Source organism: Marmota flaviventris, chromosome 14 (genome assembly GCF_047511675.1).
Source record: "Marmota flaviventris isolate mMarFla1 chromosome 14, mMarFla1.hap1, whole genome shotgun sequence".
Classification (NCBI taxonomy): Eukaryota; Metazoa; Chordata; class Mammalia; order Rodentia; family Sciuridae; genus Marmota; species Marmota flaviventris.
The window spans coordinates 85,779,264-85,850,765 of NC_092511.1; the positions used below are offsets into that span (position 1 = coordinate 85,779,264).

General features: G+C 45.6%; 2 protein-coding genes across 2 annotated transcripts in view; one reads left to right on the top strand and one right to left on the bottom strand.

Annotated features, from left to right (window-relative positions):
- Window positions 1-9,954: 9,954 nt before the first annotated feature.
- Window positions 9,955-21,118, bottom strand: Nms (neuromedin S). The gene is made up of 7 exons (XM_027950661.1): window positions 21,043-21,118; window positions 17,903-17,958; window positions 13,973-13,996; window positions 13,825-13,878; window positions 12,100-12,174; window positions 10,560-10,595; window positions 9,955-10,002 (listed from the first exon to the last, which is right to left on the bottom strand). Exons 1-7 carry the CDS (start codon window positions 21,116-21,118, stop codon window positions 9,955-9,957), a joined length of 369 nt encoding a protein of 122 aa, XP_027806462.1.
- A 39,876-nt stretch (window positions 21,119-60,994) lies between these two features.
- The window catches only part of Chst10 (carbohydrate sulfotransferase 10), a 13,061-nt gene continuing 2,553 nt past the window's right edge, over window positions 60,995-71,502 (top strand). The window contains exons 1-4 of the mRNA XM_034637291.2: window positions 60,995-61,328; window positions 67,424-67,515; window positions 68,653-68,875; window positions 71,051-71,156. Of these exons, the coding sequence (XP_034493182.2) occupies window positions 61,229-61,328; window positions 67,424-67,515; window positions 68,653-68,875; window positions 71,051-71,156 (521 nt within the window). The 5' untranslated portion in view covers window positions 60,995-61,228. The remainder of the gene's footprint in view (window positions 61,329-67,423; window positions 67,516-68,652; window positions 68,876-71,050; window positions 71,157-71,502) is intronic.

Here is a 71,502-nt window from a genome sequence, read left to right on the forward strand (position 1 = left end):
GCTTTGTCTCTCTGTGTGTCTGTTTGTCTTTTCTAATCCCCTAGGGCCCCTCATGTGATTTTCTGAATTAATGTCCGTGCAGGTCACAGCAGTTTCCATATCCAGCCTCCTCCGCCGTCAGGTGTGATCCTATGACTGAATTCTAGGCATGTGAAATGGCCTGGCCCACACAAATCCTCTTTCTGACTTCCTCTAAATTTTTCCCATCCAGTGAGAACATGGAACCCCTAAGCCTACCTTGGGCAGAACCTGTAAGGAGAACCTGGATCCGAATAACCAGAAACATCTGCAGCCGACTCTGTGAGAGCAGGTATAGGAACCAAGTGGCCCCTCTGGTTCACTGTGCCACCGTGGCTGAAAAGCAGAGCATTCACTACATTTGTATGAACAGAATTCTATTCATTCTATTTGAGGTGTTTTCAAAAGGGATCCTCAGACTAGAAGATTGAAGAAGGTGGGAACTTCCCACAAATGAGGTGAGTCTGAAAAGTTGTGTCAAGGCTGGTTGAAGCCAGTCTTAGAATTAGGGTAAGTAAGAGCCAGTCTCCGGGATGTGACATTAGGGACAAGGAGTGGCCAAGGCCCATATGTCAAAACATCTCTTCCAAGCCATCTATCTACAGGGTACAACATGCCCCAAGTTCAAGACACGTTTCATTGATTTCCTCAAAGGTCCAGGTATACCCTGTTAAAAGTAATTTCTAGAATGAATTATTAAGCAGCACATTTTTGAATACACAGAAATAAGAAAAGTGATCCCTAGATGCCAGGTTGGTTCCTGGGAAAGGTCTCATTGCTTTTCAGTTGTTCTGGAACAGAGTGGATGCCCCATGAAGCAGGGAGCATCCCCCAACCCCCAGAAATGTTGAAGTAGAGCACAGATAGTCCCCCAACAGCAAGGGGACCCCAGCTGTACTGGCCATGGCCTTGGAGTTACAAAGGCCTTCAAAGTCTCTTCTTACTCTAGGAGTTCATGATTCTGAGGATAATTGTGGAGCAAGACTCACTCATGCACCGTAAGTTACTTGGATTTGGCCTGGTTGGGAGCCCAGACCATGTCTTATGATCAGGACCATTTTCCTAACCAGGGCTTGGTTTAAAATACAAGTTTCACTAGTGTGCAGATATGGCAAGGCCAACAGATCAGGGGACAATTGCATTGAATATATAGTTTGTTACACTCACAGTTTCCTAGAGGAGAGGGACCGCCATGCCATGAGGGTCATTTGGAAAAGCACGAAGGTCAGTCAGGAGACATATGGAGTAAGAAGAAAACATGGCTGAGAGCCTTTATTGTGGTTTCCATGGAGGAGAACAGGTCAGGCAGGGAATCAGGCTCCATAATAATTAGTTTGAATAGTTTCAAGGAACTCTGGGGCATAGAGCTATTTTCCCCTTGCGCTTGGCCTAGGGCTGATTAGAGTGGGGCATAATAGTGGAGAGTGTAAGAGCCCCATCTAGAGACAGTTGGGAACGGTTCTGGAATGGTTGGTTCGCATATGAAAGGCATATTCATGGGCAGATTATTTGCTTTCTCTAGGAATGTCCTATCCCTGAGAGAAACAGCCAGCAAGGGTCAGCAAGACCCCAAGATGGCAAAATACCAAAAATAGAATATAGGCCCCAAGGTGTACCTCAGGGTAGAGCATTTGCCTACCATGTGGGGTGTCCCCAGCACCACCATAAAGAAAAAGAAAAAAGAGAGAATATAAAGAAATGATTTATGTACCTGGCATCTGGCAGGCATTTAAACGTTAGATAAATAAATAAATGAATGAATGTTTGTACATATGAGATCCTAAGTGAGCCTTATGAAAAGGGAGAATCAAGAGTAGGCCCAGGGAACTAATACCAATACTTTTCAAGCTACTTCAGGAAATAGAAAAAGAGGGAGAACTTCCAAATTCATTCTACGAGGCGAACATCACCCTGATACCTAAACCAGACAAAGACACTTCAAAGAAAGAAAACTACAGACCAATATCTCTAATGAACCTAGATGCAAAAATCCTCAATAAAATTCTGGCGAATCGGATACAAAAACATATCAAAAAAATTGTGCACCATGATCAAGTAGGATTCATCCCTGGGATGCAAAGCTGGTTCAATATACAGAAATCAATAAATGTTATTCACCACATCAATAGACTTAAAAATAAGAACCATATGATCATCTCGATAGATGCGGAAAAAGCATTCGACAAAGTACAGCATCCCTTTATGTTCAAAACTCTAGAAAAACTAGGGATAACAGGAACATACCTCAATATTGTAAAAGCAATCTATGCTAAGCCTCAGGCTAACATCATTCTGAATGGAGAAAAACTGAAGGCATTCCCTCTAAAATCTGGAACAAGACAGGGATGCCCTCTCTCTCCACTTCTGTTCAACATAGTTCTCGAAACACTGGCCAGAGCAATTAGACAGACGAAAGAAATTAAAGGCATCAAAATAGGAAAAGAAGAACTTAAATTATCACTATTTGCAGATGACATGATTCTATACCTAGCAGACCCGAAAGGGTCTACAAAGAAACTATTAGAGCTAATAAATGAATTCAGCAAAGTGGCAGGATATAAAATCAACACGCATAAATCAAAGGCATTCCTGTATATCAGCAACAAATCCTCTGAAATGGAAATGAGGACAACCACTCCATTCACAATATCTTCAAAAATAAAATAAAATACTTGGGAATCAACCTAACAAAAGAGGTGAAAGACTTATACAATGAAAACTACAGAACCCTAAAGAGAGAAATAGAAGAAGATCTTAGAAGATGGAAAAATATACCCTGTTCATGGATAGGCAGAACTAACATCATCAAAATGGCAATATTACCAAAAGTTCTCTATAGGTTTAATGCAATGCCAATCAAAATCCCAACGGCATTTCTTGTAGAAATAGAGAAAGCAATCATGAAATTCATATGGAAAAATAAACGACCCAGAATAGCAAAAACAATGCTAAGCAGGAAGTGTGAATCAGGCGGTATAGCGATACCAGACTTCAAACTATACTACAGAGCAATAGTAACAAAAACAGCATGGTACTGGTACCAAAACAGGCGGGTGGACCAATGGTACAGAATAGAGGACACAGAAACCAATCCACAAAACTACAACTACCTTATATTTGATAAAGGGGCTAAAAGCATGCAATGGAGGAAGGATAGCATCTTCAACAAATGGTGCTGGGAAAACTGGAAATCCATATGCAACAAAATGAAACTGAATCCCTTTCTCTCGCCATGCACAAAAGTTAATTCAAAATGGATCAAGGAGCTTGATATCAAATCAGAGACACGCCGTCTGATAGAAGAAAAAGTTGGCTACGATCTACATACGGTGGGGTCGGGCTCCAAATTCCTCAATAGGACACCCATAGCACAAAAGTTAATAACTAGAATCAACAAATGGGACTTACTCAAACTAAAAAGTTTTTTCTCAGCAAAAGAAACAATAAGAGAGGTAAATAGAGAGCCTACATCCTGGGAACAAATCTTTACTCCTCACACTTCAGATAGAGCCCTAATATCCAGAGTATACAAAGAACTCAAAAAATTAGACAATAAGAGAACAAAAAACCCAATCAACAAATGGGCCAAGGACCTGAACAGACACTTCTCAGAGGAGGACATACAATCAATCAACAAGTACATGAAAAAATGCTCACCATCTCTAGCAGACAGAGAAATGCAAATCAAAACCACCCTAAGATACCATCTCACTCCAGTTAGATTGGCAGCCATTATGAAGTCAAACAACAACAAGTGCTGGCGAGGATGTGGGGAAAAGGCTACACTTGTACATTGCTGGTGGGACTGCAAATTGGTGCAGCCAATTTGGAAAGCAGTATGGAGATTTCTTGGAAAGCTGGGAATGGAGCCACCATTTGACCCAGCTATTCCCCTTCTTGGTCTATTCCCTAAAGACCTAAAAAGAGCATGCTACAGGGACACTGCCACATCGATGTTCATAGCAGCACAATTCACAATAGCAAGACTGTGGAACCAACCTAGATGCCCTTCAATAGATGAATGGATAAAAAAAATGTGGCATTTATACACAATGGAGTATTACTCTGCATTAAAAAATGACAAAATCATAGAATTTACAGGGAAATGGATGGCATTAGAGCAGATTATGCTAAGTGAAGCTAGCCAATCCCTAAAAAACAAATGCCAAATGTCTTCTTTGATATAAGGAGAGTAACTAAGAACAGAGTAGGGTCGAAGAGCATGAGAAGAAGATTAACATTAAACAGGGATGAGAGGTGGGAGGGAAAGGGAGAGAGAAGGGAAATTGCATGGAAATGGAAGGAGACCCTCAGAGTTATACAAAAGTACATACAAGAGGAAGTGAGGGGAAAGGGAAAAATAATACAAGGGGGACAAATGAATGCCAGTAGAGGGGGCAGATAGAGAAGAGGGGAGGGAAGGGGGGATAGTAGAGGATAGGAAAGGCAGCAGAACACAACAGACACTAGTATGGCAATATGTAAATCAATGGATGTGTAACTGATGTGATTCTGCAATCTGTATATGGGGTAAAAATGGGAGCTCATAACCCACTTGAATCAAAGTGTGAAATATGGTATATCAAGAACTATGTAATGTTTTGAACAGCCAACAATAAAAAATTAAAAAAATATATATACTTTCCCAATCCACTGATATAAAAAAAAAAAAAAAAAAGAGTAGGCCCAGGACATGAGGGCTCACAGTGCAGACTTGGTACCGAAGCCATCATAAGGGCTTTGGTGGTGCACGCCTGTAATCCCAGCGGCTCCAGAGACTGAGGCAGGAGGATTGTGAATTCAAAGCCAGCCTCAGCAACAGGGAGGTGCTAAGCAACTCGGGGAGACCCCGTCTCTAAGTAAAATACAAAATAGGGCTGGAGATGTGGCTCAGGGATCGAGTGTCCCTGAGTTCAGTTCCCGGTACCGCCCCTCCAAAAAAAGGGACTTAGAACTCCAAGGACTAACAGCACAATGACCCTGAGGGTATGGCTTGGACTGTGGCTCCAAAAGATATGTCCGCATCCTAACCCCAGAACCTGTGAATGGGACCTTATTTGGGGAAAGGGTCTTTGCTGAGGAAATTTATTTAAGGAACTTAAGAGGACAACATCTGAAATCAGGGCATACCCCAAATCCAATGACAAGTGTCTTTAAAAGAGAAGAAAAGGGAGCAGACACAGACCCAGGAGGAGCACGGTCTGCCAACACCTTGACCTTGAATTCTTGGCCTCTGGGACTGTAAGAGACTCAATCTATGTTGTTTTAAGTCCCAAATTTTGTTAATTTCTTATGGCAGTCCCAGAAAACTCCTACAGGGTAACATTCCGAGTAACATTGGAATGAAAACAGCAATCAAACTGTTAACCGAAAGACCTAGGCTCTGTCTGAGACATCTCTGCCTGAGCAGCTTGGGCAAGTCACTTGGTCTTTCTGGGCTATTTTCCTCAGCAGCCCATGAGGATGATCAGAGAGGCCTCTGCCCATTCGGAGGTTCTCAGAGTCCCTTTCATGGTCCTATGAGGGCTATGGTGGCCCTGTGCCATGAGCTGAAGTTTGTCCTCCCCAGGTAATGTAGCTGCCAGGGCTCAGCACATGGGCACCTTCCATCCAGCAGCTGCCACCAGGCCCTGGGCTCAAACTTATTAGAAAGGACACTCGAATAGAGTGACCTCATGTTGCTCCTTTTCATGGGAAACCAAGCCAAAAGTATCCCAGTACTTCACACAGGGAAGACCAGGTCCCGCAGGAGGAAGGTGTCAGTCACGGTCTAGTCATCTCTGGATTTGGGGGCCACGGGTGGGGCTTTGCTGAGCACTGCCTGGGAAGGAGGCAAAGCTCCTCTTCCTCCTCATCATCACAGGCACGCTTGGCAAGGGGAGAGTTTTAAGCTCAAACAGTGTCACTTAGAAACAGTGGCCCTCTTTGCTCACCCCCACCCCCTTAGCCATCATCCTCAAGGCAGGCATTTGGAAGGCCTCTGGCCAATGGCACTGGTCCCTCGAGATGAGATTTATTATTACTGGCTCAGCAAAGAGGATGCAGGGGCTCAGGTCGGAGGAGCAACTACTGTCCTTGGTTAACCTCTGAGTCCTTGCATGGTTTGTGAAGACTGGCCTTGGCAGCATGTCACACAAAGGTGCTCTGCTAGCCTTGGCAAGGAGATGGGAGGCTGAGTTAGCTGCAGGTCAAGCAGAGCCTGGGAGCAGCGAGAAGTTAAAGGGAGTGTGCGGTGTGGTTGTCAGGGCCCCTCTTTGCATTGTTCATGCATCTTCTGCGTCATCGGCTACTCCTGAGAAGGATCGTGGGAATAGTTACAAAGGAAGAACCCGAGAAATAAAGACCTGAAGGTTTCTTGAATGGTCTGAGGTGACATGCCTCAACCACCTGCTGTTAGTAATAAAGAACCAGCTCTCAGGCTGGGCATATAGCTCGGTTGGTAGAGTGCCTGCTTTGCATGCACAAGTCCCTGAGTTCAATCCCCAGCACCCCCCCACACACACACATTAAAAAAAAAAAAAGGAAGAAGAAACAGCTCTCAATGGGACAAATTCCTTGGATACACTTTGTGTCATTAAAACAACACTTTTTGGGGGGTACTGGGCATTGAACTCAGGGGCACTCAACCACTGAGACACATCCTCAGGCCTATTTTGTATTTTCTTTAGAGACAGGGTCTCACTGAATTGCTTAGCGCCTCACTTTTGCTGAGGCTGGCTTTGCACTCATGATCCTCCTGCCTCAGCCTCCCAAGCCACTGGGGATCACAACCATGCACCACTGCACCCAGCAAAACAACACTTATTGATTACTCACTATGAACTACCATGCCAAGCCCTTTCCATGGACCATCTCCTTAGTCCTCACAAAAACTATCTGAAGAACATGTTCTTCTTACCAACCCCATTTTACTATGTAGGAAACTGAGGCACAGGGACAGGAAATCACCTACTCAGGTGCTACAGTTTGGATCTTAAGTGGTTCCCAAACATCTGCCTGTTGAAGGCTTGGTCCCAGACCAGGGGAGGTGGTAGAACTTTAGGAGGTAGAGCCAGGTGAAAAGAAGTTAGGTCACTGGAGACACGCACTTGAAGGGGATCTTGGGGCCCTGGCCCCTTCCCCACTGTGCTTCCTGGCCAGCACAAGGTGAAGGGGCCTCTTCCACATGCTGCCTCCGTGATCCACTGTGCAGACACCTAACCAAAGTAACAGAGACAAGTGACATGGACTCACACCTTTGCAATCGTGAGTCAAAATGAACATTTTTTTTCTTTTATGTTGTTTATATAAGACACTTGTCCCAACACTGGAAATGTATCACACCAAGGTCTTCCTGCTAAAAAGCAGACTCAGGATCTGAAGTCAGCCAGCCTGTCCTGAGCCTGCCCAGGCATGCTAACTCCATATAAAAAAAATCATCATTTACTAACTCTGGCAGCTTCCTAAACTTTCCAATAGGAAATGAAAATGGCTATTAGAGTTAGTTTATTTTTACACAACTAAATAGTCAAGTGATCACAGAGCAGCAGAAATGTCTTTATGTATTGTTCACAGAAAGAAGTATTCACGGCCTGGCCTCCTTGGATCCAGTTTTTCTTTGCTTTGAATCCTGAAAAACAAAAGGAAAATCCTCAGTTTGGGTCATTTCCTTCTTGGAGTGAAGTCAAGACCCATGGGCAAGTTATTAAAAGCATATTTTACAATTATATATCCATTGGACATGTCATAAATGTTTGGATTGGTTTCCCCATAATCAGTACTTATAAGATTTGCTTTGCTGTGTCTAATTAGGCTATTAAGTCTGTAGAAGTTCTGCAGCCTCAGGGAATACCTTCTGCTCACGTTTGTTGGGTCATTCTGTCTCCTAGCATAGGGACAGCAGCATCAGGCCTCTGGGGCTGCCTGCTGCGGTCCTGAGGCTGGTCGCAGCCCAGGAGGGCTGCAAGGCAGCCTCAGTACAAGGCCCACATGTTCACCACGTCCTTGGGGGAGACAGGAGTCCTAGAGTGGCCCTGATGCAGGCCAAGGACTCTGCCTAGATTTAAATTCTGGGTCTCAGGGCTCCAGTGAATAGAGGGAACAGCCTTGCCTGGCTGTTCAGAAAGGACCCGGCCATAGGGAGCCTGGGGCCCTCCAGGGGCTCCTTGGTGCACCCCTGGAGCACCAAGCACCAGGCATGAAGTGAAGGCTGTAATGGTGGCTGAAGAGCCCCTCCTGCCAGGCTGCACTGGGGGCTCCATGATGCTGGGAAGAGGGAGGGGGCAGAGTCCTTGCTTTGGACAATGTCGTGTCTGGGGCCCCCCAGCCCCCCCCCCACACACACATCACATTTGGTGTGAAGAGAACAGCTGCAGGGAGGCTGACCTTGGACCACCTACTGAGCCTCGTCTTCAAGGTTTCTTCCATTCCTTGACTGCAGGGGAAAAAAAGCAAAGGATCCATTTACAGACACTGAGATGCAACTGTTGGTGCTGGTGTTTTGGTTCAATCCTCTCTCTATTGAGCCCAGAGGACTTACTTGCTCTTCTCCTTGGGATTTTACTCCCTGACCTTGGACTCACCTGGTTAGCCCTCCTAGGTCCTCTAGAGCAGCATACAGGACTCTTGCTGTCCCTAGAACCCTGACATTATCCTCTACTACCCTCCCCCCATAGCCTTTGCTCATAGGGTGGGAGGACCCCCAAACCACAAACAGGTCTTCTCAGCCTGGAGAGACCATGGAGATCTACCACTCCTCAAAGCTCTTCCAGAGAACAGTGTACTAAGAGATCACCCAAACCAAAAAAAAAAGCATGCATGGGGTTGAAATGGAGAGGGGAGTGGGTGGGAGGAGCTGCCTCGGTCAAATAAGTTAGGGAAAGAGGTGGTTCCCTGGGGCCTCTGAGAACCCTTAATGAGCTGGGGCATTGCAGATCTTGATCAATGTCGAATGCAGCAGCTTCCAGGCTTGGATTTTGCAGGGCACCTCTTAGCACCCATGACTCACAGAGCGGATCTAGTGGGATTTGCTTACAATCTGACATGAACACTGAGGACCTAGGGGGTAGCACACAGTGGTGAATGGCGAATCAAAAACTAAGACTCTGGGACCTTTGCAAGAGCCTCTGTGTCACCTGGGAAGGAAGAGGGACAAGTGTCTGGCCTCCCTGTTCCTGTGTGTTTTAGGGGCCACATGTCCTGGACACTACTACTCAGGAATATGGACCCTGGTTTGCCCATGACTGTCCATCAAGAGAACCTCTCTCCCCACTTCCCAGACTCCAGGAACTCTGGTTTTCCCCACCTATGTCCAGTTGGTCCTTTCCAAGTTGGTAGGAGATTTTGACTGAGATACACCCTAAATGTGGGAAGCCATCCGTGATATAGGACCTCTTTCAGCATCGTAGCCAGTGACGGGGTAGATCTGGTATTGGGGACTTCCCATGGCAATCCCACCAGGATAGATCACCCAAACGCAAGTGAACTTCCCCTCAGTTCTGCTTCGAGGTCTCATGCAGATGGGCATGACCTGCTAGGAACTGAGCAGCCTACCTGCCCCCGCCTTTGTCTTGTTTTGGTGAAGAACTTCCTGTAGAAAGCCTTTGATGTGTTCTGATATAAATAGAGCAAAAACAGGCCCCTTTCTTTCTTAGAAACTGGACCTGTCTGGTCAGCTTTGCCTATTGCTGCCCCCTCTTTGAAACTACTTTCTGTGTTCTGTGGTTATTTCGTTGTGCTACTTTCCTTAGCTGTTATTGCTCAGCCAGCCCAACCTACCCAAGGGAAACTCTTTCCCTCACCCACACAGGACGTGGGCAATACCTAAATTCAGAAAAGAGAGTTCCCACAACTATACACCAGCTCACCACAGGATCAAGGCCATGCCTGCCTTGGTGTAACACCAAAAGAGGGATGGCTACAGTGGATGGGGTTAGAAGACAGAAGTGAGAAAGTCTTTTATACCCTGAAAAGGAAAAATGGCCGTCCCAAGGTGGCAATGGGATCCTGCAACACAAAACATAAACTGTTATGCAGCCACATTGCATCAAAGGTCCATCAAATACGTTTATGGAGACCGTTCCTAAAAGAATGGTCCCAGACCAACAGCATAGTGACACCTGGAAATGCAAATCCTCAGACCCAACCCCAGACCTACTGACTCTGTGGGGTGGGGCCCAGCCATCTATATTTCAACCAGGTGAATCTGGTGCAAGGTCAAGGTTGAAATCACTGACTACCTCTCCCCAAGTGTGCACAATGTCACATGGGTCGCTGAGCCAGAGAGCGGATCTCCAAGGGCAGATGGCCCCTTGTGATTCTTTGCAGGACTGGAGATGACATAATCGCAGCCAGAGGCATTTTCCCTGTCTCCCTGGGATTCCTTTCTGCCCCAGGCCGGACCCAAGGAAACCCCAACATCAGTGCCCAGGGAATTATTTTCAGGGTAACTACCATGAGATCATTCTTCCCAGAAGGTTCTAGAAGGGCTTTTGGCTCTAAGCATTTCCCTGTCCCTCTCTCTGGAGTCTTTGGGGGCTGTGTTGTCTCCAGGGCTCATGTACCTTCTTGGTAAAGTCCACGGAGGCAACCCCAAGATCCTGCAGGGAAAGGAGGCATTAGTTAATTCCCCAGGAGCCTCGTCCACGACCTGCAGCTGTCTGGCTGTGAGCCTGCTCCTCCCTGGTCCCATTCCAAGGTAGTCGGAAGACAGGTACAAAAAAGCAGCTGGAGGGAATGGCTAACATTGTGGCCAAATGCGAGTTCCTGCTCAGGAAGCCAAGCTTGTTTACTTGATTTGAGTTACCTTTTCTGTCCAGGTGTGTTTAATTTTCTTGCACCTTCTAAAAATTCCAAATATGAAATGGATCCCTGGGTTTAGACCAAAAACAAAAAATGTTTTATGGCACTAGAGATTGAACCCAGGGACTCTTTACCACTGAGCTACATCCCCAGCCCTTTTTATTTTGGGACAGGCTCTCATTAAGTTGCTGAGGCTGGCCTCAAATTTGCAATCTTCCCACGTGGTCTCAGCCTCCGAGGACATGGTACAGGAGTGCACCATGGCACCCTGCCAAGTTTAGGCAGATTTTCAATGACAACCCATTTCAGCATCTTCAGCTTGCTCTATGCCTACGAGCCTGGTGCAAGGGCTGAGACAGAGAAGACCTTAGAGCTTGCATGTGGTCAGCAGGGGAAGAGATCAACTGTTCCTGTGCTTAAGATGAACAACCAGGATAAGCCCAGCATGATTGGCACATGCCTGTCATCCCAGCAACTCGGGAGGCTGAGGCAGGAGGATAATGCATTCAAAGTCAGCCTCAGCAACTGTCTCAAAATACAATTAAAAAGAAAAACGGATTGGGGATATGGCTCAGTGATTAAGCACCCCTGGGTTCAATCTCCCTGGTATAAATAAATAAATAAGAAAGAGTGTGGTTGTAGCTCAGGGATAGATCACCCTTGGATCCATTCCCAGTTCTGACGGAAAAGAAAAGAAGAAAAGAACAACCAGGTTTTTAGGAACTAAGCAGTTTCCTGGGAGGAGGGGAGATCTTGGGACTTTTAAGGTAAAACCTGGAAAGTTCTGGGTAAATTAAAGTGAGCTGGTGACCCTACCTGGACTCAGGGTATCCAAAAGAAATTTTAATCAATTTTTCCTACCATGCAGCAAAACCTTGATTTATCATTTGAACAGGCTAGAACTGATAATCTCTAAACTTGCAAAAATAACTCTAAGACGTGGACAAAGGGCAGCTGGGGCAATGGGAGTTACCAAGGCCAATTTCACATTGGGAGGGAGGACAGAAGTGAAAAACAGCACCAAGCCAAAGCACAACTTCCGGATGAAGAGAGGAGAGGCCTGGAGCCGGCTGGCGGTGGGGCCCATCCTTATGGCCTTTTGAGATATCTCAGGGGGTTAAAGAAAGGAAGGCCAAGGTCAAAGGAGCCACACTCCTGCCCAGCTCCCCTCTGCCTCCAAGAGAGGAGCCTGAGATTCAAGGAGAGAATAAAAATGAGCCCCGAGACAATGGCACACATTTCCCACGGTATTGAATGAACTTGTACAGCACAAAACAATGGTAGAAGAAGTTCAGAACATACTGGCTGCGGAAATCTCTTCATCTTTCTGCTGGCGAGCTTGGAGGCCAGGCGCATTAGCGGGTGCACAGCAGGCAGCTGCAACAGAGGGACAGAGGGACAGAGGTTCAGGCAGGAGGCTGCAAGGGAGCCCCAGGGGGACTTGCAGGCCTAGGGCTGTGTGCGTTCCTTTTAACTCACTTCCCTTACAAATGGGTTTAATTTTCAGAGTAAAATCCATTTCAGAGCCAAGCCTCAGATGTTTTATGTTCTCAATAAAGACCTACCGCTTGCCTTGATAGCTGGGTTCCATTCCAACATGTCATGAATATTCCCAGAGGGTCAATGAGGCTTTGCATCAGCCCCAGCTCTCTGTGCTACTGGAATGAAGTGTGTTGTCTTAAAGAAGCAGCTCCTGGCAGATTCCTGCTCCCCAGATGGGCTCTCCTGTTCCACGGAGGAGCGGGAGGGCATCCTTATTTTCCTATACTTCTTGTCTGTGTCTGCTCCTTCATGCCAAGCGAATGCACCTGACCTTGTCTAGTCCTCATTAATCCTCCCTAGGTGCTTTGGTTTAGAGTCAACGTTACTCTTTGCTGGGCACCGTGCAGCATGCCTGTAAGCCCAGTGGCTCGGGAGGCTGAGGCAGGAGGACTGTGAGTTCAAAGCCAGCCTCAGCAAAAGCGAGGCACTAAGCAACTCAATGAGACCCTGTCTCTAAAGAAAATCCAAAATAGGGCTGGGGATGTGGCTCAGTGGTCCAGTGCCCCTGAGTTCAATCCCTGGTACCCTCCCCACCAAAGATAAACCAGGTTCTCCCTTTCTGATTTACTAACCTATACTGGGAACTCCTGGTAAATTAAAAGCCAGGCTGCTTTAAATTAACATTGTTAGAAATCTCAGATGGCTAGCAGTAAGTAGACCTTCACACAGAGCTTCTCTTTCGCCTTCCATTTTTCCGTCTCCCTCCTTGGTGCGATGGCCTTTGTTGATAACATCCCCTTCCTTACCTGATCCCCACTTGCTAGAACTATAATACTGATGAGTCTTTGCCTCTTAAGGAAAAAACATTTTGCTGAGTATTTTCCTTTTAAACTATCTTCTTGCAGATTGGAAAGGCTTCAATATATAAATGACTTTTTAATGGTGGAATTTCCAGTAACAGGGCACCCAAACTAAAAGTTATAGTCTATGATCTTCCCAATATTTCTCAAATCATAGCTCACAGAAATTCACCTACTCCAGCTGCTCCGGGCGTTAACTCAAATTTAGAAAAAGAAAGAGTTGATGGTTGATGGTTCTTATACCCATGACACATGCACACCCTAACAGTCCGGAAGATGCACCACCCTGAGTCACTGCTGGAGGAAGCATACTTTACACACCACAAAGCACTTTTCAAAATTTAAAAATAGAAAATAATTTAGAATAATGAAAACAGAGCACAGTACTTACCAAGTTCTTCTTGCACGTCTTTTTACGTGCATGACAAAAAAACTTGTTTCTTACTTTTCCTTTTCTGTAGTTTAGTGCCTAACTTTCCAGATCTGTCTGCTACCCTCCATCCCCCTCCCACGGAGGACGGAGACAATCCCTACAGCCTTGGGGAGCACCTCGGAAGACACTAACTACGAGGTATTTAGAGGTTCCCTGCTTTTCTGTTTGTCTGCACAAATATATTAATCCAGGAAAAAAAAGGCATGTGGAGAAGTCACCTTTACAGAAGAAGATTATGATTGAAATACTGACCCTGGTTTTAACTGGATATGTCGGCTCCTGAGTTCTGGAGTAGTGAAACAAAAACTAAATAAGAAAAGAAAAGTTCTATCAGTATCAAGTGTCACTTGCTCAAATGTGGAAGCTGCACACCCTTGTCACTGGGGTGGAGGTTACTCACCCTTTTGAATATGTCTTGATTATCCTAGAAAGAGAATTGAAAGGGATTTTGACTGACCGGTTTTCCCATACACCTTAATGAATTTACTCATGCATTATGAAATATAGTGCAATCTAAAAAGTAATTCCTCCATTACACAAATTTAATAAGACTACAGTTGGTGCAAGATCTTATGATAAAGAAAGTTGCCAGCACTACATCATCATTTTAAAACAAGATCCCTTTGCAATCTTTCAAGGGGAAAACCTACTCTCTAATGCATGAAAGAAAGAATCTAATTGAGTCCCAGATGATTACTTGACTATGCAGTGAAATCAATTCACATCTGTAGCCTTTGGTTTGCTGCTGGTTATATCCTAGTAATCAATTTTTTAGGTTGGGTTTAAACTAACCAACTATTTTTGTTGTTTTCCAAAAGTTTTCTGCATGAATTTTCACTTTTCTTGCAGAAAGCTCAACTTTTCATTTTTAACTCCCTGTTAGTGCCTCACCCTGCCCTCGTCGACGAGGTTAGCAGGCATCTACGTGACATATCTGACTCACTGGTGTGGTGTGAAGGCGTTTGCAAAACGCTGGTGTCTGTTTTCACATCCATACTTTATGAAATTGCTGAAGAGGACAACTGTGACATCACTACTGGGAACGATCTTTAAATACACTGATCCAGATAGTGTCCATCATTCGCATTATCCACAAACACTCTTGAATCAGCTCAAGCCTCAATCAAGACAGAAACTAAAGTTGTTAACAACACTTCTAATTTTATTTCTGTGAACGCAGTTACATCTTTCTGCAAACTTTGTGGAGAGATTCTTTGGTGCAAGCTGACGGTAGCAATGCATTCTCTGCCTCCCTCAGCCATGCACGTATATGTACATGCTTGCACACGAGCTTAGTGGGTGTACATGCACAGACATCCAATAGAACTAACCAGCATTATTAAGGTTCTGTGCAAATTTCCTACTTCTTTATAACCACCATTTCTTAAGTATGTTTTTATTGTCTACTACTTCTGGTCTTTGTTTATTTTGGGAACCAGGGATTGAACTCAGGGGCACATGACCACTGAGCCACATCCTATTTTGTATTTTATTTAGAGACAGGGTCTTTTTGAGTTGCTTAGCACCTTGCTGTTGCTAAGACTGGCTTTGAACTCATAATCCTCCTGCCTCAGCCTCCCAAGCCGCTGGGATTACAGGTGTGTGCCAAAGTGCCCAGCACTTCTGGTCTTCCTGTTGGTATCTGTTCACAGTAGTGTGTGTGTATGCATGCACATGTGTACACAAACAATTTTTATTTGTTCCATATTCATCAGCTTTACTCAATTACTTTTGTTTTTCAAGCTAAAAATGAGGAAGATGAGAATGGTTTTCCTGATTCTAATCATCCCTCCCCACATTTCCTATGTACCTTCCTTTCATTATTTACTTTTTATTTACTTTTCCAAGAAAAAAAAAATCATGTATAAGATTTTACTCACCTATCTTTTCATTCATTTCCCCCAACTAAAATATACACTTTATGAGAGCAGGTGGTTTGGTTTATTTGGGTCACTATGTATCCCTGGCCCCTGGCATGTGACATGCTCTCAATAAATATCTTTTTTGACTGAATAGCAGGATTCAGTTCACAACAACCTTTTGCCCTTTTACCCACTTAACATCTAATCTCATGTGGTGACACAAGACATGAAGAGTGTCTGCAGGTGGCCTTACTTGTAGAATGTCATCACTGCTCTCTGAATTGCCTCAAGATAAAAGTTCCCTGGCTTCACAGACCTGGCTTCTTTTGGAAAACAGAACAGGCACGGGCACAGAGGACACAGAGCCCAGGTGACTCCGGTAGCCCTTGGGCAGCTGAGGGAGCCAAGCCCCAGGAAGGGAAGTGAAATGCTGAAGATCACGTCTTGGGGCAGCAGCAAGCCCAGGAAGAGCCACCATCTCTCCATATGAGTGAGATCAACTGTGGACAAAGGGAGACGCTGGAAGGAAAGTCATTCCAAGGGGGCCTTGCACTTAGGAACCCCACCACCCAGTTTAATGTTGTGGGTAGCACAACCCCACAGCCTCTGCTTTTGCAGGGGAGACCCTCACGGCCTTGTGTGTGGGATAAGGAGCCCCCTTACTAAGGGGGGGGGGGAGGCAGCACCAAGGACATGGAGAACTCCGAGTTCTCTCCTTGGAGTTTGGCTCCAGGAACCAAGGCTACAGGGACAGTCATGACAACTGTCTCCACATATTGCTAATGGCAAACTGGAGCCAAGAAGAAACAGGCATGATCATTCGTGAAGTTTGACCAGTAAGTGATAGTTGAGTCTTGAAGAAGGAGAATTACTTGCATCAAGAGGCCACGGTGCCAAGCACCGTGTCATGTGCTTGTGATCCCAGCAACTCTAGAAGCCAAGGTGGGGGGATTGCAATTCTGAGGGCAAATTAGTGATACTTTGTCTCAAAAAAAAAAAATACAAAGGGCCAGGTGTGGCGGGACATGCCTGTAATCCCAGTGGCTTGGGTGGCCTAGATTGGAGGTTCATAGTCAGCCTCACCAACTTAACAAGGCCTTAAGCAATTTAGCCAGAGCCTGTCTCTAAATAAAAAAATTAAAAGGGCTGGGGATGTGGCTCAGTGGTTAAGCACCCCTGGGTTCTTCCCTGGTACCAAAAAAAAAAAAAAAAAAAAGGGCCAGGGTGTAACTCAGTTGTAGAGTACTCCTAAGTCTAATCCCAGTATCACAAAACAACTTAAAAAAGACAATGGTAACCACTTAATGATAAGTTATCATGTTTCATGTTCTGGTCACTGTTGAAAGCACTTCACATACATTAGACCAACTGATCCTCACAACATGTGTGCCGGTGCAACCATTATGTCCATATTACAGATGAGGAAACTGAGGCACAGAATGGTTAAGAAAACCCCAAGTTTGAACAGAGCTGGGCGTCAAGCCCAGGTAGTTGGTTTTAGAGTCTGGGCTCCTAACTGCAGCCTGTGAAGGAGACAAAGGCATCTCTGGTGAAGGGAAACACCGTGCAAAGACATTGAGGGCCTGGTGCACCTGAGGACTCGTGAGATGCTGGCTGTGGCTGGAGCATGGTGTGTTGGAGGTGGGAGGTAAGGAAGCCAGAGATGTGGCTCCAGGTGAGGAAAGATGAACCAGGCTGAGACTCACAATTTCCCTTTTGATTAGATCAACATTTACTTTGTATCCATTGATCTATTTTCGTTGGAGTTACTATTAGATCCTTTACATAAGATGTATTATTTTGGAGAACTGCTTTATCATATTATACAAATTTATAATGAATCATGATATGTGATTAATTTTATTGTATGTGGTTATGATAATTGTAATACCCATGAACTACTAATAATTTTATGGTAGTTTATATTTAAGAGAAAAATTTGGTATTTCCTAAAACCCATATCCTTACACACACAAACATACACACCTAAATACACACACAGCATTCTCCTGTAGGTAGCAAAATAAGGAATTTATTGAAGATATAAATTGTCATGTAAGATCATGCACTTTTATAAGAACTATCAAGCTTATATTAGCTTTTTTTTTTTTTTTTTACCTTAGGTTGGTTAAAGAGAGCTGCCCGCTGATTCAGACAATATACCAGCCTCTAGAGCAAAATGAGGGAAACAAATCAAAGAATGAATTTCTTGGTCAATAAAATTCTACTAGAACATATTTAAAATTCTAAAATTCCATTTATGAACACAGGATGATTTTCTCCTACAATGGCAGCGCATTTCAACCCAACCGTCAGCGTGCCTTAAATGGGACCGTGGAAACAGCAGCAGTGAGTTCTTGCTGCAACAAAAAATCTGACCTTGAAATGAATTTAAGTGAACATGATCCACATGATATTTTCGAGACCCAGACTACATAAAAAATCTCACCGTACTAACAACAGCGTACCTCAAGCTGCACTGTGTTCAAACCATCTGGAGGCTCCACTGAAGGTTGAGAAACTCCTAGGATGAGAAATAATAAAAGCATCAATTAGAGAAAAGAGGTCACAGCACTTATTTTTATGCCTTTGCCATGAAAAACAAACAGAGATTTTATTGAAACAATAAACCCTCAAAGAACCATACAGTGGGGTCAATGGGAAGGTAAGATGTGATACAATGTTGTTAAGAGGATTTACAAGAAAACACAGGTCTACTTACCACTAGCCATCTGAGATTTGTCACAATGTTAATTTAAAACAGCTTGGCTTTTAATTTTCAGGAGTTCCCAGTATAGATTAGCAAATCAGAAAGGGGGGACCTGGTTTATCCTGACGAGGTACCAGAGATTGAACTCAGGGACACTCAGCCACTGAGCCACATCTCCAGCCTTATTTTGTATTTATTTAGAGACAGGGTCTCACTGAGTTGCTTAGCACTTTGCTTTTACTGAGGCTGGCTTTGAACTCCCAGTCCTCCTGTCTCAGCCTCTGATCCGCTGGGATCACCTATAAGGTGCCTGGCGACCTGGTTTATCTTTTGATGAAACTTATAAGGATAGACTATCAGAAAATGGTGTCAGCAGGGTCTGTACCTCAGACTCACCTGGAACTTTTGAGAGGTCAGACACCTGTCTCTTCCTGGTCAAGTCCTCCAGGGGTGGGGTTCTGGGAAAAGTTGGGGTCAGCATGAAGCTGGACTCCATCCAACTTTTAAATGAAAATGTCTTCCTATTTGCATGTGATAGGACCCGTGGAAGAAAAGCTAATACTACAGTGGAGAGAATCAACCGGGCAGGTCAAAACTAACCAGGTGAAATTCAATGGCTACATATCAAACCTCAAGTTTGGATTTTTCTAAAATGTGGGACAGGGAATTTACTCCCAAGAGAAGTTTACATTTTTAAAAAAGGCTATATGGTATTTTGCTCCCTGCAATCTATTAGTCAAGAGAAAGCGAAGTTAGGTTATATTTAAATAATAGTGTTTAAGCCTTGAAAAGTACTAGTCTGGCTTGAAATGAGAGAATATAAGGTAGAGTTTAAGTAAAATAACTAATCATAAATTTCTCTGGAAAGAGAAAAAATTAAGATGTGTATATTAGCTGCCTTCAACTATTTTGAGAACTGCCAAAAGTAGGAAATCGTAGACTTATTTTATATATTACCAAAGAACAGAAATAGAGCTCAAGGCTAGAAGCTACATGTTATCAAATTTCAGCTCAATATAAAGAAGTTTTCAATGATGGCAATGGTTCAATAATGCAAAGTGATGGAAACCAATATTATAAGAATTTATTGAGATGGTTTGTATTAATGAAAAGATAAAGATCACCAGGGACAGTGGCACATGCCTGCATACCTGTAATACCAGCAGCTCAGGAGGCTGAGGCAGGAGGATCACAAGTTCAAAGCCAAGCAACTTGGTGAGATCCTGTCTCCAAATAAAATACAAAATAGGTGGTTCTGTGGCTCAGTGGTGGAGTGCCCCTGAGTTCAGTCCTGATACAAAAACCAAAAAAGGTGATCACAAATTTCCAAGGGATTTTCAACCGGGTAATATAAACAGGATTCTGTTGCAACATAGAAAACACAGCAGCTGGCTGTCTTAGGGTGGCAGTGAGTTGGAGGTCACTGAAAGTAATCAAATAGAATCTAAAAGACCTGGGGGACCTGCAGAGTGGAAACCTACACTCTGGGTGATGTCAAATCTGATGACCTCCACGGCTCCTTGCAATGCCCACATTTTGTGATTAAAAATTGGGGCATGGAAAAACAAGCATACTAATGTTTGGAATATGTTTTCCCTTTGAATAGATTTGCAAGATTTTCTACTCCTCTAAATCAAAATTTGAATGGAAAAAAATCTAAAATTTTGCAATAGTCCATGTTTCCCACCATAGTTTTTTCTGCCACAACACACTTCCCTGCATCCTGTGGAAAATTACTTGGAGATGCTGATAATGCATTAGGGATACAAACCCGGACCCCTCTGCTGGTTCCCTACAAATGCACTGGTTCTCGCCATATACCTGTCCTCAGTATTTGCCCAAGAGAATTAAAGCCAGCATGCTACAGGGACATGTCTTTATAGCAGCACCGTTCACAGTAGCCACGTTATGGAACCACGCTAGGCGTCCATCAACGGCTCAAGAAAATGTGGTATCTATACCCGATGGAGTTTTATTCAACCATAAAGAAGAACGCAACTATGGCATTTGCTGGAAAATGGATAGAATTAGAGAGCATTAGGTTAAGCAAAATAAGGCAGCCTCAGAAAGCCGAGGATCGTATATTCTCTGGCATGTGGAAGCTAGAGAGGCGCAGGGTGGGGTTTCATGAAATCAGGGGGTGTCGATTTCATGAAAACGGAAGAGAACAATAGATGTGGGCCAGGGGAAGGGAGGGAGGAAGGAGAGGTATAGGCCATGAAACTGACCAAATCATGCAAGTACGTGATCGAATATGCAACAACGAACCCACTATTCTGCGCAACCAGGACGCACTATTTAAAAGGAGGAAAAACACCCAGCAAACTGCTCTCGGTTCAAGTTGGTGAGAGGCGCCCGCGCGGGGCCAGCACCTCGGACAGCGACCCGCGCCGGGCAGACGCAGGGCCCGGGCTTCAGCTCTGCGCTCGGGGGACCTGCCCCGGGGAAAGGCTTTGAAAAGATTTCTTTTTTCCGCTCCTGTGCGCGCTCTTCCCCCGACCCCTCTCCAGCCGCCGGACCATTCCCAGTCTTTGGGACTCCAAACTCAGGGTCACCTCCTCGGTTCTTGTGTCTTAAGAATTCCAGGACCACAAAGCGCTAAGTGGGGTCTTCCCCAACCCACATAGGGCCATGCCTCACCCTTCACACCCCAATCGCAGCAGGACACCTCTGGGGTAGGAGCTGTGTACGCACAGTCCCGCGGCGGCATCTCCCCTTGTCCAACCTCCCTTAAAGGGTCAGAAATAAACTGAGCCAAGGATCGCACCAAGGATCGCCAGAAAGCAGGAGGGCAGAAAGAGGGGTAGGTAGGTGGAGGAGAGAAACTTGACCCCCTCCTGAACTGCCCTGAGGGTCAAGGTCAGTCTCAGTGTTGCTGAGAGGCCATGGTCCCCTTACCTGAGGAAGGGATCTGCAGCATGCAGAAGCAGTAGACGGCCAAGACAGGAAGGAACTGGGGAAGAAGACGAGGCATCGTTACCGCCTGGCTTCTCCCTGCTGGCCACAGACGTGTGCTGCTAGGACAAGGGTCCAGCATTTCTCCAAGTTCCCCAGGCGAAGGCCACCCCCGCCCCGTGTCTGACCAGCCCAGTCAGTAGGTGCCTTTACTTGCAATATCCTGGAGCCCATTGGCTGAGCACCGATCAGCTTTGACGCAGGAGGACCCTGACTTTCTCATAGATGTCACGCTGGGCCCTTATTTGTAGAATAATATCCTCCTGGTGTAAGCATTGTAGAGCGTCATCTTTTCCAACCGGCAATAAAAATAAAAAGTGGAGAGTCATAATTGTTAGGCTATAATGGCCTGAGGAGCACTTCTGACTCAGGAAGGGCCTTTTCTCTATTTTTTTAATCAAAGAAATGGACATAAATCTACAAGCTCTCATGCATGCCGAAATCTTACTTCCTAGGAAGGAGTTTATTTTCCACCACTAACAAAGGGTGTTTTGTATCCTTTGGTGCACCCAAGGAAGACAACATCTGGAGTCCTGGATGTCATATTTCAAGAAGCCAAAAGTTCAGTTAGAGTTCGGTTGTCCTTCTTTCAATCACAGTTAGAAATTGGCCTCTTTAAGGTTTTTCCCGATTGGTTTCTACGAACAAGCTAAATATTTCTAATTGTCGGTATTCAAGAAAGCCTGGTGATGTTGTTATTTAACAATAATAAAAATAAAATTACCCCGTCTGCTGAGTTCCTCCATGTTGGGATCTGTTTTAAGCATTTCACATGGATTGCTCCATGCAGTTCTCGCAGAAAATGCATGATAAAAGGGTCGTTGTCCTCATTTTAGGATGACGAAACTGAGGCTAGGAGAGATTAAGGAATTCAGCTATCAAGGAGAAGAGCAGGAATGTGAACTCAGAGATGCCTGGGCCCAGTCACATCTGTAAAGATTTTAGTTAAAAATGTTGTGTTGTTTTAAGTTTCCTTAGGGTTAGATATAGGACAGAAGGAAGGAAAATGAACTCTTCTATATCTTGCAAAAATAGTAATATATATATATATATATATATATATATATATATATATATATATGGCACACATGAAATAGTACCCCACCCCCAGGTAGGCCCACCTCTAATTTTTGCCCATTTTGAGACTAGGGGGTAAGTAAAAACTGTTGAAAGATTTTAGTGCCTCAAACACGTTAATATTATGTGTGTGTGTATGCATGTGCACACACACACACACGTTTTAAAACTTTTTTTTTTTTTTGGTCATTTTTAAGTTAGTTTACTTTGCCTAAGTCATGTTATATAATTTTTTAAATAAATGGACTTTTAAAAAATAATTTCAGGTGATGGTTGCTCAGAAGAGATTATTTATTTGTGATTTTAAATGTGGTATTTCTGAAAAAAAATCAATTCATAACACAGAGGGAAATTTGAATTATTTTACAGCCATGATAGTTTGCCTACTTCCTTGAGCTACCAAGAAATAGTGATGTCTATTTGTTACAGTATTTAGCACTTAGGTTCAAGGAGAACCAACCAAATTCTTTATGTCCTAGGTCAGAGATTTTGCCATTTGTATTAAAATATACCCACCGCCTAACAGCAGATCTTTACCGAATCCAAAGAAAACATGAATGACTGCTTCTGGAACATAAATCACTTACCTATGTGATACCAAACACAATTACTTCAAACATTTTAGATGACACACATAACAGCAAAGTTATTGTGGTAGTTCTAGTAGGTATTAATCAAGTTCTTCTTGAACATCTGGTCTAGGTCCACCACTAACTGCTGCTGTATATACAAACACACATTTTTTTCAAATAAATATCTGTGACAACTACAATTTGTATCAAACTTAGGTTTCCTTTACATTTTGTCCACATTATTTCTTGGCTATTTAGGACAAAAATAAAAGTTTTATTTTTAATGTTAATTCAGAAAAGGAAAAATATAAGGAAAAAATCTGCATTGTTACTATTCAAAAACATTGATAGGACCATGCTGTGTCCCCAGAGAATCTGTAGGTTAAAGTCCTATACCCTAATGTGACTGTATTTAAAGACAGGGCTTTCAAAGAGGCAACAAAGGTTAAATGAGGTCTTAAGAGTAGACTCTAACTAAAGAGGACTGGGGTCCTTCTAAGAACAGAAAGAGACCCCAGAGCTCTGTCTCTCTCCTGGCTTGTGCACAGAGGAAAGGATCTAGAGGACACAGTGAGGAAGGAATCTGTCTGCAAGCCAAGAAGAGAGACCTTCTGGAAACCAACCCTCTGGCTTCTTGACCGTAGACCTGCAGCCTCCAGAGCAGTAGAAAATAAATTTCTGCAGTGAGAAAATAAATCTCAGAATGAAAATTAAAACTACACTGAGATTCCATCTCACTCTAGCCAGAATGACAATTATCAAGAATACAAGAAACTATAAATGTTGGCAGGGATGTGGGGGAAAAAGATACACGCATACATTGCTGGCATAAATTGGTGCAACCACTCTGGAAAGCAGTATGGAGATTCCTTAGAAAAACTGGAATGGAACCACCATTTGACCCAGCTATCCCACTCCTCAGTTTATACCCAAAGGACTTAAAATCAGCATATTACAGTGATGGAGCCACATCAATGTTTATAGCAGCTCAACTCACAATAGCTAATCTATGGAACCAACCTAGGTGCCCTTCAACAGATGGATGGATAAAGAAAATGTGGTACATATACACCATGGAATAGTACTCAATCATAAAGAAGAATGAAATGATGGCATTTGCCAGTAAATGGATGGAACTGGAGACTATCATGCTAAGTGAAATAAGCCTTTGATAAGAGGATGCTAACCCACAATAGGGGGAGGGGAGTAGAGGTTCACTGGAATGGATGGGGGAAGGTGGAAGGAGGGAGGGGGAATGGGAATAGGAAAGACAGTAGAATGAATCAGATATAACTTTGCTGTGTTCATATCTGAATACACGACCAGTATAACTTCATATCGTGTACAACCACTAGAATGGGATGTTATATGCCATGTGTATATATCAAAATATACTCTACTGTCATGTATAATTAAAAAGAACAAAAAAAAAAAGAACAAATAAAAAATTTAAAAAAAGAAATCTCAGTCTGTGGTATTTTGTTATGGTGCAGAACATAATAATACAAAATATTCTGCTTAGAAAGCAGAATAATACAAACATAAATGATTTTTAACCAATTCAATACATAAAATAAATGAAAAATAAACTTGGAAACTCTCCTTGTTTCCAATGCTTTAAATGCTATAAAATACCAAGAACTAAATGGGATAATAAATATGCACCACATTAAAGAAGAAAACTAAAAAATTTTCCTGAAGAACTGAATATTCATTTATTCTTGAATAAATGAAAAGGTGCTTGTTGTCTTAAACAAGGTTCAGTCTTGTTAAAAGTATAATTAAGTATGAATTTATCTATAAATTATGTATGATTCTTAATGAAAATCCAAAATCACTTTTTCATGGAATTTTAAAACTGAATCTAAAATTAATTTAGGAGAGAAAATATTCAATAATATTTGACAAATTTGGGGGGAAACCCCCTGAGATTTTGTCAATGCCAAAATGAATTATAAGGCAGTGGTAATTGTGGGAGTGATTTTTGTTGTTGATCCAGTAACAGGTCAATAGATCAAGAGAATGGAGGAGAGTCTCGAAGCCAATTAATTTAGTACAAAAGAAAGGTGGCATTTCAAATCAGCAAAAAGAGTGAACTGCTCAATTAATGGAGTTCAGGACAATTGGCTAGATCATTTAGCAAAAAATGTTTTCCCTATTTCACACTCTAAATTAAAACAAATCCCGGAAGATTAACACACTACAAACTAAACCCAACACTCTCTCTCTCTCTCTCTCTCTCTCACACACACACACACACACACACACACAGAGTACGTATGGATTTTCACATTGTCTGTATATTATGCTGGTTGGACATTTCCAGAAGCCTTGCTGGCTGCAGGGAGACCAGCCTTCCCAGGGCTAGACAAAGACTCGGCTAGGAGCATGCCTGCTATAGGTTAGATCCAGAGGGTCCCCAGAGGCTTGATTCCAGTCTGAGGAGCTACTGGGAGGTGGTGTGACCTTTTGGTTCTAGGGTCTAGTGGGAGGAAGTTAGGCTATTGGCAGTGTGTCCTTGAAAGGGACATAGGAGCTCCAGTACCTCCCTATTTCCCTCTTTGCTTCCTGGTCACGTTAAGTTAACTTCCTCTACCACACACTTCAGCCATAAGGTACTGCCTCACCCTAGGCACAAAACCAGTGAAGCCAAGTGACCGTGGAGAAGAACCTCTGAACCCATGAGGCAAACAAAACAAACCTTTTTTTCTTTTAAATTGTTCCTCAGGTGTTTTGTCACAGCAACAGAAAGCCAATGCAATGCATTCCATATGCAAACTCACAATCCAGAGATGGAACTCCTCTGTCTGGTCTCTGTACTGCAGGAGCCAATGTTCTTCTGCTTGAGTCCTCACAGAGCCAGGTACCAGGGAACTAGGTGCCACTGCTCTAGCCCAAAGCCTGGGACGTTATTTAAACAAGACACTCCTAAACCATTCACCAGCTCCGCCTTACCTTTCCCGTGGGAACCCCCAGTGGTAGTATTGGTATCAATCTTCCCTTTGCCCCTTCTTTCTGCCTCCATGTGTCATGTGTCTTTCTTATGCTGTCCTTTGTAATGTGGAATGTCACCAGTCTCTAGGACCTATCAGAGCAGATGCTGTTGGACGTACGATAGAGTTACAACTTAACAAACCCTTCATACGTTAAAAACCTAAGCTGAAAATGCATTGAACGCACCTCAGCTCCCAGGCATCAGAGCTCCGCCCCATAGCACTGGGGTGTCCTTGTGTCTGCCCATGATTGTGAGGCTGCCTGGCAGCTCAGTCTTCCTGCTGTAGCCCAGCACTGCCAAAGAGAACTGTGCTGCATGTTGAAAAGATCAAAATCCAAAATTGGAAGCGGAGTTCTCAATGGCTGTGCCTTGCCCCCACACCATTGTAAAGAAATCGTAAGTCAACATCATAGTTAGGAACCATCTGCCTGATGAACTGGCTCTGCCTGCACTTCTGCCTGTGTCTTCTCTTGTGGCCACACTTGCCTGTCCACCACTAGAAGAATACAAGGGTTGGGAGTGTGGCTCGGTGACAGAATGCTTGCCTAGCATGCATGAGACTACTTGATTTGATTTTTTATTTTATTTTTTGGTACCAGGGATTGAACCCAGGGGTGCTTAACCACTGAGCCACATCTCCAGCCCTTTTAATATCTTACTAGAGATAGGGTCTAGTTGAGTTGCTTAGGGCCTTGCTAAGTTGCTGAGGCTGGCTTTGAACTCGTGAGCCTCCTGCCTCAGCCTCCGAGCTGCTGGGATTGCAGGTGTGAGCCACCGTGCCCAAGCTCAGTTCGATTTTGTTTTAATACAACCCCCCAAAACACAGAGATACTTATTTAAAAAAAAAAACTTGTAAAAAAATAGTAGAAAATTGCTCTTGAGCAAAGCATAAAATAGAGAAGCCATAAAAGTAAAGATTAATGAATTTTATTATATTTTCAAAAGTTCTAAATTTTAAAAAGGAGATTATGTTCAAAATCAGCATGGAAAATATAGGACAAGTACTCACAAAAGCTGTAGGGGATCTTAGGGAGAGGAGGAGGAGGAGGAAGAGGGGGTAGATGATGAGGGCATGGAGAGAGGAGAGGGAGGAGGAGGAGGAGGAGGAGGAGGACTACTGTGGCAGGAACAAGCCATGCTGGAAAGAAGCAGCATAACTCCCCCTTATAGAGGAGATTATTGAATTAACTATGGAATATTGATGACATGTAAATGTCTCTGACTGTAGGAAAGTTCTTTATAGCATAATGAGTTAAAGAAAAAACTTATAAAGACTGCATTCCATATGCTCTAGTATCAGTTTGCTTCTGCTCATAACAAGCCACTCCAAAATAGCCAGTTCAGCAATCCGGGCTGGGCTCCATAGGCAGATTTTAGGGTCTGCTCTGGGCTCAGGTGATGACAGGTGGCCTCCTTACACACTCACACTCACCAGCTGAGCAGACAGGGCACCTGGGTTCTTTTCCCATGAAGACTCTCGTTCTCCAGTTATGGGGCCCAACAACAGTATTAAGAGGGGTGACCTTTGGGTGGAGGTTCAATCATGAGGGCTCTGTCCTCATGAATCCATACTATTGTTCTCAAGCTTGTTTGAGAATTCTAAGACAGTGAGAGTCGGGGTCACAAGGCCTCTTGAGCCCCAGGTTTGGAGCTGGTACCACTTCACTTCTCTGTACCATGTTTCACTCAAAGTCGGTCACAAGGCTAACCCAGATCCAAGTGGTGGGAAAATAATTCCACCTCTTAACGAGATGAACCCAAAAGTGTTACGGCCAATTCTGCAATTATCAACTTCCACTTATGTAAAAATCTATTCAAAAAAATAACATGTGATTACATACATATGTATGTAGGAAAATGCAAAGTCAGAGGTCGGGGTATTGCATGCCAAGCTCCACCAATATCAGTGATTCTTAAGAGGGGTGAGAGGGTGCGGGATCATTAAGATCTTTGGCATTACAGGTGCTTTTTGATTTTCACATTGACTACTTGTGAATTACTTGTGTAAGTAAAGCTGAATATAAAAAAGTAATAAGCTCTGAAATACTCTTTGAGCATCTGAATTAATATCCAAAGACCTGATGTTACATATAAAATAGGTCAATTCCATACATTATTTCATTACTTTTCTTTTTCTGAAGAGTTTTCATGTGTTAAACACTATTCAGAGGGTTGTAGCCAGTGGATTCATCTGTTCCAAGCCAATTTAATAAGATGTAACTGTTTTTGAATAGATGAGCTCACCCTGTGAAGATCCCATACTATTTGAAACACTCATTTGCAGAGAACTTCTTCCACCTTAAATTAGTTTCCACTTTTGTAAATGGCTATTATGATAAAACTCAGCAGGCTTTCAAGAAACTGAACTTCAATCTCTGAGATATAAAAAGTGGCATTTCTAAATCGATGAGAAGTTTCTACATTCAAAGTATAACTTCCTGAGTTCTCAGTGGTACCTGATGTCCTTTGAGAACTATGAGTCCAAAGTAAATTAAGATGCACATATGGAAATTGATGTTTGAGGGCACTGCAGGGAGGAAAAAATGATTTTTCCTCTTAGTTGGGGTAGAACCCTGTGAAGAAAGGCAAATTAACAAGAAAAAAAATAAATAGAACTTTGACAGCATGGTGTTATGGTTTAAATGATGGCATCTCCTCCCAAATTCATGTTGAAACTTAATTCATGTTGAAATAAAATTAATGCTGTAACAGTATTAAGAGGGGTGACCTTTGGGTGGAGGTTAAATCATGAGGGCTCTGTCCTCATGAATGCAATTAGCATCCTTACAAAAGGGCTCAAGGTTGACTGGAGCACTCTCTTGCCCTCCCATCCATGTGAGGACACAGTGTCCCACCCCTCTGGAGACACTATCTTGGAAGCAGAAAGCAGCCCTCACCAGACAGTGCCATTACACTGATCTTGGCCTTCCCAGCCTTCACAGCTATAAGAAAAAAATTTTTCATTCTTTAATTATCCAACCTCGGCTATTTTGTTATAGCAGCACAAACCAACTAAGACATTCATTCACATAACCTCCAGGATACATGGGAGGTACCCAGAAAAAAAATGAGTGAATCTCAAAGAGATGCCTTAAATACTATCTTCAGTTGAAAAAAAGCAGGGGGAGGGATGGAGAGGGTTCCATTATGGGGTACAGGGCAGGAAAAACAATATAATCAAGGGAAATGTTTGTTAGGCAGGGTCCAGTCACTTCATCTCCATTGATAAAGAGTTTCTGGTGATTTAAAGTTATTCTTCTCTTCCTGAGAGACAGAGAGACACACTTCCAAATGGAGATTTCCTTTATAGTTGTCAATTTGTCTTACAAATGGATGACTTCTACTCTATTTTCAGAACTTGTCCTGTGTCTGCTGTTTCCCAAAATAATCAGTTCAAAATAACCCTTATGCAAAAGAGGCGTATTTTGGAGTGGCCTATTCTGGTCTCCTGCAGTCATATTTTGGGGTGGTGTATTCTGGGCTCCCTCAGTGTGTCTATCTCTACAGCAGGAATTCTTAGAAAGGTTTATTTCAGATTCTGGCTGTCAAATTCCCCAAAGCTGTTGGGTAGCAGAAAAGGCCAGCTCCCCCCCCCCCACACTGGTTAATACTGTCCCCACCCACTCAAAATGTACTCTCTCTTCTTCCCGCCTCCTGTGCCTGCCTCCTGGGCTTTCTCTTGGCCCTCACGCTGGCCTTCATTCTGGGCTGTTTAGGAGTGAAGGGGGTGGGAAAGCCACGTTATCTCAGGAGAACCAGGATGTGCTGGGGATAAGGTCCCTGAAAGTCGGAACCCATGGCTTTCCCTAGGTGGACACCTTTCCTTACTCCCTTCTGATCATGCAGAGTTGGAAACCTGCAAAACAGACCCCCTTCCCAGCTGGCTTCTAGTTCCATTCTGTCAATGGAAGAGGGGGCTGGGAGGCGGTTGGAAGAGAGAAGGAAGAAAGGAGCCATTTTCCCCTCCAGCAGCTCCTGTGCACGACTTTAGGTCCCTGGCCCTGCAGAGGAAGGAGGGTCTGTGCTCCCTGAAGAGGAAGGACACCCGTGGTCACTGCAGCAGCAGCTCCAGCAGGGATCCATTAGCCTTAGTGGCCACACAAATAGGGACCTCTCTTCCTCCAGCCCTAGCCATGGGGTGAGGCCCCCTGCCGTGGCCCATCCTGGGTGACATTCATTCTCCTTCTGGGATGATGTCCTTTTTTTTACTGCTATTGACGTATAACTGACACATGATAAGCACTGTGTATTTAAATTCTATAATCTGATAAATTTAGCCTCAGTATACATTGTGACCACTCTATAACAGGGGAGGGAAATTTCCATACGTCCTCTGAAGTTTTGCTGAAATGAACCGTTAATAGATTAACAGGATTTTTTTTTTTTTTAAAGCATACAAATGTATTCATGTGCATGGGAAAAAAAAAAAAAACAGGTCAGTGATACCCAGAACCCCATGAGATTCAAGGGTACTCATATACCACTTTTCACAGGGGAGAGGGAGATGGGGTCATGCGGGCCTTGAAGGGGTAGGAAAATGGGTTTTAGGGTGAATGGATGGGCTGAGAGGACACACAGTCGTTTGTCCATGATTCTCTTTGGAAGAATGAATGAAGCTGGGGGACAGACCAGAGCTTGTGACAAAGCCTACCCAGGCATGATTCCAATCCTCAGTCTCCCTTCCTACAACCACCCACCCACCCTCGGGAGAGGGTTCTCTGAATCGAATGTAGTCTCCCAAACCTCCTGGGACATGAATCAAAAATTCAGGGTTTTGGGTCTCATTCCAGACTCTGAATCCGTATCGCTGGTAGTGCGTATGGATCTGCTTTTATCCAAGCTTTGTAGGGAGTTCTGCTACAATCTGAGTTTTAGAACCCTTGCCTAGAGTGTCAGGTAACCCAAGTTAATAATCCCAGCTCAAGTTGAACCAGGCAATGTGTCGTGTTTACTCAATGGCTCACCGCGACCTCGACCCACATGGCTCTGCTCCCGTCCCCTGTCTGCCGCCTGCACGACCCTGGGCTCCCCTCTCATCCTGCTCTGGACTTGAAAGGGCATTTTTATCCTGGTTTGGGGAAAGCATGAAGATAGATTTTGTATCCCAAACTGTTGTATAACAGAAAATTCCTCCGCATCCAAGTACAAGGTTGGATCTATGGGTGATCTATGCCATGACCCAGCTTTGTCCCAGCTGATGTCATCTGCAAGATTTGTGCACGGTCACCTGACCACTCTAAATGTCATCCACACACTCGACACACTCGCCTAAGCAGCCCTGGTGGGTGGAAGTTTCACGGAGTCTTTTATGACTAGAATCTGACATTTAGAGAAGCAGGGTGGAAACGCACTCTTGCTGGAGACTCTGTCTGTGTCACCAAGGCCTTTCCATTTTCCAACCCACCACGAGTAATCCTCACGGTGCTCCAACTCACTCTTAATCAGATGTCCCAGGCTCACCTCTTTATGCCAGGGCCACACTCGAATGCCAGTAGCTGGCATTTATAGCCACTCCCTTGGGATTCTGCGCTTATTGCCTATAAAGACACCAGAGCAGCGTGCTTCCCAGAACGTACGGGGACCTACATGTCAACCACCCTGGAGGACGCAATCAACAGCTCACAGGAAATAAAATGAGATGGTGACAACACATTTATTCCTCCACTTCTTATAATAGTAATTTTATTTATGAAGAGTTTGCAGCTAGGCAGGGTGGAGCACGCCTGTAATCTAGCAGCTCGGGAGGCTGAGGCAGGAGGATCACAAGTTCAAAGCCAGCCTCAGCAATATGGAGGCACTAAGCAATTCAGTGAGACCGTATCTCTAAATAAAATACAAAATAGGGCTGGATGTGGCTCAGTGGTTGGGTGCCCCTGAATTCATTTCCTGGTACCAAAAAAAAAAAAAAAAAAAAGAATATGCAGACCAGTTCAGAGATGGATTTCCTTTCCTACTCTGTGAAGGCTCTGGGATTTTTGCAATTGTACTTACCCAGCTATAATATCCAACACAAACATATTTGTTCAAAAGCAAAAAATTCAAGTCCTAAGCCCATGTATTAAGTATTTATGAGAAAAGACAAAGCCGTCTTATGAATCTCTGAAGACTGGAATCTTTTATCAGATAGAAAAAGATGGATTTACTTTTGTTTCACATTAGTCTGAAGCATTCAGACTATTTATTTCCTTTGGACATTTGAAATCCACAAGACAGACAATATTAGAGATTGTCTATTTTATGTAGATGATTATAGTAGCTATCATGTTCACGGACACACCTCAGCCATTAGGGGTCTTCAGTGCAGGGGATACTACTAATCCCTTGGAACGATGTGTGTCTGAGAGGTGGAGAGAAGACGGTCAGTCAACTTAGAACCTTGGGTCCCAAAGACTGACATGGTGGTAAGTTCCCTGGGTTTTTAACTAAGGGTTAGTGAAGCCAACAACCCAGAAATGCAAATGAGGCTCTGACACACACACTTAAAAAAAAAAAACAAAAAGCCCAATTTACTTTTTGTATACAAGGCTAGTTCAACATTTGAGTTATTCATTGTAATCCACCACATGACCAGACTAAAGAAGAAAAACTCCATGATTATATCAACCCATGCACTAAGCATTTGACAAAGTTTAACACCCATTCATGATATTAAAAAAAGAAAGATGTATAAGAATATCTACAAAAAAAAAAAAACCCTTACAGCCAACGTTACACGGAATGGTAAAAAGGGCCTGAGTGATCTCCCTCTAGATCCTGAGAACCCAGGGATGTCTGTATTCGTGACTCTTATTTGAGTAAGTGCTGTCCGTTTAACTGAGCAAAAGGGCAAGAATCAAACAAAAGACAGTTGTACAGATGAGAGGACAAAGTAAAACTGCCTGTTTTCAGATGACATGTTTGTTTGCCTAGAAAAATTCACACAAAAAAAGAGAACAAGTAAACAAACAAAAACTCCTAGAACTAATAAGCACAGGAGCTCTCCAGACCTCATTCATCTTGCTTATTCAAAATTGTACACCCTTTGACCACAGCATTATTGTTGTTGTTGTTGTTTATAGTACAAGGGATTAAATCCAGGAGTGCTCTACCACTGACCTTCATCCCCAGATTGTTTTATTTTATTTTAAGATAGCATCTTGCTAAGTTGTTCTGAGACTGGCCTCCAATTTGTGATCCTCCTGTTTCAGCCTCCCCAGTTGCTGGGATTACAGGTGTGTGCACCACCACATCTGGCTTCTCAGTGTTTTTTATTGTTAAATAAAAACAGATCAAGGAAACCTCACAGTTAGAACAAATAACTTGATGAGTGAACATAAGGCAAACAACACCCAGGTCAAGAAGCACCCTGCCAGCCACCCTCCACGCCCTGCCACGGCTCCTGTTCTCATCACAGCCTCCACTCTCTGTGATTTTTCCACTGTCCAGACTCTTAAAGTAATCACAACTTTATGGCTTTTTCGTGAATTTTTCACCGTATTTCTAGTTCAAGGTCACAACCATGAATCTCTGTATGGATGAAAGAAAAGTCAGATATAATAGGCACAAGCTTAAGTAAAAGCTCTAGTCTCAAATTAAAATTGAAGTTGCAGAATTTGCTTATGAAATATATATATATATTTTCCCCATATATATTTTTTTCTTAGCTTGGCTGACAAAAAGCAAACAGATAATGAGCAATTAATTAACTATGACTCGAGAAACCAAACGGGGTCTTAAATTACCATCTATTATGGGAGGGACAGAACTTCTTAAGAAAGCGGCCTCAGCTCTGGAAAAGGATGACCCTGCCACATCTGGTCATAAGAGACAGTAAGGAAGGTCTCAAAGAACCACCAGTGCCATCGCTAAAGGACTCAGGAGCCAACTCAAGGAGACTTCAACAGGAGCATGACAGAGTTTAAGCTCCAACACAGCTCCCTGCAGAGAACTGAAACCCATCGGATACGCTCGAATCTGAGAACTCGGAACGGTACTTAAAAAAAGACATTCTCAACCTCAGAGCATAATGGGGGATCCGTTCATTATATTGAAAACTAGTAAATAAAGGGGGGGAAATGTCCGGCCCATTTCCTGCCTTTTCTACATGAAGCAGACCACCAGGTAACCAAATTACAGGGAGGAGGTAGTATCTTTTTGTAAAAGCATGACAACTGAATAATGCAAGTGATGGTTAATTTTGAGAGTCAGCCTTCCTGGATGGAGGGATGCCTAGAGAGTTTGGTAAAGCACATTTCTCTGAGTGTCGCTGAGGATGTTTCTAGAGAAGATTGGCATGGGGGTCAGCAAACTGAGTGGAAGAGCTCTGGCCTGCATGTGGGCAGGCACCAGCCCTTGATTGGGGCCTGGATAGCGTGGGAAAGTGGAAGCCTGAACCCACTGGCTCTCTGTGTCTTCCTTCTGGATTGGGCAAGTGTTTTCTGCTACTTTCAGACACCAGGCTCCAGGTTTTTGGTCTTTGAACATTGTACTGGCCCCGGGGTGGTAATGGGGTGAGGGGTCAGGTCTTCAACCTTGGACTGGGGCTATGTCATTGTTCTTGTTCATTCTGATGATCTCAGCTTCCTGGGCTTTGCTGGATCTCCAGATTGCAGGTGACCGTTATGGAACTTCTCAGCCCCTGTGAGTGTGAGCTCATCTAATAAACCCCCTGTTATATAAATATACACTCTATTGTTTCTTTTTCTCTAGAGAATCCCCAACCAATGCGACGAACAAGAACTGTTGGAACTGGAATATCATATTTTGCAACTCTGCAAGGAAATGGTAGTAGTTATTAAGCATTGATGGTTGATAAGATCACAAAAGACAGACAACTGGAAATCACATGCCCGCCATGGGCCACACAACCCAGAATCGTGACAAAAGAATTGAACCAGATTCTAACGCAGTCCGTGGACTGGCTCCCAATTGGCAGGATACACAAAGGGCATGGTGAAGTGGAGCGTGAGGGTGTCATTAGACTCTGAGAAACTGCCAACCACAGGGCCCACGTTCTCCCACAAATAAGTTGGAAAGGATGAAAGGGTGAAGGAGGAGCCTATAAATCAAGACACTTAAAAGTGGTATTAAGATAAGGCTAAGAATACACGTGTGTTCCTCCATCTTCTCCTAGCAGAGAGCACTGTTGTCAAAAAGTCTAAAAATAATCTGATTTTTATATTTCTTATATGTCACAGACTTTTTCCCCCCTAGATACTTTTTCATTAAAATCCAGTCCCTTTCCCAGCACTGATGTTGGTATGGACAGAGTGCTCTTTCAGGCTAGGGGTGGTAGTGCACACCTATCATCCCAGGGACCTGGGAGGCTGAGGCAGGAGGATCGCAAGTTCAAAGCCAGCCTCAGCAAATTAGCAAGGCCCTAAGCAACTTAGCCAGACCCTGTCTCTAAATAAAAATTAGGGAAGTGGCTCAGTGGTGAAGTGCTCCCAGGTTCAATCCTCAGTAATAATAATAATAATAATAAAGCAAAAACAAAAACAGAGTGCTCTTTCACATGTAGTTTCATTTTTTCTTTTATTTTGGGAAAGCTGATTCAAAGGATAGGGTTTTTATTTTTTTGCATATTATCAACTTCTATTTTTGAATATCACGCACTTCAATCAGAATATTTTTAAAAATATTATTTTGCATGCATTTAACAATTCTGACAAAAAGGACAAGCATCCAGTTTATTTGCGTTATTAGCTATGAAGTTTGAACTCAACAGCCAAGTAACATATATTTAAAATAATTAGGTACAGGTAACGATGGAAAACTTCAGTGCACTGGTTAGACGGCATTCCACCACTAAGCACATGCTTATGTAACTCAAGTTAGAGTTTTCAATATATGTTTTCCTCCCTGGTTTGGTTTTCTTCTCTGTTCCTTGTTCATCTTCAATATTTGCCATTTTCCTCTTAAGTCCTTTTTTTTTTTTTTTTTGGCGGAGCCGGGGATTGATTCCAGGGTCTAAGGCAAGCTCTCTACCAACAACGGAGCTGTATCCCCAGACCACTTACGTCCTTTTTGATCTTTTAAAATTTGGTTTCTCACCTTGTATATACCTTCCTACATGTTGTTTGTTCACTCCTGGTTTTTTTTTTTTTTTCTGGTTTGTGCTTTATGTCTGAAATGATTCTTTCCTTTTATTTCTAATTTTATCCTGAATTCTGGATTTTGTCACCTCATTTCTGAGTTTTAGGATGTGTTTTTCTTTCATGTCTTGTGTCAGTTTCTTCAAATCTTTAACTTGTTCTGGAATACTCTAATTCTTTTTTGTGAGCATATCTTTATGGCATGTTTTTATTATAGAGGGATATCACCCTGTACCTTCTCTTCTTTTTCTTTCTCCTGTGCTCGTTTTTGTTTGTTTGTTTATTTCTTTTTATCTACCAGGGATTGAACCCAGGGGCAATTAAGCACTGAACCACATCCTCTACCCTTTAATTTTTTTTTTTTTAATTTTGAGACAGGGTTTCACAAAATTGCCCCGTTTGGCCTCAAACTTGCAATCCTCCTGCCTCAGCCTCCCAAGCTGCTGGGCTTTTATAGGTAGGTGTGTGCCACCACCCCTGGCTCCCTGTGGCTCCTTTGTAGTGGAATTATAGTTTCCTGGACTTTTGTATGAGGAAAGAATTTAGGAAAGTCTTTCTAACTCCACAATTCACTCTCTTCTGTCATTTGTGTGATTGTTAAAAAAAAAACAAAACAAAAAAACAGATCATCTTGCTCCCCCCCTCCCCATTCCCTGTTACCTTCCTCCCTTGGGTCTGGAGCATTCCTTTCCTCTTCCTTGTCACATCTACCCTGTTCCTTTTGATACCACACCTAATAATTTCTCCTAAGTCTGGGTCCCTATCCTGGAAGGGAGCCCTGGTGACAACCTGGAGAGGTCCTAAGGCCTGCACCGCCACAACCCTCTAGTACTTATCTCCTCTCACTTGTTAGGCACGGGCAAGCCTCTCCAGCCCCACCTGCCATTCTTCACCTTGTCCTCTGTGCTCTCCGGGTTCTCTAGCTCTCTGGTCTTTCCGGCGCTGCCTGGTTGCTTCTGTCCTTTTCTTCCTGGGCAGCTCCTGCCTGTCTGTGATGTGTCCCTGGCGGCCGGTGTTTGAAGTAGACACCACCCCCTTCTATTCCTAGAATCCCTTTTTCACTTTTTAAGTATCCTTCCTTCCTGGCATCACTGATGATACTTCACGTGATTCCATCTCACGGGAGGATGATCTCTTTTGCTGGACCAATTAGGCTATTCCTGATTCTTTTCTGTCTAGACAGCAAGCGGGGAACCTTACAGCTACAGGTGCTTCTTGATCTTTTTAAAATTTTGGTCTATTAAAATGGCAGATGCTTTTCCTGGCCTCGCACTCTGAGACCTCCACCTGCTCTTGGGGGAAATACCCGACTCCTGACCCAGCGTTTGTCAGATTCTTGCCACTGTGTCATTGCAGGAGGGACCCTATGCCTCACCCCCGCTGTGACACCAAACTAAATGAACTCCCTACTTAGAGACCACTAGACTGGCCCCCACATCTCATAGAGCTGATTCTCTCCGTCACTGCCAGGGTCCCAAGCCTCTCGTTCCTGGGGTTCCTTTTGTCACCCTGCTCAGAATGTTCCCTGATCTGCCCTCATGATGTCCCTCCAGATCCCTTTCCTCCTGCCCTCTGGAACTCCCGCTATATGGCCGGTAAATCCCTCAGGAGGTTTCCGTCTACTTGGTAGTACAAGTACATTTCCCAGAATTGCCTGTGCTATAAATGTTGGGACAGGAGAGCCATTCTGTGGCAAGTTTGGGCACAGAATAAAGTCAGTGTCCCTTATGTCCCATAATTATTCTTGCAACCACTGTTCTCCCCACTGGACAACCCTATTGTCACCCAACATGGCAGTACAGAAGCATCCTCCGGAGTCCTCGGGCTCGTGTCACTCATGTGTGGCTTGAGGACGTACACAGAGCATCACCGATACCAACTCTGCCTCCCGTGGACAAAATGTGATTCGGACTTCTTCGTTTCTGCAATGGATTGACAAGGTGGGAAATTCCCCCAAGCATGCAGGGGCTGGCCAAAAGATCCCAGGAAGCCATCACTATGATGAAAGGGACCTGGCCAGGGGTGTCTAGCCAGGCCATTGTTGTGATGGGTGCCCTGGCTCCGTCTTCTCCTAGTTCAGGGAGGGTTTGGGGGAGCAAGATTCACCTCCATAGGATACAGAGGAAAAAATAAAAATAAGATGCCCTGATGTCAGGTGTCTGAAAAATCTCACAGAAGGCTCCATTATTCATTCAACTCTAAATCACTTTAAAGCAGGTTAGAAAGCAATAGCCTTCATATTTCAATATTTCAAATAGAAGGCATGGGGTTTCTTGGGAAGCTCCTTTAAACTGCAGAAATAAAAGCACCTATAATCCCCTCTCCAGAGGTAACCATGGTCCAAACGTGGTATTTAAACTTCTGGTCTTTTCATCAGTGCATAAGTATATACTATAAGCTCTTTCAAAAAATAAAAAGAAATATTATATAGAATATTTTACCTTAAAATGTAATATGAGGAGCTGGGATTGTAGCTCAGGGGTGGAGCGCTTCCCTAGCATGTGCGAGGCCCTGGGTTCAATCCTCAGCACCACATATTAATTAATTAATTAATTAAAATAAAGGTGTTGTGTCCAACTACGACTAAAAAATAAATATTTTTTTATTAAATGTAGCATGAACTTTTTTGTGTCATGAAATAGTCATCATGAGCATCACATTTCTACTCATTCTGATGTAATAAACTATTACCTCATTTACAACTTTTAGGCTTCTTGCAATTTTTATAGAATTATAAGAAATATTATTGTGGACACCCTAATACTTAAACCTTCACACATTAAAAACAGTTATTTCCTTAGAATACAGTCCCTAGATACGGACTTGCTGAGTCAAGGGATATGCAAAATGTTAAGGCTGCTGAAGCAAATTTTCTAACAACTTCAACTCCTTCCTGAAGAATCTGGTACTTCAACTAAATAGAATTTCAACCTCTTATGTGCCACAAGTCAAGAAATGTCAGTAGCAGGCTTGATGCCATGGCACAAGCCTATAATTCCAGCTGCTTGGGAGGCTGAGGCAGGAGGATCATGAGTGCAAAGCCAGCCTCAGCAAAAGTGAGGTGCTAAGCAACTCAGTGAGACCCTGTCTCTAAATAAAATACAAAATAGGGCTGGGGATGGGGCTCAGTGGGCAAGTGCCCCTGAGTTCAATCCCCAGTATACCTCTAACCCCCAAAAACATCAGTAGCAGGAGGTAAAATTAACCTTTAAGGAGCTTCCACACTGCATCAGATGACCCAGAAGAGGAAAAACATCACCAGTTCTGCCTTTCAGAGGCCCAAACTCCTGTTCTCTGGCCCTTCCATGTTGGAAGACTTGAGTGTCCTGGGCCTGCCTCTCCTCCCAGGGCTATGGGAGCTCCTGTGCTTAGCCTCAGGGTCCTACTAACTACATAAGGTATCTCAGGAAGAAAAAAAAAAAAAAGCTCTTGTTTTCCTTCAGGTCTCTGGGGAAAAGGTCCATTTTGCATGATAAACTGTTCTTGCAAATGTAACTGGGCTTCCGGGTAGTGCTACTGGAAAAGTACTTTTTTATATGTAAAAGTCTGTGATTCTGATTGATCATCTTAATAATGGGCTGTTCTGGTTATAATGTGTGGCATCTCCATTTTCTGGAACGTTTGAATACTTTGAGTGTTATTTATTAAGATGAAGGAGGATGATTATTATTTTCATATTTTCCCAAATACTAAGCCATTAAGAACAAATAACATTCAATAGTTCATATTTTTAAAAGACATCAAGATTTATTTTTTCACATTTTTAACTCCTCTCAAAGAAATATGCATCTCACATTGCAGGAAGAGAAGAACTATACAAGAAAAGAGAACTATAGATGAATAGCTCTCCAAGACACAGAAAAATTCTAAGGTAAAACAAGAGCAAATTAATTCAGTGATATTAATTATAATGCATCATGACCAAGCAGAATTTATTCCAGGAATGGAAGGAGGGGTTTAATATTTGAAAAGTCATCCATATAATTCACATTGAAAGTATGTCGGGCAGGATCCTGTGATCATCTCAGAGGATGTAGAAAAAGCGTTGAATAAAATTCTTACCCACTGTTGAGTGGCAACTGTGCCCACCACTCCACCACCGGCATCCAATGCCCACTCTGAATAAAATTCTTGGCAAATACGACACAGAAGAGAATTTCCATAATTTGATGAAGGTCACCTGAAAATAAGCAAAACCCCAAAGCAAAAACAAATACGCAAAAATAGCTTATACCATAGTTACTGAGTGAACAAGGAAGAGACTTATACATTGTCACCATGTCAGTGAGAAGAAAAAGTAAAATTAGCTTTACTCCCAGATGGCCTGAATGGGTACAGAGAAATTCCAAAGAGATGGATTATATTATACTGTCCCTTAGTCCTCCTATCAACCGTGTGAGGTAGGTAGAGATTCTGTAAGATGAATACTATCTCTTTCTTATGTGATCAGAGACGAGACTAGGAAGTCTATTGCTAGAATTTTCTGTGCAAAAATATTTATTTATGGATTCAATGAATTGAAGAGATAGAAGGGTAGTCAGATTTTTTATTTTCATTTGTGTAAATTTTGATACACCATATTTTGGGGGAATGTTGCCTTTTGTCTAAGTTTTCAACATCATTTGCTTAGCGTTATTCATAATATCTCATTATCTTATTCAATATCTGGAATAAATTCTATTTGGCCATGATGCATCATCATTACTAGACACTTCAGAATTCAATTTGCTATTCTTTTACTGAGGAATTTTCTGTGTTTGGAGAAATATTCATATTTTCTTATAATGTGCACATTGGTTTGAGAAGAGTCAAAAATGTGAAAAAAAATGCATGTTAATGATTCCTGTAATAATGTTCTAGGTCATTGGTTTTAAAATTATCTTGATCCAAACAGTGTGAGACACATGTTATATGGTGACCCCGTACATGTAGGTGTGTGTGTGTGTGTGTACGAAATGAAAGGTTCATGAAATGATTGTCACCCTCCGTAGGAAGGAAGCACTTTGCCATTTCCAATTCAGTTCCCTTCTATTAATTCAAGTGGCGGCTGTGAAGCCCTAAATTGATTTCGTGACCCATTAACAACAGCTTTGTGCGATTTGAAAAAATGCTGCTTGCATTTAGCAATCACTTCTATAGGCGTTTGCTGTTATTGGTAATGGTTTTCATCTATGGGTCACCAGCCCCTTGTGCGATACGTGGTGTGCTGTAACCATTGGAAAATGTCTGTGAATGAATGAACCCTGTTATTAGCAGCTTTTAATAGAGAGTTTCAGTAGAGGCTCTGAGTACTGTCCCCTTTTCAAACATTCTTTACTTTGACGCTTCCAAGAAACTGCGTGTGACCTAGATCTGTTTGCCTCTTAAAATTAATAGCAAAATTAAATTGCCAGCCAGCAGAAGACAGAGAGACTGTCCTGTGGCTGCCACTGCCTACACATATTCAAACTCACTCATGCAGGCAAGGCACCGGCATCCCACAGTCACCTCAAGTAAATTACCTTGGTGACCCCATATGTGGTTGAACTTCAACTTGAACTTGAGTTCCTAATTTTCAACCGTGGAAAGGCTTAAGATGGTGGTGCAGCAGTGACACTGTCTTTGGGTATACAAATCATAGCAGCTTAAAGGCAGGGATAATGATCAAACCTCTTCTACCACAGAATTTCCAAAGCTCAGAGGGATGATGAGAGCCAGGACATACTTTGCTCTGTTGCTCTGCCCTGGATTTCTCTGTCAAAATCCTCCGGCCAGCTTTGAAGAGGAGCTTTGGAACATCCAGTAATGTGGCCCGATGAGGAGGTGGTGGGAGAAATAAAATCGCTTTGATCAAATGAAAAACACAGATAAAATGCTGACACTCTTTTATGTGCTTCAGAATCCCTGTCTCCATCCTGAGAACTCCCAAGCCATGGGGACCTTGCACTCAGGTTACTAATGGCCACTTGTTTCCAAGACACTGTGCGTTACTGCCAGGGAATGGGTCAGTCTTTAGACTCTGAGAACAAAGAGGACTTAGGCTGGAGCTTTGAATGTGGCCCTACAGTAGAAAAGTAATGTAACCGCAAGAAAACACGAGGACCACGTTCCCCCAGCAAAATGAGTTTCAGTACAATTACTGAAGCGTTTCTCTGCCCAGTTTATACAAAACTGTTCCTAAATTATTTAGGCTCTTACAGTCAGCGGCATGTGAGCACTGAGAATATCCAGTCATCCGGGGCCTTGATTAAATCAGTTTTCCCTAAACTGACTCTCACTGAAATCATCTGGGGATCTTTTCAACATCAGGGTGAGCAGGCTTGAGGAAGATCATCAAAGGAGACAGGGCCCACCCATCTGCATTTTCTTTACAGACTCCAAGAGGTCCCCTTGTGGTCTGAAGATTCAATGCACCTGTATTGCGGTTAATTATTACAAGAGATAGTGAAGGAAGTAGAACCCATGCATGAAGAGTTTCCAACTTTCCGTTTGATGTAGAGCTGTTCTGACAATGACCCTAGAACAATCTTCAACAATAATAGAGCAGGAGCTTGTCACTCTTTGATACTTACAATCTCTTCACGCTTTGCTATTAATAGGTCTTATCTGAGATGGAAACATTTTTCTGAGTTATGTGAACTCAATAATAAAAGAGAAATGAATCCCAGCCACTCAGGAGGCAGGAGGATAGCAAGTTCAAGGCCAGCCTCAGCAACTTAGCAAGGCCCTGAGGAACTCAGCAAAACCCTGTCTCTAAATAAAATATAAAAAAGGGCTGGGGATGTGTCTCAGTGTTTGGGCAGTGCTGGGTTCAATTCCAAGAAAGAAAGAAAGAAAGAGAGGAAGGGAGGAAGAGAGGGAGGAAGGGAGAAAGATAATTTGGGCCCAGAAATTAACTGATTTTCCAAAGTCTACAACAAAGCCAGAATGGAAATCATGTCTCCTGGTGATTCATGGAGCGTTATTTCCACCTACCATTCTGTTCTCTAGGTATGCACAACTAAGTGCACACACAGTAAAATGTGCATGTACCAGAAACAGAGACCTAGAAATTTATTATCAGAATTGACTTATGCAATTGAAGAGCCTGGGAAGTCCCACTATCTGCAGTCTGCAAGCTGGAGACCCAGGAAAACCAGCGGTATAATTTATCAGGAGTCCAAAGCTTGAGAGCCAGGAGCTCCAGTATCCAAGGGCAGGAAGGTGACGGATGTCTCAGCTCAAGGGACCACCCTTTGTCAGCTCTTGTGTTCTATTCAGACCCTCAAAGGATTGGGCGACATTGGCCCACATAGATGAGAACGGATCCTTTTACCAGTTTATTGATTCAAATGCTACTCTCTTCCAGAAATACCCAGAGTAATATTTTGCCAAATATCTGGAAATTCCTTATCCTAGAAAAATTCACTCATGAAATTAACCATCACACTGAGGGCATTTCTTCAAGTTGCTACATACCCACCTTTCATTAATACCTTTACTGAGATGCAATTTCATGTTACATGAAATTCCCCCGTCTTTCTGAGGCCCATCCATGTTTTAGCACAGATCAGTACTTCATTCTTTTTTTTTTTATTGCCAAATAATATCCCACTAGATGGATAATGGATATGCCACTGTTTAAATTTTGCTCATCACTTGGTGGACATTAATTTTCACCTTTGGAAACCATGAACAATGATGTCTACATTCATTAGTTTTTGCATCGTCTTCATTTCTCTGGAATACAGACCTAGGAGTAAGTTATTGGGTCTTATGGAAACTCTATGTTAAACATTTTGAAAAGATAGTTAAAATTTGTCCAAAACAATTTCACCAGGATGAGGGTTCTATTTTTCCACAACTTGTCAAGAATTATTTCTGCTTTTTTTGTTGTTTTGTTTTTGAAGAAAGCCATCCTAATGGATATGAAGTAGCAGCTCATTTGGGATTTTGATTTACATCTCCTTATTTATTAATGAGGGGTAGCATCTTTCCATGTGTTTATTGGGCATTTGTATATCTTTGGAGAAATTATATGCAGATACTTTGCCCCATATTTTTTTTTATATTTTTTATTTTTAGTTGTAGTTGGACACAATACCTTTATTTGTTTTTATGTGGTGCTGAAGATTGAACCCAGGGCCTTGCACGTGCTAGGCGAGCGCTCTATCACTGAGCCACAATCCCAGCCCCTGCACCTCTATTCTTTATAAATTTCCAGATCTGTGGTATTTACTTACAGCAATAGAAAATGTGTGAAGACAGCATCTTTCAAGCACAGCACTCTTCGATTTTGATGAAGTCTAGCCTGTCTTTTCACTTGTTCCTGCTTTTGGTGCCATAACTAAGAAATACTGTCTAGCCTAAAGTTGTATAGATTGGCTAAATTCATTCTTCTTTAAGTTTTGGAAAAATACAATAATGAGGTCAGCTGAGCCTGTTTTTTTTCTCTGGGAAGCTTAAAATTTTACCAATTTAATCTTATTAATTAAGATCAATTCATTTTTTCTGTTTCTTCTTAAGTTAATTTTAGTAGTTTGTGTCTGTTCAGGATTCTGTCCATTCCACTGTTTTCTTATAATCCTTTTTATTTATGTAAGATTTGTACGAGTATCCCCTATAATATTCCTGATTTTAGTGATTTGATTCCTCTCTCTGTTTTCTTGGTCAGTCTACAAAAGAGTATATCCATTTCAAAGAATCCACTTTTTGTTTCTGTGATTTTTCTCTATTTTCTCTGTCATAAGTCATTATTAGTCTTTTTTTTTTTTTTTTTTTTTTTTTTGCGACAGGGTACCAGGGATTGAACTCAGGGGCACTCGATCACTGAGCCACACCCCAATCCTATTTCTTATTTTATTTAGAGACAGGGTCTCACTGAATTGCTTAGTGCCTCGCTTTTGCTGAGGCTGGCTTTGAACTCATGATTCTCCTGCCTCTGCCTCCTGAGCTGCTGGGATTACAGGTTAGTGCCACTGTACCCAGCTGTTCGTCTTTAATATTTTATTTCTTCTTGCTTTGGGTTCAGTTTGCTCTTCTTTTTCTAGTTTCTTAGGTTAAAAGATTGGCTTACATTTGAGGGTTGTTTTCTTTCTTTGCTTTTTTGGCATTTATAGGTATAAATGTCTGAACACTGAGTTCAGTACATCCTATAAGTTTTAATATGTTGTGTTTTCATTTTTGTTCATTGGAAAATGTTTTCCAATTTCACTTGTGATTTTTTTTCTTTGACTTGTTGGTTCTTCAAAAATATGCTGTTTAATTTTCATATATATGGGAATTTCCTGGGCATGGCTTAGCACATAGCACATATATCATGGAGAATGTTTATTTGTTCTCGAGAAGAATGCATATTCTGCTGTTTGGGTCGGGTGTTCCATGCATATTTATTAAGTCTGATTTTTATGGGTAAGAAAAATGAGATCCAGATGAGATTAGTGGATTAGCCAGCAAATTTGGCTGGTGCTATGATTTGGATCCTGGCTGCCTCTCAAGAGCCCATCTGTTAAAGGCTGGGACCCTAGAGTGGCATTGTTTGGGAGTGGAGCTTTAAGAGGCGGGGCCTATTGGGAGACACTTAGGTTATTCGGGGTCAGCCCCCCAAAGGGTATTGTGGGGCCCCAGCCCCTTCCTCTTCTCTTTTGCTCCCTGGCTCAAGTTGGAGTGGTTTTGCTCTACCATTCACCCACACCATGCTGCCTTACCTCAGGCCCCACAGCAATGAGGTCAACCAGTCATGGACTGGAAACTCCAAAACCGTAAGCCAAGATAAATCTGCCTCTATAAGTTGGTTACCTCAGGTGTTTATTGTAATAGAAAGCTGGTCACAGAGGTCACGTGAAATATCAGGTGAATCACGAAAAACTGCCATCTTGTTTTTTTAATATATATACCTTTTATTTATTTATTTATTTATTTTTATGTGGTGCTGAGGATTGAACCCAGGGCCTCACACATGCAAGGTGAGTGCTCTATCACTGAGCCACAACCCCAGCCCCAAACTGCCATTCTTGACCATCAAATGCTTGGCTATCAGCCATGTCTTACAGTCCAGTGTCCTAGAACTGAAGTGTCTTGACTTTTAGTCCAGTGTCCTTCCCACGGAACCTGAATACTGTGTTAGGGGTGCTGTCCTATTGAAGGCATATATTCTCAACTATCCTTGGCGTAACACAATGGATATTGATTACTTACTCATCTCACTCGACAAAGATAATGCAACTTTCCTCCAAACGGTGACTCGAGGTTCACAGCTGGGTCTATCTTTTGGAACACCTGGCCCACATCAGGGGAAGAAAATGCCTGGGTCACATGTTCTTAAGCCCCAGGTGTGGCTTAGATCACACCTGTGCACTTCTAACTGGCCAGAACCCACTCACAGGAGCGGTCACCTTGCTTCTGATAGAATTTCGTGTCCTTAGCTAATGACATTGGGAATATGGTCTGTCCTGTTAGTGCTGGTGTCAGCAGTTGCTTCCCACCTTGGGGGTTCAGCACCTCTTTGGGTTACTAAGGGTTTTAGTAACTTTTTAAATATGTTTTCAACAACTCAGACTGCAGGTTCTTGAAAATGCGACTTAGACTTAAAATATAAATAAGTGCCGTTAGTGAATTTCTCTAGGTGTGCAGCCCTGCGATATCTCAGCTAATTTAGAAGCCTCTAACAAGCAAACAGCCCCCACAGAGACCCTAATAATCACTCAGAGGTTTTCCATTAGAGGCCTAAAAAAATCTTTGAAAGGTGTGGCCATCTGTAAGTAGGAGAGAAGAATCGACCTGTGTGGGTTTCTGTCATTCCTGCCTCTAACTCTACGTCTACTGAAAACTGTCCTCCAACTCAACATGGCACAGCGCTGGCTCTCCACAGATGCCTGGCTGTTGCCACCACACCATGGCTCTTTTGTGGCCTTCACGGGGACAAAATCTCTTTTCAACTATGGTAAACTTTCCCTTACACACACACTGAGGGAACCACAAGCCAATTTTCAGTGGTCTCAGAGAAAGGAACTGGATTTGCATTCTCTGGGTGCGATTTTGTTGGATCCACAGTAGCTACAGAGTCATTCACCAAACTGCTTCTTAAAGAAACCTGGAGTTGGCCTGAATGACTGCTGTCCACTGCGTACCCTGAGAGGAGACTTCATGAGCAAGGAGGCCAGTGGTCCAGGTACTGTTCCCCTTTACAGCTGATGTGATGCTTTAGTTTGGATCTTAAACATCTCCCTAAAGGCCCATGAATTAAAAGCTCAGCCAGCCCCTAGCCCATGGCACTGTTGGGAAATGGCACAACCTTCAGGAGGTGGACCCTAGTGGAAGGAAGCTGCACCCTTAAAAGGGATATTGGACCTCCACACCCCACTCCTCTCTCTGTCTTTGCTTCCTGCCACGTGTGCAATGATGTCCCTCCACGTGCTTCTGCCATGGGTACATCCTCAATGCGTTGACCAGCCTGGAAGCTCTCCAGACCCTGCTGTTAGAGGTTTTTCATGGAAGGTTCCTTCTGTAGGCATGGCCTACCTATTAACTCAGCTTCCAGTCCCTCTCCCCTTCCCAGAGAACAGGCTGAAAGTTCCAGGCTTCTAATCAACCTTGGGCAACAAGTTCCCCTGTGAAGCTAGCCACGGGCCCACCCAGAGTTGCCTCCGTAGGACAAGAGACATTCCTAACCCTGTTCTGCTTCTGAGATTGTTGCTAAGTGTGATTGGTTTCGCCTGCCATTTCTTTGTGCCATCAGAGTGAATATCTAAAGAGTAAAGAGACCAAAAATCATTCTGGTGATATTATGAAAACAGTTTTGTCATTGCAGACCCCCAAAAGTATCCTAGAGACCCCCAGGGGAGGTGTCATGTTCAAGCTTTGAGAACCCTATGTTAGAAATGATTCTCCTTCTATTTAAGACTAAAGCAGATTCTTTCACATTTGTGGTGAATAATGTCAACAAAAAGTAACAACTCTGCTTTAAAGGAAATTTTCAAAGTTCACTTGGAGCCAAATATGAATGTTGATGGCCCAGGAATATGGATTCAAGTTGCCACGAATAACATATTCCACCAAAAAAGGGGTTATGGGAACTTTTATAGTCATATAACCAAAGAAAATCAGTGTATTTACTGAATGTGCAATAAATGCACTGATGGGGGCATTAGCCAGGTGGGCTTCAGAACAGCCAGCAAATCCTTTCGGCAGGCTGCAGATATTACCTTACGGCAGGCTGCAGATATTACCTTACGGCATGCTTAGCGTTGGGGTTGGTGGAGGCTAGATGTCTACTAGGCTCCGCAGGACATTCCAAGAGCTTTACCTGGCTATCAGAGGATGTTAGATCAGGTACAGAGGTTGAAGGAAAAGAGCACCAAAGGAATTACAACAGCCCAAGATGATTTGGGTTCCCAACATTTCATCTCTCCACAGTCATCATGTTCTAGTCATTCAAGGTCAAACCGTCTTCAGGATCTTACAACACAGATGTAGCTTCTTCACAGAACTTCAGTTCACAATAAGGATCTGAATCTACAACATCGGATTCCCAGAGCTTGGATCCCTACACCCTGAATAATATGTTATGACACATCTAAAACTCAAATTTACTTATTGCTTTTCTCCTATGCATTTTTGTCTAGTCACATCTTCAAAGAGACACCAAGCTTCTCATCTCAACCTCGATCCCAAAGAGAGGGCTCAATTAACATTTTCTGAATGGGGAGGCCAAAAAACCAGGAGTTAAAAAACCTGGTTGCTTGAAAACTTAATAAAAATTTTATGAGTGCACTCATTTGTGTGTATATAGATCCCTTTTATCCACTTGCTAAATAGGTATCATTAGATGGTTAACAAACAGATAGGTTAGTTCAAAACCAAATGCATTTACCTTCCTCAGGACTGTAATCCCCAAAACTTCTTGAATTGACTTTTCTCCCAGGCTCTCAAATCCTAAGGCCTTCCCCATTTCTGCAGGTTAATGGGTCACTCCATAGGACTGTAGTTCAGGCCTTTATCAGTTGTTATTTGTGAATCTACTATCACCTGACAATTGAGTCTCAGAGTGCTCTTGATATTCAGAGAAAACTACAAAAAATTGGCCAAAGGACTTGAGGCTAACCTTTCTCAACTGGTGGAGATTGCCTTTAAGGTTTTCAACAACAAAGATGTGGCTGAAGAAAAGAGAAAAGAATGAGGAGACTGACTGCCCTGCTGCCTCTCACCCTCCAATTCACTCAAGGCAATCAAGAGGAAGATATAAGCCATCACCAGTGAGTGCCTCCTCCCCCAGCTAGGACCAACAGCTCCCTGCAAAGGTGGAGCCAAACTAGTAGGAACTTTGCAAGCAGGAGGAACCCTGGATAACGGAATCCCCGAATCATCCCCAGAGAGGGAAGCTACGAGACCAACCAGAACTCCTACCAATGTCCCCTTGCAGAAGATGTAGGTGGATGGGACAGAGAGGCTCATCATTTGGCTCCTTTAATATGATCCAGATTTCTTCCAAGGACCCCTGTGTTACCTTAGATGTAGCTGGAGAGAAAAGTTGAGTTTTTACTTGATTCTAGAGAGTAGAGTCACCTACTCTCTACTGACTACTAGAAAAGTCACTGCCCAGAAAACAACGCATCCAGGAAGGGAAAAACTAGTTTCTGAGCCTCTGACATAGAAGTGGGTTCAAAGATTTTAAAGCACTCATTTTTGTATGTTCCTGAGTACCCCATTTCCCTTTTAGGAAGGGATCTATAGCCCTTCTTTGGGGGCAACAGTGAATTTTGAACAGGATATAATGGAAATAGGTGTTCTTAGAAACTAAGGAGCCGAATTCATGGGTACTACTTGCAAAGACAAGTGGAATCAGCTATCAGCACCAAACCTGTAAAAGTCATCTTACAGCAAATTAACAGCTTGGATAACGTTTGACCTTATCCACTAAACCTGAACCAGAGGCAAGGCCTAGAATCAAGGCAGTGCTTGATGGGCTTTGTTTGTTTGTTTTGGGCGGTACTAGGGACTACCACTGACCTACATTTCTAGACCCCTCCCCTCCTTTTTACTCCCTTTTATTTTTGAGGCAGGGTGTAGATAAATTGCCCAGGCTGGCCTCCAATTTGTAATCCTCCTGACTTCAGCCTCCAGAGAGTGGCTGGATTTACAAGTCTGCACCACCTCGCCTTAAGCCACTTCTTAAGCAGGGTTATTAAGACCCTGTAATACTTGTCATACCTGCACGTGAAGAAACCAAGGACAGATAATAGAGGTTTGTGCAGTACCCCGACTCAGGTAACTTGCCTTTTCATCCAAGTTTAAAATTAAAAAAAAAAAAAAAAGATCTATTTTCTGCCTTTTTCTAAGTTTGGCATTTTCTTTGCTGTCTGCATGGAGACCCGGCGGGACGCGCTGGGAGGTCCACGTCCCTCAGCCTTTGCAGCCGCAGGCAGGGAGGCGCGAGCGCGGGAGGGCGCAGGGCCAGAGCCCGGGGTCCCCGCCACTGCCGCCGCCTCCCCGCGGCTCTCAAGGAGCGCGCACGGGGCAGGGCGGCGGGGCGCGCGCGCGGGCGGGGGCGCGCACGGCCGGGCGGGCACGGAGGCCGCGGTCGGCGGCGGCCTCGCCCCCCGGAGCCAGCGTCGCGCGCCGGGCTTCCTTTTTCCGGCGCTGCCGCCGCCGCCACATCCCTGGGCCCGGCGGGGCGCCGGCGGCGGCGCGGAGGCCTGGGGCGGGGCGGGCCTCCGCGTTCCCGGGGCACCTGGACCCCGCGCGCTGGCCCGCAGGCCCGGCGAGGCCGAAGAGGAGCCTCCGGGGCCGAGGAGGAGCCTGAGGACTCCATCGAGCGCCGGCTCCACGGAGGGTGAGCTCGGGGACCCGCAGGGAGGCTGGGTCTCGCTGCACCGCGGACCCCCTCCTCCTCTCCGGGGTGGGTGGAACAAGGGCGAACCGTTTTTTTTTCTTTTTCTTTTTCTTGTTTTGTTTTTGGCGAGCCACGTCCCAGGGTGTTTTGGCGACCGAAGGACCCCCTAGTTGGAGGAATTCACCGTAGAGCCTTCATCACTTAATTATGCAATAAGGCGGCGTCCTGGTGCTGGATGCTGGATGGGCGGCATTACTGAGAGTTGGACCATATTGCATTCACTTCTTTTATTCCTAGCTGAGAATTTGCATGTGTCATTGGGAGTAGAAAGGAGAGGAAAATGCCCCACCTGGGTCTGAGGAGCATGCTGAGAGAGAAGGCAGGGAGGAAGGAACCTGTGCAACCTTCCCCAAGTGCAGGATCTAGCGCAGCGGCTCAGGCGGGCGCCAAGGGAAGGATGGGTTGGAAATGCACGCGCCCTGCCAGACGGGCTTCAGAGCGCTCCCAGCCTCTGACTTTGAGGTATCAATTTCTGCACTTCTGGCTGTGAAGATGAACCAGGTTTTCCAAAAGCTGTCGTATTTTGTTCTCCAAGTTTGCTAAAGGCAAGAGAGAGCTGGGCAATGAATCGAAAGAGGTGCAGCCAGGTTTTGGTTAGCTAAGTGGCACTGTCATAAAGGTTTATTTGTCTGAAACACCCAAAGTCTGGGGCTTTGGGCCATGAGGAGTTGGATTATTGCACTGGTCGGTTTTAACTGCCAGAGTGAGAAATGTCTCAGACATTCTTAAAATTAGGCAGCTCAGACCTTTGTCTTGCTGGTCACCATTCACTCGCTTCGTCCATTTAGGTGGCTAGGTTAAAAAGAAAAGAGGAGAGAAATACCCCTCCATCCCACCCCCACCCACACACAGACCCCTTAGTATAACTGGGACTCAGTCCATCTTGGCTCAGCATTGGAATTGCAAGATGAAAAGAAAATTCCTTTTTCCATCTTTGCTCTTGACCCTGAAGAATAGAATCTTAAATACCCGAGAGAAAAATTCTCTTCTTCCCTGAAATGAAAATAAGAGTGCTTGCAAAACTGTACAGGGACTAGAAATTGTAAATATCCTGGGCCATTTACAGTTTTATATTCAGATTATTTTCAAGTGCTTGAGGAGGTTGTGCAGTAAAAAGGGTGGAGAGAGGCAGAAATAGAGTCAGGGGAGATTGGCGAATGCAGGACCTTAAGAGATTGCAGAACCAAGAGAGTCAGTTTTCTTCTCATGCAGGTCTGGAATCATGTGGATGAGCGTATATGAAGCTTAGCCTTTAAAGCTGTGTTAACACAAAGTTGCTTTTAATTTTTGCATTCAGTTTTTGGAATCAAGGCAGTTGTATGTTTATTTTGCCAGCTAACTCAATTAAGTCTGTAATCTAATTCCATGAGTTTGGCCTGTTTCCAGTTATTCATTCATAGGATGACATTTGTCTAGAATCTGCCAGATGCTATAGCTTGAAGGAATACAAAATCCAGAGAACATCTCATGTTGTAATAATCATTTTGTACAGGAATCCTTTACCCCATATGAAATATGTAAAACAGGTAGAATAGGATTTGATTATTTTTGATACAGATATGTTTCATTTGTCATACTTGGTTACATGGAAGACTTCTAAATAGCTATTGTAAATAAGTATTTACAATATTGATTCATTTACTAAGAAATCCAAATATCACCTGCTTTGTAAGAAACCTGTTTTGCAAAATACCCTTGAATAATCCAAGTAGTAAACTGTTTTCCAAGTATAAACCAAATGTTAAGAAAGTGGACCTACCAACTTTTAATGATGCTTATTATTTTTAAAATTAATCTATACAGTAACAGGCAGGGAATTACAAGCAAATGTGACCCCCCCAACCCCCCCACCTTCGAATGTGCTGGAAGGAGAATGTGAGCTCACCACTTATTTGAAATTCTATCATTCAGTATTCTTATTGCCTTCTTGCTTGCATAGAGATTTTTAAGGAACTTAAAACTCTTGAGTAGGAATATGTACATACACATAGAAATGTTTCCTTAAATATAATAATAGGAGCACATCCTCAGCTTGGAGTGCATTAATACCTGTTGAGGCCTGTGCCTGGTGTGCAGTGAACCCTGTGCTGGTTCACTTCATTGTAATAGGACTTTCTGCTATACTTCATTGTAATAGGACTTTCTGTTATAAATTCACATGCCTTTCTGTGCTTTGCTACAGTGGAATTTGGTGACTTTATTGATTGGGTAATACATTGCAGTTCAAAATAAGTACGACATGGCTGATGGTGAAACGTCCCCATTGTGCTTGTCCTTGGGTCTGGACCCTTTCTGCCCTGGTAGTCCTTTCAGGATATCTTGTGCATTACCTGGTTGTTTTTTTGTTTTGCTCAAGTTTCCTTTAGCATCTGGGTGTGTTTTAAAGTTGAACGCTGGGCCTGCGATGCCCAGGGTGTGTGTGTGAGATGGGGTAGATCCTGGGATGTCCATCTCAGCAAAGGGCCATTGAGACACTGCTCCCTGGATCTCTCCCTTCCTGTCTTGGGCAGGCTGCATTCAAACCATGTTCTCTGCCAAGGGCTCTGCATGGCTCTCTCCCTTCCTCTTTCCATTCTTCTCCATGTCGTCTCCCCCCGGGGGCCCTCACCTTCATCCCCCATCCTCTCAGTTGGCTCCAGTCACTCTGTTTGTTAGAGGCCTCCCTCAGGATGGAGTGCTGAGAGCAGGGGGTGTGTGTTGCTGTGTCCTAGGGGGAACTAGGACAGTCCCCAGCAAAGTAGGCACTAGGTGAATATTGCCAAATGAATGAAGGGCCTTTGGAAAAAGCCTGCTGAGGCAGAATTAAGTGGGCTTGTTTGCCATAGGACTTTGCAGAACCTTTACTAAGCCAGCGTGCATATTGAGAGTAGGGCGTGGCAGGTGGGATCTACCTCTTTCTCACTGAAGGAAAGGCTTCATGCTTCTGGATGACAACTCCAAGCGGGGAGAAGCTCATTCCTGGCAGGAATGTTATTGGCAGCCGAGCAAAATGAATTCGAAGTATCGTTCTCAAAACGCAGGGGAGGAAGGATTGCGTCAAAAGATGGCATAGTACCAAAGCCTGTTAGTAATTACTAACATGTCAAATGTGTGCCGTTTTCTTTTGTTTGAGAGAGAGGAAAGAGATCAGGGCTTCTCGTAGGTTCAGTTGTATTCTTGCTTCCCTGACCCGACTTTTCCCGTAATTAACCAATGGTTCTGTCTCACGGGTTTGCAAAGATCTTGACCCTCTGGCTTGGTATCAGATCCTGACATCCTGACCTGTGGAAATCCCATTTAACGACTGGAAGTGGGAAAACTCTGAAGATGGATTCTGCTGCCTCCTGGGGCCTCGGGTGCTCTTTGAGGGGGCAGCACACCGTGACCAGAGGGGACATGGGTCTGCTCAAGTTTGCCACCACCATTAGCTGCAAGAGGCACGGTGGGAGTTGTCCTGGCTCCTTGAACAAAGGGGAGTTAATTACAGAAAATGTCAGGCTTTTTAAGGGCCATTTATCACCTGGCTGTGAGAGAAAGGCCCCGGGCTTCTCAGGCCCCATTCCCCTCGCAGACAGAAGACAGGAGCCTGCACTGAATCATTCTGGGAGGCTGACAAGCCCCATGGAGAACTTCCACCTTCAAGGACACAATGCAGAGAGCCAGCTGGCTTAGAGGAGCTAGGACTAAGTGAATTTATAATGCCTTTCTTTTTGCTTAAAAAATGGGGCAAATTATGATGTTTTTCCCCACCCAAGGTCAGACATCCTACAGAGTATGGTTACCCTTAGATGGGGGTGGGGGACTGGAAATGAGAGTGAAATGGGGACATTGATGGAAGGCCTTAGATTCTAATTAAACCTCTTGATGCTGTTTATTTGGAACACATGGCATTGAGGACGTCACTAGACTCTTCTTTGACAAGCTGAGCTGATGATACCAATTCTCCTGAAAATAGAGGAAGGTAGTGGGAGAGTGGGGCTCTTATGCAGAGCCTAGAATCTGCACTTCAACAAGATCCCCAGGGAATTCACTTGGCATTAAAATTTGGGAAGGCTGGGGGCCTGGACCTGCAGTCCCCTTGAGGCTGCTCATTGGGAATCTCGTGCAGAGCTTTTACAACCCTCCTGGGGGCCACCTCCAGGGATTTGCGTTTGGCTGGGGTGTTCCTGGGGCCTAGGGCATTGCTATTTCTCAAAAAACTAGCCAGGTGATTCTAACATAAAACCGGGACTGGGAACCACTGCTGTCCACATCAAGTTGGACACCATCAGGAAGATGTGAAGCACAGAATGTGTGTCATCTTAAAGCAGATGACACCGTGGTAGCTGGACACAGCCCTCTTCCCCATATCAGCATCTGTGGCTCTTACCTGGGCAGTGATGTGGTGACGTGGAACACCTGGTCAGGTCCCTGCCGGATTGGAACGCACCCTCCTCCGTGAGTGGACGTGGGCCACTGCTGGGTGGACGTTGGCCCTTTGCAGGTTCGACTCTGCTGCCAGAGGAATTGAAATCAGACTTTACAATCAGAGCATATCGCTGTCACCCTTCTTTTCCAGTAAGACAATTTTCAGTGGCTTTTCATCACGTGCAGGGAAAACCTCGATTCCACTCAGCTCTGCCAGGCCCAGTGTTGTCTGACCCCAGGGGCTACCTTGCCCTTGATCATGCCCTGAAACTCCAGCTACTCAGCTTCCTTGAGCTGCTCAGGCCTAGTCCTGGCCTGGAACCCGGCCCCCTTACCTCCTAAGGCAACCACGGTCCCTGACCTCTGCCTGGATCATGTCGCCTGTTTTCTTCTCATAGCACCGTGCCCCTCCCACACCTCCGTGCCCTGCTTCTCAGGTAGATGCTCTGACTCATGGTTCTCTGTTGGAGTTCAAGCTCTACAAGGACAAGGACTGTGGGTGTTTGTGGGACGTCACTCACTGTGGTGTATCCCTGACACCTCGACTGTTGGACGAGTGAATTTCATGGTGGACTTTGTCCTTAAACTTGTATGCAGTACATCTGCTCATGACGGAGGGTCATTTGTGGGAAACTGTAGAGATAAGGGACTTACCTGAGGGCAGTAGGTGTCCTGAGAGGGACCAGGCTGCCTCTCCCCACTGCTCTCTGGTTGGCTCACATGGCATGTGACTTGAAAGCAAGTCCTGGTTTATCTAAATTTTTAACCAGGTTGCTTTGACAGATTTTTCACTTGAGTCCATGTAGAATATGTGAATTTTCTCACTATAGATCCCAGGAGAAAAATTAAACAAAACCGTGCACTTGAAGGCCCCCAGGCCTGTGGCCCTGCTTGTGCCTCTCTGGAAAGCAGCCACATGTCCTGTTTTCTTGCAGGCCTGAGAAAGTCACCTTCCCACTTCCCCAGGCCACCTGGCCTTTATCTAGACAGTGAAAAATCTGCCTGCTGCTTCTGACAGAGGTCCTGTGTCCCTCATTGAAAGCCCAGCCACCTGCGGGGAGGGAGAGAGGAGCGAGGCAGGGTGCGAGGGCTCTAGCCAGCCTCCTGATGATCTATTTCCTTAAAAAAAAAAAAAAACACAGCAAAACCATTGGAGCAGAGAGTATGTAAACAGGTGTTTGTTACATTATTCTCTAAAGTTTTGGCTTTAAAAATTGAATCATTTTTTTTTTTTTTGCAACTAAATAAAACTACCTAATGAAGACAAATATATCTGCCAACTATCCAGATACACCCTGGCTTTGCCTGCTCACCACACTTTTTCCTGGCGGGAAAATATTTCTCCTCCTTTCCCATGTGGCATGAAGTGGCAAAGAAGCTGTGGTTAGTAATAGTGAGGTAGGGAGAACCAAACAGAAATAATAGCACCAGGGCACATGGGTAGAGGAGGCATCTTAAAATATTTTATTGGTTTTTGTTGTGAGAAGGTTATCTGGTTACTGCAAAATATTTTTGAATACAAAAATGCGTAAAAAAAAAAAATGACCTCTCCTTATGTTTTTTTTTTTGGTACCGGGGATTGAACTCAGGGGCACTTGATCACTGAGCCACATCCCCAGCCCTGTTTTGTATTTTATTTAGAGACAGGGTCTCACTGAGTTGCTTTTGCTGAGGCTGGCTTTGACCTTGCGATCCTCCTGCCTCAGCCTCCCGAGCCACGGGGATTATAGGAGCGTGCACATGGTCGTTATCTTCTTAATATTTTATTCTGTGCATTACATATGTGTGGTGGTGCGTGTGTATAATCACATAACTCACACATATATACAGTGTACGTATTTTTTTTTAGCAAATAGGATCGTGCATTTAATCCTGCAGCTGCCTTTCTGTGGACTGATATGTCCGGACACCTCAGATCTGTACAATTGGCTTTAATGTGTTTTATTTTAAATAATAAAAGAATTGGGGCTTCACCATAATTTCTCAATCCCTCAGTCCTTCAAGTGGAGGTAGGAGAAATATTTTGAAACTACCAGGCAGCCTCATGCTTTATAAAGTTTGGGAGTCCCTGGGCAGAGGCTTGGCAGGCTGTCGGCTCTTCGGTTTTCCGAACAAGTTGCCTGGTGGCTGTAGGAAATAGTGACTGTGGCTCCCTGAGTGCCAGGCACAGAAGAAGCTCACATTCCCTGGGGGGATGCTGACCACGCCCAGCGAGAGCACTTGGGCTGGGCTGCCTTCTGTGAAGGAGTGAACAGGCCAGGTGCTGGAGGGTGGCGTTGGCACCCACGGAGAGGCGATGAAGTCGGTCACTGTTCTCCACGGGGTGGCGAGCGGCCTGCTCACCCTGGGCTTCCAAACTCAGATCCCTGCAGCAGGACCCAGGGTCACTGGCCAGCAGCAGGCTGGCCTGGGTGGCTGTCACGAGGCATTGGTAAGGATCCCGTGCTAGTGTTCTTCTCAAGAGACCAGTGTTAGCAGGGGATGGGGTTTGTGCCGTGAAGCTGTCCAAATCCTGCTTTAGTCACTGTGTGTGTGGTGTGTGACCAAAATACCTGACAGGAAACACCTAGAGGAGGAAAAGTTTATCTTGGTTCGCAGTTTTAAAATTCCAGTCCATGGTCAGCTCATTCCATAGCTGTGGGCTGGAGGTAATGCAGGACGTGGCAGAGGGAAGTAGCTCAGGAGGGACATGGCCACCAGGAAGAGAGCCAGTGAGGGACAGGCTGTGAGAGAGCTCTGCTCTTCCCACCAGGGTCAAAATATAAACCCAGAGGCACACCCCCAGTGACCTGCTTCCTCCAGCCAACCCTTCCCTACCTGTGCTCACCTCCAGTTAATCCATTTCAGTGGAGTAATCCTTTGATTGGGTCACACCTTTCATAATCTGATCATTTCACCTGTTGCCTTGACTCACGCATGAGCTTTTGGGGGACAAATCATATCTAAACCATAGCATCCTAAGTCCCCACTGGAGTCCCCATACTACCTGGGAACCATCCTAGGGAGGGGAAGCTACCCGTGAGCCATGAAAGGTCGGGGAGGAAGGAGGGAGCCGCGCAAATGTTCTCCTTCCTCGTGGAAGAGCAGGGCTGGGAAGCACAAGGGCTTCCTCACTAGAGGGAAATTGAGCTTCTTAGAAAGTGAAAGCTTCCCTTGAAGGGACGCGTTGGGTGACACCGTAAGTCATGTGGTTGTGGAGGGGGCACATGCCAGGTGCAGCTCCCGGGAGCCTGTACACACTGGTAGCTGTTCATCCTATAGAAGAGAGCCCTGGGCTGCCGTTCTGCGGTAACCCACAGCCACCCTGGGAAAGGAGCAGCCTAGCTCACACCCAGACCTGGCCTAGGGCAGGGGAGGCAGGAGAGGCAGGAGACGGCCTCTGGTACTACTGCTCTGGGTTTCAGCCTCGCTGTGGGAATCCTGCCCTAAGCCACCTGGATTCCTGCAGAGTGGAGAGGCCATCTGCGTTTCAGGGCAGGTTCTTTTTCCCTGTCTCCCTCTTGCATCTTGAGGGAACTGGGTGGACAGACTCAAATCAGATCCCTCTGAAGACTTGGAAAGAGAAGACTGGAATTTCTTTTTTCAATACTGGGGATTGAACCCAGGAATATTCTACCACTGATCCATAGCTCCCGTCCTTTTTATTTTTTGAGTCAGGGTCTCTCTAAGCTGCTGAGGCTGGCCTTGAACTTTTGATCCTCCTGCCGAAGCCTCCCAAGTCGCTGGGATTATAGGTATACACCACTGCCCTAAGCTGAGATCCTTCAACTCTAAAAGCCCCTAGAGCCAGCCAGCATGCAGGCAGCGGTTGGGGTCAGGCTGGGACACCTAGGAGGTGTACAGGGAAGGCGCAGGACAAGTGAGAGAGTGGTATGACAGTGGGCATTGCTGAAAGTCCCTAACACCTGCTCTGTACAGTGAGCACGTCTGCGTGTGTGTGTGTGTCTATGTGGTGGGAGGCAGACCTGGGTGGTGCCCTCATCCCTGTTCAATTATCCACAGTTCGTACCCCAGAAGAATGTGAGCCACACACCCCAGAGCCAGGCCCTCTGTTCAGAGTCACCCACAGCCACTTGAGCTTGTCTCTGTCCTCTGCACTCTTCCCCAGCCACATTGTCCACTTGTTAGAAAAGCTGGGGCTTCTCAATGGGGCACCCCCCCCCCAAGACCCCTGGGATGGACTCCTCCACGTGACCTTGTCTCAGCCGAGCTTATTGGACTCAGACTGCAGGGCCCCATGTCCTCTGGCACAGTCTAAGCCTCCGCTGCCTCTGGAAGGAACAGTGAGTCGTCACCTGGGACCAGTGTCTGTCTGTCTTTTCTGTTCTGGGGGTAGGCCATACCACTGCTCAGAAGGACATGGATTAAATCAGAAGCTCACAGAGAGTACCCAGGCATTGGCCAGCCTGGTCCACTGAGGCTCGGCTACAGGCCAGTGGGTGCTGGTCCTCTGCATCACGGTCACCCTGGGAGGTTGTGGCCAGGTGTCAGAGAGGGGGCTGTCCCAGAGCTAGTGAGTGATGGAGCCGGGGTTTGAACCACGGTAGAACTCTCTAGTTTGTGCCGTGTTTCCCCTGTAAGGAATTGGGGGAGGAGAGGGAGACTTTCTGGAGACTGGGCAGCTGACCCTGGCAGCTGGAAGGGGACTTGGCAAGCCCCTTGCTGCAGAATGTCACCAGGTAAATTATGCAACACTCAGTTAAATTCAAATTTCAGAAAATAGCAAGTAACTTTTTCAGTGTAAGTATATCCCATGTGATGCTTGGGACATACTTATACTAAAAAGAATGTGTTTATTTACCTGAAATTTAAACTTAACTGGGTACCCCATAGTTTTATTTGTCTAATTTGGCAACCCTGCTTGGGAACCCCTAGGAAACACACTGGGCCTGATATATGAGCACAATAAAATAGAGGATTTTTTTTGTATGTGTTACATGAGTATATTCTGTGGGATATTTTGGGATATATTTTTAAAAGTTATTTGCTGTTTTTCTTTTTAAATTTAAACTTAACTGGAATCCTTTTTTAAATTTATTTATTCTGGAAACCCTCGTTGGGGACCCCAGGAAACATACTGGGTCTGGCTCACGGACACCCTGTAAAGACACAGGTAGCTCAGTAGGTGGTGAGCTGCCTGTCCCCGACTGTGTATTCAGGGAGAGGCCAGATCACCCTTGGTAGTCACTGAGGAAGGTATTTGGGTTTTCGATGCTGGGCTCTAGTGAGGTTTGGGGACGCAGATGCAGGGACGAGAGGGTTGGGAAGCTGTCTCTGGGCTCATCTGCCATCAGCACTGTGTTGAGGACTAGTTCTTCTACCCAGAGGTGACAGCTGGCCTCATTCAGCGGGAAACCAGTCCAGCCCAGGGAAACGTCATTAAATGGTCCAATCTGGCTTGAAGAAACACTGTTAAAGAAGAAATGAAACACACACACACACACACACTTTTTTTTTTCTCTCTGTCTTGTTGAGAATTGGCAGTGACGTCCTGATTCTTTGTATATCTCCTGCAGCAGAGTTTGACTTCTGGGACGGGCTGAGGACCCCATGTGTCACTCCAGGGCCGTGATAACATGAAAAGCACCCACCCCCAAGGTTCTTCACACACCGTTGCAGGCAAGTGACCCCAGGCGAGAGGTGTTTATTTCTTTGCTGTTTCAGATGCTCTGGGTGTGACCGTACCTTGCGGGCCAGGCAGGACTTTAAGCGTGGCCTGTCTCCATATGGCTTCTGCCTTCCATGAATCATCCCCAGCAAAGAGCTAGTCCTCAGCAAGCCTCCTGCCACCCCCTGCTTCCCACCGTCATGGAGCTCACAGTGACATTAGCCTGCGCCAGACCAGAGTCCGGAGGCAAATCTGCAAAGGCAAAATCTTGTCCTGGGTTCCCAGAACACATAGGGGTGGCATTCTCTCCTGTGCCTATGCTATCTTCCGCTAGGGTGTTTAAATTTGATTTAATTATCAAATGGATCCTTCAATATTATCCATTAAGTACAAAAGAGTCACAATACCTGCTGTTGTAAAGGGAAAGACTTAAATATTTGTATCGATTCTGATCATTGAAATTGCCTGTTCTTCTTCTCGCTTTGGTTTAATCGATTTACTCTGAGCAGCAGAGGCCTCTCGCACTTGTGTTTTCCAGGGAGAGTCCTTGAGTGTCTGGCGGCTGACAACATGCACCAGCAGTGGCTCCTGCTGGCCGCGTGCTTCTGGGTGATTTTCATGTTCATGGTGGCCAGCAAGTTCATCACGCTGACCTTCAAAGACCCAGACGGTAGGTGTGCCTCCTGCTGCAGGGGCTTGGCTCGCTCATCTCTGCTGCAGTACCGCTCCCAGGTGCACGCATGAGGGACAGCTGCCCCAGGGTCCAAGGACATGCAGAGAAGTGGCAGAGGACAGGGAGGTGGGAAGGGACCGGAGGCTCTTCACAGAAGGTGCTTTCTTTGTGGCTGTAACCAGAGCGGAGAGCAGGACCTCCTCCCAGCCCTGCAGCAGGGCCTCGCAGCAGCGCACACGGCAGGCTCCTGGCGTGGGAATGTCCCCTCCCTGAAGTCAGAGAGACGCAGCATGACTGCTCAGCATGCCTGGGTGTCAGCTGGTGTCCCACATGGGTGGCACACGTGTTTTGAAGGTCACCTTCAGTGCCATGGAAGAAGGGTCATTTAAATATATACCCACCTCTTGGAGGATTTTTCACCCCTTAGTGAGCACTGGCGCTCAGATGAGGGCGTGGTGAGAGCTCCAGACCGTCTTGGACGAGCCGATTCTATGTCTTGTCCTTCTCCTTCGCTTATGTGAGCTTCTGTTTTTTTCCTACAAAACGGACACACTCTACTCAGACAGCCCCCTGGGAGGCGCTTGGTCTGTGAAGCACTGGGTGTGTGCAAGGAGTCCGTGATGGTCTCCTCAGCCCAGGGGACACTCAGAGTTTGCAGCAGCTTCAGCACTGTTGTGTGCCAGCCAGAGTGGCAATCCGTGTTAAAGCTGAGAGCGGCTCATTCCAGAGCCACCTGCAGGACTGTGTCAGCCCTACACTGCTTGAGACCAAGTGGATTCTGGCTTCCAGGAGTGGGGCCCCGTGGAGAGCCACGCACCACGTCAACATCGCCAGGAAATTGAAACAAAGCGCTGCTGAGAACACGAAATACATGTCTTTCATGATTATCCTGAATATTATCTCCCAGGAGGGCAAGCACTGCGGGGCAGGCCATCTGATGAAGCTGTTGGTGTTTTATTTTGTTTGGAAAAGTACGAGTGTCTGTGATATACTTCAGAGAGACTTCCATCAATAATGGTTGAATAAGCTGGGCACATACTGTAGTCCCACTGTAGTCGTGCACCTGTAGTCCCAGCCACTGGGGAGGCCAGGGCTGGAGGATGGCTTGAGCCAGAGAGTTCCTGACCATTCTAGGCAGCAGGCTGTGCTGCCCATAGTGAGGCCCCATCTCGACCAGACCACTCCAGAATAAAAGTGGGAGTTAAATAAACCGTGGGTCCTTGCACTCATGTAATGGTCCCTGGCCAAAGAGCTTTTAAAGGACAGCTTGTTGCCCAGTGGGTCTGATAAACAAGGTGACATTCAGCTGGGAGGTGGCAGGTTTTATGCTCCATATTTTCAGAAAAGTGTGGATGCTCAAGTGGTTTCATGAAGGGGAGCAAACGCTGATGAGGGTAAAAGCCAGGAGGACACAGGGAGGGCTTTGGATTCTGACCTGCAGAGGCGGTCTGTGACTGTCCTCAGTACTGCTTGCCGGAGGCCACCTCTCAGCCTTGAGGCGGTGGGTGGAGGTGATTCCTCTGCACTTTGATGTGGGAGGAGGCTGTGCAGCGTCTCTGGGTGGTCAGAGCCTTGTTGCCCCTTCCCCCACGGTGGCCTCAGTGAGGATGCTGTTGCCCAAAGTGCACTGGAGACCTGGAGGGAGGGACTGGAGGGAGGGACCTCGGTGGTCACATTGCTGAAGTGTGGCCTGCTGCAGCAGCCGAACCCAGCCTACTGTGACTCACTAGGATCTTATCTGGTTGTCCTAGCGTACCTGCTGGATCACGGGGTGGGTGTCCCTTGACTGAGTCTGACTGGAGGCAGTGAGCTCAGCTGCAGAGTCTTGGGTCAGTCAACTTTTTGTCATTGTGACCAAAATACCTGACAAGAACAACTCAGAGGAGGAAAAGCCGATTCAGAGGCTCAGTCCATGGTTGGCCGACTCTGTGGCTCTGGGCCCTTGGCAGAAGGCAGTGGCAGAGGACAGCGGCTCCCTTCATGGCACCTATGGAGCAGAGAGAGGGAGGGGGACAGGGAACATGAGCCCTTCCAGGGCAACCCCTGTTATGCCAGATTCGTGGGACCCCAGTAGACCTCCAGGAGCCGAATCTGATGCAATCACACAAGAGTCTTTATTGCAAGCTCGAGCCTGGACTCACAGCTGTTTCCGACGCAGTGGTCCCAGGGAGTGAGTCCTGGTCCTTTGTTCAGTGAGGTTTTATAGGTTTTGGGGGGATACTCCATGCGTCACAACATCACACAGCAAATCATTCCATACCGCGGGAAAATCAAACAACAACTCTTAACATTGATTAGCACATTCACTGGCGGGAACAAGTTGGGTAGGGGTGATTGGTTAGTACAATAGGGGGATTTGTTTGAACTGATTGGTTTAGGCCATGAGGGGTGTACGTGCTAAACTACATGGTTTCCCAACTTGTCATCAACTACCATAAACTACTGGGGGGTCATCTGGCATCCCAGGTATTTTCCCTGTCTCATGCTGATTGGTGGTTGCTAGGGGGGTTGCTATGGGTCCTCACCTAGCCTAACTGAGTCAGGGACACCTGGAGCCACAGACCTCTCCTGTTATTTGTAGAGAAACAACTCAGCAGGGTGGGTATGTGCTTAGGAGTGCTCTGTGGGTTTTTCTAAGGACAAGGTCACGCCCCCTCCTTGGACAGGCCTTGAGGAGAAGCTGGTTTCTCAAAAATGGAGTCACATCAGTTTCTCACCCCCAGTGACTTCCTCCTCCAGCCACGTCCCACCTGCCCACAGTCACCATTCAAACTAGAATGGGCGCTTAGGTCACAGCTCTCAAGATCTAATCATTTCACCTCTAAACCTTCCCGAAATGAACACAGGAGCTTTGGGGGCACACCTCAGTCCAGTCATAACAGGTCTCTTGCCAATGTGGACGAGGAGGCAGGATCAAGCCCCGAGGGAAGCTCACCACTAATGGCCGTCCAGAGGCCTCCAGGAGCCGGGGGCTGCGGTGCTGTGGGCACCTCCCTCGCTCACCTGCCCCTCGGTTTAGTGAGTGTGGCCTTTGAGCCTTACTGGGCCCTTCTTCAGGGGAGGCAGTCCAACCTGTAGGACACTGAGAGAGGTTTGTCCGCAGTGGCCACGAGGGTGGCTTGTCTGTTGGAGTTTATGTCACCCATGTCACAGGGTTTTGCTTTTCGACCAAGAGCCCCTTGTGAAGAGTCATTCAGAGGGCTGGGGCTGGGGCCCGGCGGAAGAGCGATTGCCTGCCCGTGTGAGGCCCTGCGTTCCATCCTCAGCCCCACAAAAAAATAAATAAACAAAACAAAGGTATTGTGTCCAACTACAACTAAAAAAGTATTTAAAAAAAATTAGAATCATTATGAGGAAATAACTCACTTCTAACAAGGGCGCCTTCGTGGAGAAGTTCCGTTCCCACAAGAAGGGTGGAGAGTCCTTGGTGTCAGTGTTCAGGGGCCTCAGGTAACTCGGGTGTCCCTGGGGCAGCTCCTTCCAGCTCCGTCCTCTGGGAAACCAATCCCTGGTCCAGAATCCCAGTCAGTGGGCGGGCGGGTTTTCCTCTCACCTCCTGTTCTGCAAGACTCCCCTCCACTGGAGCTGGGGAGGGCGGGGAGGGGGGGCTGAGCTGCTGTGTAATGCAACGTTTGCCATTTTTTATGGTAAGGGTTTTTATGTCACCTCAGCGATGGAGTCACAGGGACGTGTGCAGTGGTGGTTTATCCTCAGCAAGCTTCAGTGTTGCCTTGAACCAGGGTCAGTTTGGCTTCATTCTAGGAGGCTCCATCCTGCCCTGTGGGTCCGTGACGGCATAGTGTGCCAGACTCCAAACATGGCACCTGGGCCCCAGTGTGTGCTGCAGACTCTGACCTCTCTCCCGCCGTGCTCCTGTTCCAGTCTGTGGCCTCATCTCAGCCCCTCAGCTTTCTTGTGTGCCACCGAGGCAGAGCCTGTGACTTGTGTTTCTCTGTGCCACCCACGTAGCTCATGCATGGGACGGAGCGGTGAGGTTTGGTGACGGTTAGTCAGCTTTTTGTCACTGTGACCAAAATACCTGACATGAACCACTGAGGGGAGGGGAGGTTTATTTTGGCTCGTGGTTTCAGAGGCTCAGTCCGTGAGTGGCTGGCCCCATTGCTTTGGGTCTGATGAGGCAGAACGTCATGGTGGGAGGGTGTGGAGGAGGCAAGGTGCCCAGCTCACAGCAGCTGAGAAGGAAGGGGCCAGGGACAGACATAGTGCAAGGCCACGCCCCCAGTGACCTGCTCCTCCCTTGGTGCCCCTCCTGTCTTCAGTTGCCAGTAGTCCATTCAGTTTATGGGTTAATCCAGTGATTAGGTCACAGCTCTTACAATCCAGTCTTTCCACCTCTGAACATCGCTGCATTGCCTGATGCAGGACATTTGGAGGGACATTCCTACCTCCAAACTAGAGCAGTGACTGAGTATATCATCAGTGAGGCAGGTTGTGGTTACTTTTTTAAAAAAAACAAAGCAGAACTTTATCTGACAAAACGTCGACATTTTGTAAAACAGCATAATGATGACAACACGGTAAGCCACTGCACAAAGACCCCTGGCCGTTGCCCCGGGATCCGACTCCTCTACCTGAGGGGCAGGGTGAAGAGAGCGACCTCTGTCATCCCAGTGGGGGTGGCGGCATCTGCAAAAAATAGCAGGCTAGCCACAAAGCAACAGAAAAAGAAAAGCAAATATGAACCGGCTGCTGTTTTCATCTGAGTCTAGTTGAGTCGGGTTTGGGCAAGCTGGGGGGTTGGCTGAGCTGGGGGGTTGGCTGAGCTGGGGGGTTGGCTGAGCTAGGGGGTTGGCTGGTGTGGCTGCTGGGAGCCGAGGAGTTCTTCAGCCACCACGATCCATTCCGTGTGCTCTGAGGGTGTGAAGTAGGTTGCGTTTTCAAAAATCCACTGGTGAATCACTTGTTTAGAATTCAGGACTCGTTTCCCCATCCAGAATGTTATGAAGGGAGCTTAGGTTTCTGCAAAACCCCGTGAGCATGTCCGCTCTCACCAGGAACCAGGCTGTGGCGCGAGAGGCTGGACAGACATTGCTCTCAGAGCCCCTGGAGGGCTTTTAGGGGTTCAGGGGCCGATGGCCTCTGTCATTTGTACAGCAGACAGTGCTCTCCATCCTTATTGCAGGTACATAGCCGTACGACAGCTCTGGCTAAGTCTGCATTTTCACTGAAAAAGAGAAGAAAGGAAAAAGGCTTTTAGTGAGGTTCATAAAGATGTGCAGAGAGAGCCGGCTCTGGGGTCCAACCGCCAGGAGGGGGCAGGGGACAGGAACACCGCAACAGGGTGCAGGGGTGGGGGTGGGGGTGGGGGTGTTTTCTTCCTCCTGGTGCAGCGAGGGGAGAAGGAGGGCAGGGAGGAAGCTCATTGTGCTGGATGGAGGGGCTTGGGGCCTGCAGGCACAGCAGTACCTACCAAAGGCAAAGCGTGGTTCTCAGTGACAAAAAAGGAGTAGACCTTGAACCTTTTTTTAAAGTGAAACATCCTTTTGTGTAATCAGCTTTTTAATTTTTATTTAACATCTACTTTTTCTAATTTGAAGGCTTTGAAAAATTTTGAAACTACCTTTTTCTTTATTTGCAGAACACCAAAGATTATAATCAAATTCTACCCCAAAGGTTTCTGCAAAACCTATTGTTATAAATTATTAGTTTGGACAAGCACTTTATAAGATTCCTCTATCTCAATTTGAGTACCACAGCTTCATAAACTGATGTGAAAGCTGATTGTTTTTGTTTTGTTGGTTAATTTTTTTTTTTTATCTGGAGATCATTGTGGAGGTACACACAGTTGTAAGAAATAACACAGAGAAGCCAGGCATGGTGGTGGCACACGCCTGTCATCTCAGTGACTCAGGAGGCTGAGTCAGGAGGATCACAAGTTTGAGGCCAGCCTCAGCAACTTGACAAGACCCTAAGCAATTTAGTGAGACCCTATTTCAAAAAAGGGGGATGGGCCAGGGATGTATCTCAGCAGTAGAGCACCCCTGAATTCCCTCCTGGGACCCCTGTTCGGTCTCGTCGATCTGTAATCCTGTTTCTTGGTGACAAGAAATCTCAACCTATCTGTCTTCCAGGGTACAGCGCCAAACAGGAGTTTCTGTTCCTGACAACTGTGCCAGAAGCCGGGAAGTCGCGAGAAGAGAAGCACTTTGCCGAGGATCCGAAGGTGGGCATGAGCCGGGGGCCTGGGCAGAAGTGCTGAGCATCGGGGAGTCTGGTCGTGGTAGAGCCACCAGGGAGGAGTGGGAGCCAGGGAACAGGTGGAACTTGTGTCATCCCATGTCCTACTGTAGGGTGTTCTAGAAGGCCTGTGTCCCGGGAGGATGGACTGTTACAACCTCCCCTTGAGTGGACTGCCTGGAAACTCGTGCATTTTAAAAGAGAACACAGGAGCATCTGGGCCCTCTGAATATGTCTGATTGGAGGAACCATCTGCTCTGAGATCCTGGGAAGAAGCTCTGTTAGCCGCAAGGGAAGATAGAGAGGCAGCAGCAGATGCGTTCCAGAGTGCTTAGAATCGGGGCCACAGCTGGAGGGGGCCCATGGAGCGGTTCTGGGAACTGGGCCCACTGTCTCAGCAGCGTCTGGGGCAGACACACCACCGCGACGCGAGCAGTGGGGACAAGTTCTGAGAACACCTGTGTGTCCTGCCTGTCTCCTCTGCCCTCTTCAGCTGGGCCTTTCCGGGCGTCTCCCTGAGACCCTGAGCTGCCCCTGAGCACTGGGTCCAGACTGAGCCAGGAGTTCTGGAACGACTCTGCCCACCGTGCACAGAGCCAAGGCTGGATCCAGTGGAGGCCTCTCGGGTTAGGAGGGGTTCTCGGGCTCTGGAACAGCTTCAAGGGGTGTGGGCCCTTGCCAGGCACTTGAGCCTTTTTTGTTTCTCTGAATCACCCCTCTCTTGAGAAGGGAAGTCCCAGGAACCAAGTCTCTTCTCCTGGCCACCTGGGCTGATTCATCCCAGGGACTTAGCAGGGCGGTGAGGGCCTGGGAGGGGGCTGGAAGGAGGGGTTGCCACCCATGGAAAGGGAACCGGCCTGTTCACCTGCAGATCAAGGAGCCTGTGCCAGTTGGGTAGAAGGAAATAGCACCTTATTTTCCACTAAGCATCTGTATATATTCAGAGGATTAGGTTGGCTTGCTTCAGGAAATCTGATGTTCGCTCAGGAACAAATGAAATCGTAGAAAAGAAAAGGGCCTGTGGATGGGCAGAGAAGGCCCCGCTGGCTCATGCTGGGCCCTGCTGTCGCTCCGACCCTCCCCCCCATGAGCCCTGGTACCTGTTCTGTTCCTCCACGCACAGCCCACCGGGAGGATGCCTCCGGCTGCCCCTCTGGTCTATATGGAGCGCCTGGAGCTCATCAGGAACGTCTGCCGGGACGAGGCCCTGAGGAACCTCTCGCACACTGCGGTCTCCAAGTTTGTCCTGGACCGCATATTTGTCTGCGACAAGCACAAGATTCTTTTCTGCCAGACCCCCAAGGTGGGCAACACCCAGTGGAAGAAAGTGCTGATCGTGCTCAATGGTGCGTCCACCGTGACATCAGGGTTTGCCTGGGGAAGGGTCCCAGTAGCTGGGCAGGGGAGAGGGGTCAAAGGAGGGAGTGGTTTCTCCTGAAAAGACCGACAGCCTTCCAGATGGTTCTCTGTTATCCCTTTTTTCCCTGTTGGTGCCGTACTTTGGGAGTTGGGAGGGTTAATTATGCAGCAAGTGTCTACCCCTGAGCTCCACCCCGACCCTGGGTGGGCTCATTGTGGATGGTGAACATTTTCAAAGGCACATAGCCAACGACAGGGTCTCCTGGTTTTCCCAGTGGAACCCCCACCTCAGGCAGCTTGACCAACCCGCTGATATTGATGCATTTAAAGTCACATGCTGAGTGTGTCAAGGCCACCACACTCTGAGGTCACCAGGAGGCTGCACAGTGCCTCTCTCTAGTGAGAAGGGCCCACACCCCAGATCCTGGGAGGAGAGAACCCTGCATGAATCTGGGGCCTGTTCACCTGCAGGTCAAGGAGCCTGTGCCAGTTGGGTAGAAGGAAATAGCACCTTATTTTCCACTAAGCATCTGTATGTATTCAGAGGATTAGGTTGGCTTGCTTCAGGAAATCTGATGTTCACTCAGGAACAAATGAATCATAGAAAAGAGAGTTCATATCCTGTAGTTAGGCTTACTCTCTGCTTCAGACAGCAGGTTCATTTGTTTGTTAAAGTCCAATTAAGTCTGAGCTGATCCAAGATAATCATGGACGCTGTCTGTTAAGTTCAGCTTGAAAAGGGACTTCTTTCCAACCACTAGCAGTGGACTCCTGGTCAGGAATCAGACCCCGGGCGCTGCAGGCAGGTCTTGGGGTTCCATGTCCTCCTGCCCGCGGCTCCCTGGGCTGCTCTCAGAGGTGCTGGTCAGTGTTGGCTGACATTTGCCTCCTCACAGGGTGGTTGGGGAAGAAGAGGGTGACTCATCGTTCTCTGGCACTATGTCAGGATGTTCCGAATCAGAGAACAAGGTTAGAAAGCAAGTTGAAAGCAAGGAGTATACCAAAAAGCCCACAGTCAGCCACGGCAGTGTTCAGCATCTCCAAAGACGTGCCCACTTCAAGGGCAGAACAGGAGTGGCCATGGGGGGGGTGTATATCAAAACACCACCAGAATCCCAGCGGCTCTGGAGGCCGAGGCAGGAGGATCGAGAGTTCAAAGCCAGCCCCCGCAAAAGCAAGGCACCAAGCAACTCAGTGAGACCCTGTCTCTAAATAAAATACAAGATAGGGCTGGGGGTGTGGCTCAGTGGTCGAGTGCCCCTGAGTTCAACCCCTGGTACCAAAACAAACAACAACAAAAACAACCACCAGCACCCCAGCAATATGTGTGATTTCTAGGTTCTCATGTATTAGCTAAAGATTAGCTTAAATTAAACATGGAAAAAGTAAAAAGCACCACCCTTGACCTCGACACCTAGTCACAGTCAGTTTGATGAGAACAAAATTAAATTGCTTTTGAGAGGACATTTACTACCCAGCTCAGCTCGTTGTTGATTAAGAGGCTTCACCTGGAAATCTTCATCTTGTTTGTTAAAACAAACAAACAAAAAACATGGGCTTATATAATCTCTAAGTTTCTTAAAAAATGAAAACAAACAAGACAGAGGGAAAAGCTGGAGAGGCCCACAGGTAACCTAGTAAACTACAGGTGGTTGGGGTGGCTGTCCTTAAGGTCCCAACAGGGACGGGGTGAGTGGGCCTAGGAGCAGACCACAGAGCTGGTTCTGTCATCCCACTTCTATACATTTTTCTTTTCTTTTTTTGACAGTGAGGTCTCACTGCATTAGGCTGGATGGCCTTGAACTCAGCCTCCCAGGTAGTTAGGATCGTGGGCATGCACCACTGCACCAGCTCTACGGTGCCCTTAGCGGTTGCTCCTCTTGGTCATTTCCTAGCCAGCCAGCCCGGGCGGCACAGAGTCCTAGACTGGGGCACAGAGTCCTGGACTCAGTATTCTGGGATGAATGAGTTAGCAGGCAGGGACACTGTGGGCCCTGCTTAGATGGAGGCCACAAGAGTCTTCCCTGCCAGGACTTGGAGCTCCACCTGACAGGGTTAGCCCAAGTTCAGTGTGAAGGTTTGCAGGGGCATGGCTAGGCATGGAGTCCTGAGGTGAAGAGGGTCATCTTGAGGCCACCAACACGCCTTCTCTCGTCTCCTAGGAGCGTTTCCTTCCATCGAAGAGATTCCCGAAAACGTCGTTCACGACCATGAGAAGAACGGCCTCCCTCGTCTCTCCTCCTTCAGCAAAGTGGGAATTGAGAAGCGGTGAGAGCATGGTGGGGCGGGGGTTGGGAGCCTGTGAAGAAAGTCTGCTAGAATCCAGCTCAGGTTGCACTTGCTGTATTCCAGATCACACCCCAGGGACCACGGGGACCACGGGGACCACAGGGTGCGGGCTGTGCTGGGACCAGCAGCCGGGCGTCGGTCTGCCCCTTCTGGGTGCAAACCCACCTGTTACCTCCTGAGCACTCACCCCCCCGGGGCTTCTGGGGGAGACTCAGAAGTCAAGGCAGGCCAACTGGGGCAGACAGTCTCTGCAAGTAGTAGGCACTCCATTCTTGCAGTGTCGACCTTGATGCAGGATTGCTGTCATGCTCTCCACAGCCCCAGG

Bases quoted from the DNA above. Each gene is read 5' to 3' on its own strand.
- Nms (XM_027950661.1), bottom strand. From the start codon at position 21,118: ATGCCTCGTCTTCTTCCCCAGTTCCTTCCTGTCTTGGCCGTCTACTGC. The intron at 17,959-21,042 runs GTAAGGGGACCA...TTCTCATCCTAG, and splicing joins GCTGCAGATCCCTTCCTCAG to GAGTTTCTCAACCTTCAGTG. The intron at 13,879-13,972 runs GTGAGTAACCTC...TTTCTTATTTAG, and splicing joins ATCAAGACATATTCAAAAGG to TTTTTGTTTCACTACTCCAG.